This window comes from Diospyros lotus, chromosome 3 (assembly GCF_014633365.1).
Source record: "Diospyros lotus cultivar Yz01 chromosome 3, ASM1463336v1, whole genome shotgun sequence".
Lineage (NCBI taxonomy): Eukaryota > Viridiplantae > Streptophyta > Magnoliopsida > Ericales > Ebenaceae > Diospyros > Diospyros lotus.
The window spans coordinates 25,553,681-25,625,769 of record NC_068340.1 but is presented as its reverse complement, the minus strand read 5'-3'; the positions used below and the strand labels follow the sequence as shown (position 1 = coordinate 25,625,769).

Genomic DNA, 72,089 nt, shown 5'->3' with positions numbered 1-72,089 from the left:
CCTTTTATATATGTAGTGATCCGTATTAATTCGGTCCAGGTGCAGGTGCAGCATATTATTTGTTTGTTAATTAATGATGTCTGAGTTAAGCTTAATTTACTTTCGTCTTCTCTTTGTGAATATAAAACAATTAAGGATAATGCTATTCGGCCAGAAGTGATGCCCGAAGAAGTGCCACCTCATAGATATCGCGAAATTACCTCCAAAATATCGCGATATTTTCAATGAAGTAAGGGTGGCTGAAATTTCAAATTTCAAATTATTTTCTCTCTCTCTGCCTGACCCATCCCAACTTTTCCCGGAGATTTGGCCCAATCTCTCACTCTCTTCTCATTCTCTTCTTTCTCTCTCTCACAACCCCCTTTCTCTCTCTCTCTCTCTCATATTCTCTGCCTAACCCATGCTCCCCTTCGAAAAGGCTTGTTCCTCCATTCCTCTTGTTAAGGCCATTTATCTCTCTCTCTTTCTCTCTTGCGCGTTTGACCGAGCCTCCGGTCTCCCTTGGGCTCATTACGACCATCTCTTGCTCTCCAGCCCCTGTTACAGTATCTCCAGCATCCCTTGGCTCGATCCTTGTCCGATCTACAATGAGGTACGTCTCTAGTTTTACAAAAAATGATTTTCAGCAAAGGTATATGTGAGTGTTGGGTTTGGCCGACGATTTAAACTTAGATCTATCGAGATTTGGCCGTTGGATCTTGTTGGTTTTTGGGTATGTTTGTCAATGGGTATAAGAGTGTTGGGTGGTTGCCTCGGATCACCGGAAACCACCGGCCATGGTGGCCGGTGGTGACTGGCAGTGTGTTTAAATGGGTTTTGGGTTCGGCCGAAACTTTAAACTTAAATCTACGGAGTTTCGGCCGTTTGATCTTGCTGGTTTTTGGGTATGTTGGTTGATGGGCCCTTGGGTATCGGGTGGTTATCTCTGATCGCAGGAAACCACTGGCGACGGTGGCCGGTGGTGGCTGGCAGTATTTTTTTAAGTTTGGCCGAAAATTAAAACTCAGATCTACTAAAATCTAACCATTAAATTTGTCCCATTTTTTTGTATGTTAACGCCCTTGACTTGGTGTTTTTGATGGTAGGCTCTGATCGTGAGAAGTTTCGGCCGGCGGTGGTCGTCGGAGGCGTTGGTGGCGACTGTTACATATATACATATATTTTCTTTTCTCTTTTGTAATTATTTTAATTTATATTGTAAATGTTAATATTTAATTATGAATTTGTGTTGAAGATGTTGAAGTTAATATTGAATTTGTATTGAATTGGTGATATTTAAATATTGTGAAGGTTAAAATTAAATTGAATTGGTTTAAATTTAAATGTTAATAAATTCAGTTAGTTTGTATTTGTTTTGTGAATATTTGAATTGAATGCTATGTAGTTATTGTTAATTTTATTTAAATTTAAATATTTATTAATTTGTATATATATTTTAAAATTAGCTTAATATCAAATTTAAATTTATATTTATTAATGTGTATGAAGTTAAATTTAAATTTTTATTAATCTGAAAATTAAAAGTCGAAACGTTTTTATGTAAATGATGTAATTATATATAGTAAATAAACACTTAATGTATTATACATTTTTTTAAAAAAATTCTTTACTCGTACAAAAAAAAAAAAATCACTTAACTTGGCTCAATTCATATTCACATCCACCAATTGGATTCATCTTTTTTTTTTTATTTTAAAAATAATTCTTAATTCTCTTACTTTAAATCAAGAAAAAGATGTTTTTAATTAATTTTTTTTTTTCATTTACCAAAACAAAAGAGGTATTTGTAAAGAATATTTTTTTCATTTACTCTACCATCAAAGTGGGAAATGAGTTGGTAAGTCTATTATTTACAAAAAGTCTTTCATTTTATATTTTTTATGATTTAATAATACTCATTATATATATATATATCTATGATTTTTGAATCTTAGTACTAAATACAATTTTTAAAAGAATGAAAATTTCAATTAAGAGAAATGCATAATTTGTTTGATAAATTAAAATAAAACTAAACTCAAATGAACAAATTTTTGAACAATTAGTACTTCCCGTGGTGTTTCTCCATTTGGTTAAAAAAAATTAAAAAGGTATAACTCAATCTCTATGCATCACATGAAATTATTTGATTTTTTTTAAAATTTTATTTAATATAAATTTAAAATATATATAAACATTAATAAATATCTAAATTCAAATAAAATTAATAATAACCACTTACCATTCAATTCTTAACTAAACTTAATAATTTTAATTTAAAAATTCACAAAACAAATACCACCAATTCAATACAAATTCAATATTAAACTTTATTTAATATAAATTTAAAATATATCTACACATTAATAATTTCAAATAAAATTAACAAAAACTACTTACCATTCAATTCTTCAATAAACTTAATAATTTTAATTCAAAAATTTACAGAACAAATACAAATCAATTTAATTTTAACTTTCACAATATTCAAATATCACAAATTAAATACAAATTCAATATTAACTTCAACATCTTCGATACAAATTCATAATTAAATATCAATATCAATATTTACAATATAAATTAAAATAATTACAAAACAGAATATGTAAAAATATGTATGTATGTATCCGTCGCCACCAACGCCGCCGCCGACCACTGCCGGTTGAAGCTTACTACGATCATAGACTACCCTCACAAACACTAAGTCAAGAGAGATAACATACAAAAAAATAGGACATATTTAACGGTTAGATTTTAGTAGATCTGATTTTTAATTTTTGGCCAAATTTAAAAATACACTGACAGCCACCACCGGCCACCGTCACCGGTGGTTTCTGGCGATCAGAGGTGACCACCCGATAGCTAAGGGCCCATCAACCAACATACCCAAAAATCGGCAAGATCCAACGGCTCAATCTCCCTAGATCTAAAATTAAAGTCTCGGCCAAACCCAAAAAACGTGTAGATGTGCTGATGACTAAAATGTCTAAAAGACTTACCTCCCTCCTTGTAGATCTGAGCTAATGGAGACTTGAGAGTGCCTCAGAGTGAAAGAGACCGAGAGAGGGCCGGAGATGAAGTCACACGGGCGGAAGATGACAACCCTTCTTTGATCCGAGAAGAAGGCTCGCACTACGACCGATTTGCAATGGATAAGGTAGAACAAGAGGGAGCAAGTGAGGGAGAAGATAGTGAGAAGAGTGAGATATTTTGCAATGGATAAGGTAGAACAAGAGAACACAGAGAGAGAAAGTGAGAGAAGGGAGAAGAGAGTGAGAGATTGAGCGTCGGAGGGAGGGAATACTGAAATTAGAACAGGGGCATTTGTGTCAATTGAAGTATGGGTGAAATTGTAATTTCCTTCTGGGATGGCACTTCTTCAGGCACTACTTCTGGCCGAATAGCATTATCCAATTATTAATCTCTCTCTCTCTCTCTCACACACACACATACACACACGTATTGTATTCACCATATTGACTGTTTCTTGGCCGATGCACAAAATGTAAGTTGGTGCCAACCCATGATCGAGTTGTTGCGTGAAAATGATAGGATTAATTGTTTAATTAATTAAATTAAGATCCATGCATGCATTAACATAAATATACATCGTTAATGTTAACATTAGAGAAAACAAAGCATGCATTACTTTCGTAAACTGTCTTTTTCATTGTGATCATATATACGTTAATCCTAATTAATCTTTGAATTCTTCAACTGCTTGATCGTCTCTAACATTGTCTTTCTTGGTGATTGAATTTTTCAACCATGATCGAGGATAATCTATACATATATATGTATGTATGTATGAATTAGTAGTGACTGGTTTGTCCATTGCCGTCCGCAGGAAAGAGTTTGCAGACAGCTGCATGCCTGCATTGACCAGTACCGATGACCGCCGAGATTAATTTGAATGAGGGCATTTGGCATCATTAATGGGTCAATTAGATCATAGGTTCAGGCAACCATGTCCCCAATATGGATAAAAATTGTACCCTTTTAGTCAGTCAGGTAGGGATATTAATTATGCAGGCCATTATATATTATTAAAACGAACATAATTGATCAGAAAAAAAAAAAAAAAAACCCAGCTAATCATGAAGTTTAATGACATGAATGATTCGATGAATGAACTGTAATATATCTTCAAATGCTTCATTATTTTATCAAGTGAAGTGCACCATGCATCTTCAAATTAAGTCATTGATTAGTAAATATAATCCAGTCTAGCTCATCTTTTCTCCACTACTCCAGAGTCATTTATATATATATATATATATATATATATGCTTGGCAATCAAGCTGAGAATTATTAGCTAGGATATATATTGTTTATAAAAAGGATTATGGGTTCTTGAATACCACTGTTTGTCATAAAAATTAATATATATTCTTGCCTCCTAAATATAATGTGTAACAAGATCGCTGGCCAGCTGCCAGAGGGCTACGGATTTGTGGAGTTTAATGCTAATTAATTGCAGATATAAGTTGTCTAATATATACAGGTTGCTTTGCTCCAAATAAGGATATGGTTTTGTTAAGTTTGCCGATGAAACAGAAAGAAATCGTGCTAGGACTTAGATGAATGGTGTCTATTGCTCAACGCGGCCAACAAGAATTTGTGCAGCATCACCAAGCTGGACTACCACTGTCCAACTGCAATATATATATATATATATATGCAGCATTATGAGGTAGATCGAGAGAGTAGAGTGTATATATATATATATATATATATAATGGTCTTAATTATATATAGAAGAAGATGCATGGTTGGAAGTCTGTAACTAATGCTATTTAGTCGGGTTAATGCTCATCACAGGCATTGTTCTTAATTATATATAGATGTCCATATCCTGTACAACATGTTAGTTAAGTTATAATAGGATATATATAGATTGAGTAAGTCAAATATATGTGTGATATTGGCTGTCTTTTGAGGATGAAACAGTAAACAGTTTCTCTAATGCGTCTTACTTTGAAAAGGAGTAGTGATATTTGATTTTTTGGGCCGAACTATGGGACGGCCTTGCATTAGCGACATAGAATAAGATCTTTATAGGCTCACAATTTGCATCATCTACACATTTTGGAAGGTTTTGAAGTCAATGACGAGTGATGACCATCGCTGGCGCATTTATTGGAGTCGGGCAAAGTCACAAGAAGAATAAGAAACCCCTGGGGCATACTTTGGTAGTCCAAACAATCTTGTTTGGAATCTATTTTGTCATACTTAGAGTGTTATTTGATTTTTTGGGCCGAACTATGGGATGACCTTGCATTAAAGACATAGAATAAGATCTTTATAGGCTCACAATTTGCATCATCTACATATTTTGGAAGGTTTTGAAGTCAACGACGAATGATGACCATCGCTGACGCATTTGTTGGAGTTGGGCAAAGTCACAAGAAGAATAAGAAAAAGAAGAAGCCCCCCAGGGCATATTTTAGTAGTCTTGATGATCTCGTTTAAAATCTATTATGTTATAATTAGAGTGTTATTTTGGAATCGAAACTGAGGGACATCAAGTTTTTTGATTTAATTCATTCACCAAATTATGGTACTCGTAGATGAGGGCGCTCGTGATGAAACGTTACCTAAAAAAAAAAAGAAAAACAAAAATACATACATGGCGACTCTTGAGATTTGATTAAATTGCATTAATTATTTTTATATTTTTAAATATGTTATTAATCTCTCTTAACTAAGGAGTCATTTGAAAATGTTTACTTTTATAGAGTTAATGTTTTAATTCAAGAGTGTGTTAGTTGTCAATCATATATATATACCTGATCTAGTATCAAGTGTTTGTACTCGAGTAAAGAAGTATATTAGTTGAGTAATCTTAACTCTATAATAATGCAAGTTTATGTGACTTCTGTGTTAGTCAAGTAATGTCTTTATCATACTTGAGCAAATTTTTCATATAATTGATTACATCATATATTCAATCAAGTAAGATTGTATATTAGTTGAGTAAGCCTAGACGATAATCAAGTATCGATTATCATATTTTGAAAAATATATTTGTTTAACTCATTGAATGATTGACAGTTTCATCTTTTTAGTTCATTAAATGTATTTCAAACAACATAGGTGTATATATGTTATTTAATGCTTAGAGACAAAAAGTGACCATTGTGAGACAATTGAAACATTTCAATTGTCACTTATCATGTCAACTAACATTTAATGCAGGAAATCTATAAATAGGAGATGAAGCAGCTTGAAGAATGTTATAAGAACTAAACACAAACTCAAGAACTATCTTTGAAAGTTTCGGACGATCTTTTTCAAAATATTTTTGCTTCTCAATGGTTGATTTTCTAAATTTTTCTGTGAGATTTTTAAGTGAATGATATTTAATTTATTCAAATCTTGTAACTTTCTTTTTCAAGAGAAAGTTTGAGTGTTTATTATTTCATTTTATATTTTTCTCTTGAGAAATTTTTTTCACAATATTTGTAAAACCTGTAAAAGATTACACCTAATTGTTTGAAAGGTTGTATATTGGTTTTGACCGAATCAAGTGTAAAAAGCCAACTTTATAGGTTAGTTTGTAAAAATTCAATTGTAAAGGTTGTATAGCTACGTCTGTTAAAAGTTACAAAGTATAATAAAATACACTTAGTATGTATTTACAAAATCATTGATTGTGAACCAAAGTAATAGATAAAACTATATAGTTGAACTACTTTAAATTAAGTGTGTTGTATTCTTTCATTTCTTACATTGTTATTTCAATTTTAATTATTTAAGTTTAATTTAATTTTTTAAATGGTAAAAAATACACCCAATCTTAAACTAATAATTGTATGAAATCCAATATCAAATATAACTTATTTTGAATTATTAAATTAAATAGAAAGGAATTTGTGTAAAAAAAAAAAAAAAAAGTAACTAACTGAGTTTGAAAGATATTTCTAAACTATAGGAATTTATTTGGAAATGGCTCAAATATCAAGGAAGTTAAATATAATTTATCTTATGAGGAATATTATATATATATATTTATATATATAAAATAAGGGTAGTCCATGTTAGGCACTAAGAAGAAAAAATAAAAAATTCCAAATGAAGATTCATTCTATGATGCTTCACAGTGACAATTTACTTATTTAGGTAAGGTTTTAAATAAAATGAGTCTTGATGTAGTAATAAAGTTATTAAATTAATTAATAATTTATTTAAGATTATAAGTTTAAATGTTGTTAATATAATTAATTTTTATTTTTTTTAGAAAAATCTATAAAAGGTGTTTTAGAAAATATTTTATTGACAAATTTTATAATATTAAAGTATGATATTTACTTATATAATAATAATATAAATATATAGATTATTCTTAAGACCAGAAACTTACCATCCTACCTATCTTTACTCTATTGAAAAGATTATTTATTTGAGTATAAAATTACATTAACCGATAATCAAGAAATCTTTACTCAATTAAAAAGATATTTAGAAGTTTTGATATTAAAATACTTGATTATCAAAAATGATTCACTCGAGTACAAAAGATTGATACTCTATTAAAAAAAACTCTTTACTCGATTAAATTCAATATAGCAGAAAGTTGCATAATATACTCAAATAGACGCTTTTGATAGTCGATTATAAAATGTTTTACTTGATTAAACTAATATGAACAATCAATTAATTTGAAAAGTAAGCTAATCGTTTACTCAATTGGATTTCAAATATACTCAATTAAAAATATTTTCAAAAACTTCACTTGATTAACAAAAGCTTTACTCGATTTGCTCTCACAAGAATATACTCGACTATTTTAAAAATATACTATTATTAAACTTAAGAGTGTTTCAAAATGTTTTGAAAATTATCAATAAACTAATTTTATTAAAAATATATTTCTTAAAAACTCTTTTCTCAATAAATCAAAACTAACAAATTTTACTAAAAATATATTTTTCAAAAACCAGTTTTTCGATAAATCAAAACACAAATTTTTCAATAGATTTAAACTATAAAAAATTAAAGCAGATCATGAAATGCATATGTGTAAATGATTAAAATCGTAAAAACCCAATTGGACTTTTACCTTAACATAATAGAACCATCAAAATATTTTTGAAGGTCTTGTTATTAGCAACTTAAAATTATATATAAAAATTTCTATTTAATTCACCAAAAATTTATGCTTGAAAAAGATGGTGTGTTTGAGATAAAGCATGCAATGGACATCTTGAAAAATATTTTTTAAATTAAACTAGAATAAATTATTTATCTACATTTTAAATCACAATTAATGCTCGAACCCACCCACACAATAGTTTCCAATTTGTACATTTTAATGGTTTGAGTTATACTAACTAAGAAAACGATAAAAAAAAAAAAAAATTATACCTAACACAAAATAACTTAAGTAATTAACCATTTTTACTTCAATAATACAAGTATGTAACAATTACCGATAGCCAAAACATAGATGTCTAATAGAAAAAAAGAGAATGCTACTTTTCCTTAGAGGTTTATTGATTGGTTGACAAATGTTGGCCAAAATGACAAAAATGCCCCTCACTCATTTATAAAATTGCTTCATTTTTTTTTTTTTTTTATGGTTGTCTCTTCTCTCATTTCTTTTCTTTTTTCTATGTTTATTTTTAACAACTCTTTTTGCCTCATGGCAAGGCAATGACGACGAGAAGAGACAAAAAGGGTTGTTATGGGAATGAAAGAAAAATGAGGCGGCCATAAAAAAGAAAAGAAAGCAATTTTGTAAATGGGTGAGGGGTATTTTTGTTATTTTAGTCAAATTTTATTAACCAATTAATTACCACTCGAGTCACAACTCTAGGAAAAAAATTAATTCCCATGGAATGTAAAACTCCAACCAAAATCGACCGCTAGACTTTTGAGAGTGCGATATAACAATTTGGGCTGATTTGATTTTTTCTTCCGATCCCTAACTTGGGAGTACCACCGTGTGTTTAGATGAAACTTTAGGGACCAATCAAGAAAAAGATGAAACTTCGAGGGTGGATAGTCTTACTTACCCCTTTTGTTGCCACGTGCAGGGCACGAAACGGCGTCGTCTCGCTTTCACCCCCCACCCCAACCTTCTTCGTGTTTGCAGGATCGTCCAGGCGGCGCTGCAAAAAGAAAGGAAAGAATAGGACGAAGACGAAGAAGAAGAGAGTAAAGGAAGATGATGAGCGCGCCGCCGACTCATACGTTTCATCACCACCCATCAGCAGCAGCGATGCCCACTGTGGCGTCGCAACCCTATCATCAGCCCGCCACTCTCGAAGAGGTTCGAACCCTTTGGATTGGCGATTTACAGTACTGGGTCGACGAGTCCTACCTCCATTCCTGTTTTTCTCACACCGGAGAGGTTTTTCTTTCTCACTCTCTCTCTTTCTCTCACACTCTCTCTACGTATAATCCGTGTACTTGTTTTGCCTTCGTCGTGGTTTCGCTTGAGTGATTTAGGGCTTATCTAGTTCATTAGGGCGAGCTAAATGCAATTTTGATAATCAATAGAAGTGATTTGGGGTATGGGTTTCAGTATGTTGATGGGATTGGGAATATAAATGTTATGATACTAACTAATGCCCACAAGAACAAAAGCGGGACCTACCAAAATGAAATAACTAAGCTAATATGAATCGAACTAGACTTGACCGAATTGCTTAAACGGTCTGAAACTTTGGTTCCACAACTGAGATGTGATTCGAAAATTATATATATATATATATATATATAACACAACAAGATCGGTTCTAGAATATCACTGTTTGTCAAAATTTGATGCGCTTTTCCGTAGTGATTAATAAATTCTCAAGTCTCGAGCAATATAAGGATAGAGACTTCAATAAGTACATATTATTGTCTCCTACAAAGTTTATGAGATGCAGAATGCAGAATGTAATTTTATTTTTAATTCATCCTGGTTCGTATTATTTTAGTACAGATATAAATCTTGCTAAAGTTATTTTGGACCTTAGATTGTTGGAATTAATGCACGGATCATAATCTAAGTTCTAACAGATTTCAAACACTTAGTTTAAATGGCTTGATGTTTATGTAGGATCTTTGTGTTTTTTGGTTTGGTGGGGGGGGTGTTGGAATACAGTTTCATTGGAATTGTGTTTGTGTTGGTTCTTATTCGGGGAAAAGATATTATTGAAGATGTGGACATTTAACTATAGTGGAAAGAGATTTCTATTACTACCATTATACTATTGGCTATCCACTTGTATGTAAATTATTAAACATTAGTTGCATAGTTATATTTCCAGGGAATTCATATTTATCTCCGAGATGAGTTTTGAGAAACAGAAAATAAATAGTAGTTTTCACTTTCAAGCACCTGAATACATTTAACAGTCAGAGAAAATGGGCTTTGTGTCAGGTGGTTTCAATAAAGATAATACGTAACAAGATCACTGGCCAGCCAGAGGGCTATGGATTTGTGGAATTTGTTTCACATGCAGCGGCTGAAAGGATATTGCAGACATACAGTGGCACACAAATGCCTGGAACGGAGCAAACTTTCAGACTAAATTGGGCTTCCTTTGGCATTGGAGAAAGACGTCCTGATGGGCCTGAGCACTCTATCTTTGTGGGCGATTTAGCACCTGATGTTACGGATTACTTGTTGCAAGAAACATTTCGAACTCACTACCCATCGGTTAGAGGTGCCAAGGTTGTGACTGATCCAAATACAGGGCGCTCAAAAGGATATGGTTTCGTTAAGTTTGCCGATGAAACAGAAAGAAATCGTGCTATGACTGAAATGAATGGTATCTATTGCTCAACAAGGCCAATGCGAATTAGTGCAGCAACACCAAAGAAGACCACTGTCCAACAGCAGTATGCAACAACAAGAGGTAGTAATCAGTTTTATTGAAATAGAACCAATTCTATCTTGCATATTGTTCTTTTAATTGCATATGGAAATTAGGAGTGATAGGGAAGACTAAAGAAAACTTGATGGGAAACGCTTAAACATGATATATAATGTAATAGCCTTATAGAGGTTACGGTCATGGACAAGATGGTTGGAGGTCTATAATTTATGTAGTTGACTCTACTTAGTCGGATTAAAGCTGTGATTGCTGTTCTTTTTTGGCATAGGAATGTCCATATCTTGTAAGTGTTAGTTAATTTATAGGATATGGATTGAATAAGTCAATGTATGCCTGACATTGGTTGTCTTTTTGAGGATGAAAGAGTGACCCATGCTAATATATTGCATCAGATACCTCTACAACTGTTTGGTAGTGCAACCACTAAGAGTTTCTCAATGCAGTAACTTTCCATACTCCCTTTCGATTTTCTTAAATGCAGCTTACTTTGACAAATACTGTTATGTTGTTGTCTTGAGTATAGGATAAAGTCATTCCTAGAAGATTAGTGAAGGCAGTGCATATAAGTGGCAATTGAAGATTTAGATAGGAAATTGTATCCCATGTGAAATTAGTGAAAGTTATGGGGTTAAACTGTAATTATCTAAAGTCTTAATTGGGATGTCCGCCCTATTCTATAAATAGAGGGAAAGGGATAGCCGGGTGAGTGCGATTTTCTCATTCTATTGTATGGAGTGGATATTCATTCTGAGAGAAAGGCTAGTGAGCAAGATAGCTTTGTAATCTTGGGGAATGAGTGTTGGATATACTCGGGAATAGGAGAAATTACTCGTGCTGTTGTATTGATCATTCTTGGTAATAAAGAAGGCTGCTCTTGGTGGGTGTTTGGATGTTGGATGTAGGGTTGCAATCGTTGCAATCCGAACTAGGATATATCGCTTGTCTCTTCTTGTGGTTTGGTTGTTTCTTTCTCTGGTTTTCATTCCTTTAAATCTGTTTTTTTTCAATTTCAGTCTTTTATTTCTGTTGTTTGGTTTGATTTCGGGTGAGGATTGTGAGAGATTGGCACTTGTAAACATTGTTTGAGTTATCAAAAGAGCTCCTAATCATAACAAATACACACACAAAATGTAGAAGTAAAAGTTTTATATTAGCAGCTTCGAATCAGATCTTGATATGTTCACGATTTGCATCTACACATTTTTTGGAAGGTTATGTGTATCTAAGGGCCCATTTGGTAACCATTTTGTTTCCAGTTTTCTATTTTTTTTTTTTTTTCAATTTTGTTTGCATTATTTTAAAAACAAAAACAGAAAATGGCTTTTGATTGCGTGTTTTTATTTTTAAAAAACTTGAAATTTTCTGGAAAATTGAAAACAACTGAAAATGTGTTTACACATTTTTCTATTTTGTCTTCATTTGTTTCCCCTCCATTAACCCCCTTGTTGCCAGTGTCCTTAGTTGTCAGGATGCGAGGGACATTGGCAACTCTGGGAAGTGCTCTAGGAGTTACCAAGTGACCTCCAGGTGAGTTCTAGGAATTCTATGGCTCCAAAAGAGCCACCCAACCACACTACCAGTAGTGGGCTTATCAGAGTCTAACAAAGTTGCCTAAGAGCCACTGTGACCAACACTGGCATGTTTGCTAGAGTCCAGCAAAACCACCATAAGGAAAAGAAAAGAAAAAAAGAAATGAAAACAAGGCAAAGTTATCAAATAACATGTTCAATTTTCCTTTTCAAAATGAAGACAAACTAAAATGAAAATCGGAAACAAAAGGTTCTGTCAAACGGGCCCTCTAAACTATTAGTATTCTGATAATATGAGGATATAATGTTATACTGCTATATAATATTGCTATTCTGATAATAGGAAGATATAATATAGTCCATTATATAACTGAATCTATTGATAATCGGCTCTGGACATGTTTGGTGTACATATTGAATGCATTAATAAGCATATGGAAATGTGCCTAGACATTTTAAATCTTTGACTATAAATGATTGAAGTTTCAGGTGCATAATTTTTTTTTATTTTTTTATTCTTTGCTGTAGTACAGTTTCTCTAGATTGAATGTGCAGCAGTAATTTTACAGTTTTTGTTTTCCTGGCAGCTATATATCCACCTCCAGTTTATAATCCAGCAGTTCCGGCAGTTTCAATTGATAATGATATTAACAACACTACAGTAAGTGCAAAATTAATGAACCATATCTATATGTACATTTCTAAGAATCTGAAGAGGGGATCTCTCTCAATCTCGATTTGAGACTCACCCCCCATGAGGGAGGTTCAGGTTACCTAACCCTTAACTAACCATATCTATATGTTCTTATTTCCATAATTATCTTTTCTAAGTTTACAAGAATGTTTTTATATTTGCAGGTTTTTATTGGTAACTTGGACCCCAGTATCACAGAAGAGGAATTGAAACAAATATTTCTGCAATTTGGGGAAATTATCTATGTGAAGATTCCTACAACCAAAGGATGTGGTTTTGTGCAATTTGCTTCCAGGTTGGTTGGGCTTGTAAATCACCTATTTATTTCATAAGGAAAAAATTATTCCCTTACAGGACCCTCTTCTTTTTTTGGATGGGGAGGCTGTTGTTTGTCAGTAGCATCTTATGTATGTGACCTTCACTGTTACTTTGGCCATTTAATGTTTGAGCTAGATATTAACTTCTGATCTAATCCATTTTTCTCATTATATCTTGCTTTGCAGATAATATTTCTGAACTCTCTCTCTCTCTCTCCTCATGTTTTATCCTATTGTCTTTTACTTCTCAATACAGGACATCTGCTGAAGAAGCAATTCAGAGGATGCAGGGAACTGTGATTGGTCAGCAAGTAGTCCGCCTTTCTTGGGGCAGGAGCCCAACAGCTAAACAGGTGAATCTTCTTATTTGACTGCTGCATTACACAGTATTTTCTCTTTCTGGGATTTTATCCATGAGAGATTTGGCGAAAGAACTATGTATTTTCTGTATATACATCTTCATCATCCAACTGTAATTTGGCAGTCATCATCGTTAGGTAATTCTCTAAGGTTGCTTTCTGAGTTGGACATGGAAAAGACACATGACCATGTATACAAGGGGTTTTTTGCTTCCTGTTTCTGATAAGACAGACGTAGTGAAAAATGCAGTTGAATTTAATTGAAAAATGCAGAGATTTCAATTTGGTAACAGGGCCTTAGTAGGAATGGGATCTGGGTGTGGCTGGGTTCTGCTCGCCCCATAACCGCTCCATGCCCTAGTGGGTATAAATTTTAAAGTTTAAACCCCACCTCATCCCCAATGGGGGAACAGGGATCCTTGAAGCAGCCCCATGCCCCCAACAACAATAAAAAAAGCCATTATAATGCAGTTTTTTGCAACAATAATAAATAAAATTGCTCTCAAATTGCAATAATTATAAGCAAAATGTTGCTCTCAAATTACTGCATATATCTATAGAGCTCTCTGCTTACATGCTGTAAGCAGAGCACAGCTTACAGCAAGCAAGCAAAGTACTTACGGCTGAAAGCTTGCTATAAGCCTTGCGAGGCTTATGGCAAACCCTGAAGGCTTGCAGGAAGCCGTCCAAGCCTGCACAATTTTCATTATGAGTAGCAACGGGCAGGTTTGCACAATTTTCAGTGCGCAAACCCACTTAGCAAATTTTCAAAGCTACAACAGTAACCATATAATAGGTAAAACATGTCATGAATCTAGATAAAGTGGGTTATTGGGTATGTATTAATAATATATATTATAGGATAACAAAATTTAAATATTTATATATAAGGGTCAAGTCAGGGTGGGTTGGGGCATAAAAATCCCCCCCCCCCCCCGGTCGGTCCCTGATTAAATTGATTCAAGGAATCCCAGAATCCGGTTAATGATCATTGACCCTGTGCTGATATCCCAGTGAGCTTGGGCCGGGGCCAACTAGCCATCCCTAGGTCTTAGGAGGCTTCTGTGATTGATCCATGGGCTGGAGGTAGGGGGATCCATTATCCCTCTTTGTGTTTGTTATAGTCACAGAACTTTTAATCCTGGATTGAAGAAGGTTGTGAATTAAGGTTGGCTTAAGCCTTTGAGATAGTGGAGCAGGTTCAAAAGTTTCAATGTTGAATCTTCTATTTGTGGATAACATCTTCTATTCTGCGGGGCTTTTGAAGAGTTGAGATTTTGAGAAGAATCATATTATTCTTTGAAGTGGTCTTGGAGTTTATTATTCCATCACGGATGTGGTTGATATTGATGTGTGTTAGGAACCCTAATGTTCTATAAAGGGATTCCTTATTCTTTTTCCTATTCTTTTTTATGGCAGTTAGTGGGTGGTTGTACCTTCATGTAGCTGTTTGGGTTGTACCCTGTAAATTGGCTTGGCACCAACCAAACACTGCCTTAGGATTGGTATATAAGCAACTAACCCAGCCTAATGAGAATTATCCAGAATTTTCAATCAATTTCAGATCTTTCTCTCTCTCAATTTCTTTCCCTCCTGAACCTTTTTTCTCTTGTGCTCCCTCCTGTTCTCTCATTTTATCACCCTAATTCTGTCCCAATTCTCATCGATTGAAGAGAGTTGGTCCTGTCAAGTTAAGGATCCTGACAATGTGTTAGCAGCCATCTTAGTTTGTAAGTTTGATGCTATTTTTTGGTTTATTTCTGGGCTTCCATAAAGAGAAGGTTGTTTTAGGATGGGTTAGTTACTTAGTAGAAAGGTTTGGAAAGAGGGTGGCTTCTTCGAGGCCACATTTATCTAAAGGGAGTAGGATGACATTGACAATAGTACCCTTTCAACCCTTTCAGTGTCTATGATTCTTTTTTTGTATTCTTGTATCAGTTGGTAATAGCTTATAGAACCCTCAGAAAGACTCTTTGTGAGTATTGAAGATGAGTTTAAATGCCATTTTCATGTTGTTGGATGGAGTTTGTTTGCCAATTATTGGAGGTGGTTGGGCATTAGAAAGCTCGGCCTCTTCAATTAATCTCTTTTCATCAAGTGCCTTTAGAGGTTCCTTGTGGAGCAGGTGGCAAGTACAGTTATTTTTGAACAAGGTGTTTTGCGGCAGTGTTAGTCATTGGACTACATGTTTGGTTTGTGTGGATGGAGACCAAGTCATGCTGTTTTAAGTGGGGTAGTGGTAGTGTGGATTTTGGCTTGGTTAGTGTGCTTGCAAGCCCTTTCTTGACCTTTTGTGTGAGCTTCTTTGCTGGATAAGCATCATTCGGCTCTTGCAATTTGGAAGTAATTTTGAGGGTTAAAATTAATTATATGATAGCAATTTTTTGGGGCATGTTTCAACATTGTTTTACTTTTTGATCAGAAGGAGATTGAGTGAATCTAGCATTCATTTGGGGAGGGTTATTCAATGTGCCTTTCTTCTTTGAAACGTTTGTCTTGGGTCCACTTTTATTTCAGATAATGAGGTAGATTTTTTCTTACCCCCTGGGATGAAGAGTGTCTAGTCTATAAGCCACCTTCTTCATTTCCTAGTGGTTAGGGATGTTTGGTATTTTTTTTCTTCTATTTTACATGTATTTTGGGTAATGCCATCTAATTGTGTTGGATTTTGGCTTTAGAGTTAACTCACCTTGGTGGCTTGGGTTTGCATTATTTATCGCATGTTATATTGTGATATGGAGCCTCTAGCTCAAGTGAAATAGTTAACTTTCATGGCACAGAATTGATATTTCTGATCTCTTTAAGGATTGGCAATATTTATTCTGGTCTTAAAAGGTTATTTATTTATACTTATTAGTCTTGACAAAATCGTGACACTCAATTGCAGGATGTACCTGGTGTTTGGGGCCAGCAAGTAGATCCAAATCAATGGAGCAGTGCCTATTATGGTTATGGACAAGGTTATGATGCATATGGTTATGGGACCGCTCATGATCCTTCATTATATTCCTATGGTGCGTACTCTGGTTACTTGCAGTACCCTCAACAGGTATGACATCTACTTTGGCTTGAGCATATACTGGGGTTGCAGATTGTGATGCGAGACAGCAATGAATCACAGAAAGTTGAAGAAATATAATTGATTAATCAATTAAGAAGAAGAAAAAGAAGTAGAAGAAGAAGAAGAGAAAAGTGGGGAGAGAGAGAGAGTGAGAGAGAGAGACTCAAGAAGGGGAAATCATATTATTCAATCGCCTACATCTGAATAAAAGGGTACATTATTTTGCCTATTTATAGGCAAATAAAAGATAAACTTTCTAAAGATAATGACTAATGAAAATATGATTATAATTTCTAAATCAAATATAACTTTATCTAATCCCTAAATCAAATAAAATTCTGTCATCTGAACAATTATGATAAATAAAAGAGAATAAGTAGAAAAATATCCCTATCAGATTGTCACACTATAGAAGATATGGTGATGACAATTTGTAGTAAAATGATGTATCTTCCCTGTAGGAGCAAGTGAAACAGGAATGTGTTACAGTGCACGCTAAAATTCTCTGCGGTAATGTTAGCAAATTAACTGTTAGTTTGGATCGGATATAGTTTATCATGCTTGACATAAGTAACTAAAAAATATCTCTAGGATCGTTATGGATACTTGATATCCCGCCAAAATTGCCATTTCTAGCTCCCCTTTTGCTGCAGTTGATTCATTTATTTGCAAAATTAATGGAATTTTTTTTTTTTTTTGGGGGTGGGGAGGATCATGTCGGATTGCATAAATTTTGGAAAGAGCGAATCCTGTCCCTGGACTTGCAAAAATATGAAGTGGTAGGATATTGGCATTTTTATAATAATACAGATCTATAGAAAAATACAATATTCTTCTTCTTTATTCACTTTTGCATATATATTTTCATAGTAATTGATTAAACAAGGCCCATTTCTTTCCTTCACAATTTGGTGATCCATCCATAATGTGAGAGAAAACACTCTACTGGGTCCTCTTATCATTGTTATCAAGATCCTTCTCAAATGCTGAAATTTTCTCTAAAACCCACTAGCTTGTTCTATTATGCTAAGTCTGACCCTGGTTTAGGGTTGTATGTTCAGCAATTTCTTAACTTCCATTGTAATTAGGAATTTCTGGTCTGTTTGGTGTTTCCTTCAAGGGAGGAGGGGGGCTGGCAAGGAGGCAGGAAAATATTTCACTTCTAGGAGGAAGAATGAGTAGCGAGGCTGTACCTCATATTTATCTGTTTATTCCGATTTCTCAAAATACTAACCTCCATTAGCTATCTGATTAGGGCTAATATCAAGACCTAGAGGGAAAACATCTTCAAGATTATAGGCTGGACTTTTCCAAAGGCTTTGCAACATTGGTTCAGATGCGCTGTCTGCTCCTCTTTTTTTTTTTTTCTTTTTGTTTTTTTTTTTTTTTTTTGTGGGGGGGGGGGGGGGGGGGGGTTGTAAAATGATCGAGGAATTGGTTGTTTCTGGAAATCATCATTAATGGAACTCATCATTAATGGAACCTAATGAATATCCTTACTGGTTCATTTCAGGTTGAAGGTTCGCAAGACATGGTAACAATGGCTGGTGCTGTACCAGCTGCAGAACAGAGAGAGGAATATGATCCCTTAGCTACACCCGATGTTGACAAGTAAAACTATACATCGCTTAACTGGGTTGCATAATGGTCGTCTATGATGGTTCCTTAACTTCTTACTGGAATAATCCATTCTTTCATCTGTAGGTTAAATGGCGCATACCTTGCCGTCCATGGAAGTGCCATTCTGGGCCGGCCAATGTGGCAGAGAACCTCATCACTATCACAAGCATAGAGCCCTACACTAGCCTCCCTATTTGTATATTGATCTCCATTCTTGGGGTTCTATCGTACTAGCGAGAAGACTCTTCTAAGCACGATATGTTGATATGCAACAAAGATCCTTGGCTCATTGTTGGAGATAAACTGCTTGGACTTGCTTGGAGGTTAAGTTTTGTAACAAATTTTTCCATTTCCATATTATTGCAACCATATGATTTGTAGTCTAATAGGAGGCCCTTTTAAATAGATACCAATTGTAACGCCTCACTTTTCAAATATGCAATGATGCTAAATTCAAGTTAATATTCCAAACGAGTATTGTGAAAATCCTTACTAATGAAAACGAAAAATCAAACCTAAAAGTTAGTTAAGTTAGATAATAAGGATTTTTGTTATAAAATATCTAACACAAGTACAATTGTAATATATGTCGCTAGAGATGGCAAAATGGGCTTGGCCCGACGGGCTGGCCCGTTGGGGCCCAACACCGGGCTAGGGCCAGCATTTTGCTGGCCCATTTAAGGCCAGGCCTGCTAATCGGCCACACAACCCCCTTCCCTCCCAACAGCCCTCGCCCTCACCCTCTGTCTCGCCTTCGCTCGCCGGTCGCCGCCCTCGCTCGTCTTCTGTCGCCTTTGCCCTCACCCTCGTCCTTACCTCGCCCTCTGCCTCGCCCTTGCCTTCGCCCTCGCTCGCCCTCTGTCTTGCCCTTGCCCTCGTCTCGTCCTCGCTCGCCCTCTGTTGCCCTCGCCCTCGCCCTCGCCCTCACCCTCGTCTCGCCCTCGCCCTTGCCTTCTGTCTCGCCCTCGTCTCGCCCTCGCCCGCGCCCCTCGCTCTTGCCCTCGCTCGCCCTCTGTCTCGCCCTCTGTCGCCCGCGCCCCTCGCTCTCAGTCTTTGGGTGGGCTGGGTTGGCCCGCGGGCCCGTGTAGGGCCGGGCTAGGGCCAGCAATCTGCTGGCCCGTTTTTAAGCCGGTCGATTTGGCCCGGCCCATTTGCCATCTCTATACGTCGCCAAAGGCTAACAAATATCCTCTTATCATTATGACAATTTCTTTATACAACATTTGTAGTACAATATTTGAGATATACATTCACTATATCCATCTATAATTAATGAAAATGACAGGAAAGCCCAAATGTTATAATAGTTCTTTAAACAAGGATTCGTAGTACAAGAATAATAGAAAATTAAACTATACTTTAGGTATCGCTTTGTCTTTTCTTTTATTTGTTTTTGAGGTACCTGACACGTTTAATATACCTGAAATGTTAAATGTTCTAAGGGTATGAAACATCCAAATTAGATAATTACATCTAAGTGAGATGATTGAAGAAAGAAAATACATGTGCGTGTGTGCACAAGAATTGAAACATCGTAGTGAGTGATTCAAGAAAGAAAACAGTGCGTGCATATGCAATCATGTAAAAACATCAATAAATCTTCCTTCTTCGCCAATCATCATGTCAGCCCCACCTCTAGGCTTGGCCCCCATCTCTAGGCACGTGATCGGGGTCCAAACTCCTTAGCCCCACTTCTAGGCACGGGATTGTTCCCCGATCATTATGATGACCCATTAACTAGCCACAAAACGCACGATGCATGCAAAATAAAAAGAGATATGCTCGAAACAAATGAAACATGAGATGTAAGTCACAAATCACACACAAATAAAATCAAGAATGGTTAAGATAAAGCAAGAAGTATGTAGGAATCACTCATCTTGATTCCTTACCCTTTGGTAGTGCTGTTCACAGCACGGTTATCATTCACAGAGGGCTGTTTCTGTAGAAAACATAAATTTCGGTGAACCAAACATCAAATATTTTATATAGGATTGTAGGGAGTTAAAAAAGGAGTAAAGTTGGAAAATTTCAGGGGAAGGGGGCTCTATACGCTCCCTAGGAAAGTGGCCCACGCGTCTTCACCCGCAGCCTTTTCTTAGCACGTGTATTACACGCATTGCCCTTATATTTCATGACAACTTTGTGCAGTTTTCGTATTTTGACCATAACTTTCTCTTTTGAACTTTGATTCAACCCTTTTTTTTTTTTTTCTACGTGCCCCTCTTTTATCCTTCTACAAAAGTATAAAGTTAGATTGAGCTTACCTTATGGTTTTTTTTTTATCGTTTTGTCATTCAACTCTAACGATCGATTTCTTCTTTATTCTTGGCTGAAATTTCTCTCATTTTTTCCAGATTTCTCTCATTTCTTTATCTCTCTATCATTTCCTTTTGATTTGTAAATTTTACTCCCCAAGGCTTTATAATTATAGAGTATCTTGGCGAATGACATTATGCCATGTGTCGTTTTGATCTTGCATAATTATTACTATTCATGTGCATCAAATGAGATAGTGCCACTTGTCTTGCTTTGGTTTGTCTGTCTTATTTCTATTTAATCGCCAGTTCGTTCAGTTCCTTACTTTAAAGGTCTAGTTTTTGGGTTTCAAGAATTACATATTGACCTAAACTTTTTGAGTAATTTCACTTAAACCCCTTGCCACTTGGTCTTCGGGCTGTCCTAAAATTTCCCTTATGACCTTATGATGAGGAGTTAATTTTTCTAAATCTTAATGAATTATATCCCTATTTTTTTTTATCTTATATTAATGTTTAATTTGAATAAGTATGCACATTATGTACTATTGTTAGGATGATATGAAGAAATTGACATTTGCCGAGTAATTGAAGATGTTAAAGAGTCAATCGGATGACCAACGTACTACTCAAAATCTAGTGCAATTGGGTCAACTATTCAATGGAGTCCAACCAAAGAAGGCCAAAGCATTTTAATTCCAAAGAAGATCCAAATCCAACATAAAGAAGACTCAAAACCCAACTTGTAAAAAAAATTATTTTTTATTTTTATTTTTAAATATTTGTTTTATGAGTGCTTCTTTAGATGTATCTTTTAGCTAAAATTCATTTAACGTTAGGTGTGTGAATGCCTATTAGATATAATTATGTCTAGTTGAATAATTAAAATTGTGTAGTTTGTATTACATCTTGTGGGCTATAAATAGCTCACTTGGTTGCACTTGTAAGAGGTGATTATTATTCTTGAATAAAAAATTAGTTATTTTCTTAGAATTTTCTCTTTGAGAATTGTTCTTGTTCTCTCTTATTTTCTCTATTGGTTTCTCTTGTAATTTTACTTTTTTTTCTTTTTCTCTTGAATTCTTATGTCATTTATTGTTACTTTATTATCCATCGCCTAAATGACCGGTTAATTTATGCCTTTAAATTTCTACAATTTTAATTGACGTCTTTTTATTATTCACCGCCTAAATGGCTTGTTAATTTATGCTATTTTAATTTCTGTTATTTAAATTACATCATTTAAATTCCTGTCAATTAACTTTCAAATGAAGATAAATAGCTAAATCCAATCTTGGGTTAAGGGAATGATAGTGTCCAATGCCAATGATTCTCAAAGAAAACTGCGCTTTAAATGAGTGACATTAATTTAAATTTCAGTATGAGTGTATTAATTATTGAGAAATTACTAGGTTTGGATTGAAACGTAAGCCTAACTTAGAGCTTTCATGCCATGCATGAGAGTTACTAGAACTGGAAACGCTATCATACCCAAACTCGGATGATTAATTTAGTTATTTTGTGTATTAATTACAATTAGATTTATAGTAGTTGCTTAAATTAGAATCCCGCATATCATGTATGGGGATTGCTTAAATTAGAACTATCATCATCTCTAATTGCATTTAATAACAAACCCTCACGTCTGAAATTAAATTAATATTGCTAATCTTTTTCGCTAAAAATTGGGGATCAACGGGTTGGTGCTGAACTTGTCTTAATTCAAGTGTTATCAAATTTCATATTTTTAGATTCAACGTTTATTTCAATTTCTGCCTTATTTTATTTCTTAGTATTTGTTATCTAAAAGTCAAGAAAAAATTTTGTTGCCAATTCGTCCAAATGCGTGTGCGTGTGTGTGACATTCTTTTTCTTTTGCCATAAATAAATCTCTTAGTGAACGATCTGGACTTATTCAGAAAATACAAATTTAAATTTGGACTATAATTGCACTCGTACACTGATGAGTATAAACCTCTCACCAAAATAAAAAAAAAATATAAAAGTTTTATTGTGTTTTTTTTTATTTAATTGTAGGGTGAGAGTGCAGCCACTCTGGGGAAAGGTTTTATTATGCCAATATCCCAGGGTTTTAGTAAATTACATTTTTATCCGGATTTCAATAATTATGATTTTGTCCCTGTCTCAAAAACTGTACTTTTATCTCAGAACTTTCATAATCATTTGAAATGTCCTATTTTCTCAAACCTTTGAATTTAAAAATCTCGGGTATTACATCATCCCCTTCTGAAAGTAAATTTCGTTCTCGAAATTTTACCTCGCCTTTCAAATCGTGGTGTCTCCAGAACACATTTTTCAAGAGATATTATTTCTTTCCTTAAGCCCTCACACTAGAATGAATGATTTATTTAGCTTGGTATGCTTTGTCCAATATGGTTTGCCTTAACCTTTAGTCTTAGGCACATAAATTCGACTTAGAAATCATAATATTCTATTCGAAATCGAATGTTAGGGTTTTTGACCCATTCCCGATTGTCAACTCATGACCACCTATTCGAGTCTTCTAAAATAGCTTGTTAGATTTGTTCCAACAGAAGAGAGTGAATCATCAGGCCAGCGACGTAAACAGACGTTCCCTTAGGAATCACATTCATTGTCAACAGGCTAAAAGCCTCCACCAGTCCCCACTCCTGGGCTATTAGAACAGGCTCATCCCTGCATCAGTCACCAGTCCCCACTCTCGAGCATGTGATGTGTTGTGGGCTTGTTTAGGAAATATGTTTTCCCATAATAAGTAATGGGATTGTGGTTCCCATACTTGGTCTTTGGGGAAGGGAAATTTTACTCTAATTACCGACCTGACTTTCGGTTTAGTATGCAGATTGTTGTACACACCAATAATTGTGAGCAATTGGCTCTGATTTGATTATCCTTAATTTTGCCCTTGTTAATGTAGATGTTGATGCAGTAGTAGGCGTGCTTTGGCGGCACTATGTGAAAAGTTCGAAGTCTTTATGATTGCTTGGGTAAACTTGACATCGTACTAAGACATCGACATTTCTTTCGTTTGCCTCAATTTCATAAACTCCCAAGTCTTTTATTCTTTCCAACTTCAAGGGAAGTACTTAGCACTGAAAGCTTCCTTGAATACTTCCCAGGTTACCAACTGAGCTTGTCTTGGCCTTGGGTCATGTTCTGCTTGCCTAGGTGTCCTTTGCAAGGCTCGCTGAGTCGATTGCCAGCATCGCCCCGCTTCTTCCTCTAACATGAAGGTAGCACAATTGACATTCTCCTCGTCACTGCATTATAGATGTTGGAGGAGTTTCTCGATTTGCTCCATCCAGTACTTAGCAACACTAGGGTCATCTCCCGCTCTTCCTCTAAACACCAGGGGTCTTTGCCGGCAATATTAATCTAGCACATAAGGGGGTGTGCCTTGGTGGCTCGTTTCTTGCTACACATGTTAGCATGTTTTCTAGAATTGTTTCCATTCGATCAAGTCTATTCTCACTAGGACCTGATCATTCTTCTTGTCATCCATTGCTCGCGACATGGTTCGCATAACTACTACGGTGATTGCTACTACTGTCTTTCTCATCTCGTTCATTGAGATCTGTGATTCTAGGAGTTTTTACCATTTGAAAAAGGAAAAAAACCAGCACTCTTTTAGAGGTAACCTGAATTTCAATATCCCTATCATCAGAATCAATTTTCCAAATTTTATTCTCAAAAACACTTATCAAACTATTATAGGTTTCTTATTTCAAACCATTTCCTAGGATCCCCGATCTATACCAAATCATTCCTATACTCGAACCTCAATTGTTCATATCAACTATTCACAAACATAACTTGATAGCTAGGTTTAGTCACATCAGACTAACCATTCATTACTCAATCATTCTCCATTCCCAATAATACCCCTGAATCTCCAAATCGGGATTTTTGCAAGTTCGATTTGATACCAACTGTAATGCCTTGTCCTTCCAAAGCGTGGTGGTAACCCGAGATTTCGGGGATATATATATTTTTTTCAACATACACATAACATAAGTCTTTCGACATACATACACTAAATGTAAATTAAACCTCGACAATCCTGATCTACCATCTCAACATATCAACTTAAAAGAATAAGTTAAGACTAGTAATATCATCACATCAGCGGAAGCAGAATCAAAACCTCGATAATACATAATCGTAATTTCTTTATTTATAGCATAGAATTCGTACCATCGATGTTCAGTATGATATCATCAAAATAATACACCTACAGCTGAATATCTCGTACATAATAAAAGACCTACAAAAGATCTAAAATGTAACTATTAGCTACATCTCGAGAACCTCATTTCCTTTGGCGCCGCTGCTTTCACTTGAAACGTTTAAATATTTCAGGTACAAAGTTCAAATTAGATGATGAATCATCTAAGTGAGAGTTCAAAACATTTTTATAAATATATGGAAAATCATGAATAAAACCTATAAGTCCCGACATGTCCTAGTCCAAGAGAATCCCGCACAACACTTAACCCGAATTGGGAAAAATGCAATATCTCTAAAGGTAACACAACCATATTGACACATTGGCATAACACAATCTTGCTTAAAAGGGACAACCTCAACGCATGAACCCGCGTATTACCCCACTATCATGTTAGGCATTATGCTCCCATTCAAAAGCATTCTGGATCTCAACACAACCTTGTCCACAAGAGGATCGACATTATCCCCGGAATCAACGTCCATTTGGGCAATAATGTTATTTTTCAAAGGAACTTGGGGTGGTGTTCACTCACAGCCCCGCCACTTAAGCCAACATTCGGGGTGGTATCTACTCTTAACCCCACCACTTGAGAACCATAGGGTAAAGTCCGTCTCTGCCCCGTTCCAAGTGGGTCACATAGCATTAATCTTTGGCACGTATCCTGAGTGCTATCACTCAAGTGCCACAACATAGGTTGACAATCCACATCCCACATGGACAACACATAAACATGCTAATGCCACCACACATAACACGCATCATATAAAATCAAAATTTTAATGTATGAATATATAATGCATGAAATTCAATGCACAGGTATAAAACAATTTGGGACCGACTCACACATGCAACCAATCTATCGCAGGTCAAATTGTTTGTATAAATAAATCGAGCATAGGGTCGAACCACCCAAAATAAAATCAAGTTTTTAAATAAGAACACTCACAATAAATTAAGTTTTTGGTAGAACTACTCACATCAAACATACTCAGAATGCCTTGATTTTTGAGCCAACCTTGATTTTCGTGCCAGTCCTCAAGTAATTGTACTAATGCTTAATCTCAAGCCTCAACGATCCATAGACATTATATTTATTCAAAAGAATATCAATATCTATTTTTTCCATAATTTTTTCATAATTTCTCTTTATTTTCTCCCTATTTTTCCTAAAAAATTATAAAATAAATACTTCTGCAAAGTTTTTTCCAAATTTTTTTTCACCATAATTCATAAAATATTTTTCTAAAAAATATAAAAAAAATTCCAAGAAATTACCTTTCTCCACGCGTCCTCATGCGCCTGTGCGTGTTGAACTGCGCGTGTGATGCACACAGGGGCTGAGCAAATGTAGGCCCAGTGAGGGCCTTGGCTCGCCATTGATTTTGGCCTACACTGAGGCCCGGGTATAAAATCTAAAACCCTCCCTCAATCCTTCTTTCGCTCAAGCTCCCGCCGCCTACCCCTACCCTTCTTCCTCTCTCACTCTCGCTCGCTATCGGCTACGAGCTTCATCTCTGTTGCTCTCACTCACTTCGGCCTTCATCCGGCGACTCGGACCATCCGACCATCACTGAGGTGAGGTCGCTGACTCGCTCTGCTCGTTTCGCTCGGCCTCCCCTCACTTCCTCGGTCTACGGTCGCTCTTGCTCGCCTCGCTCAGTCCGTCACCGTCAATCTCTCTTGCTTGCTAGTTGCTGCATCTCTTAGGGCCTCTGGCTCCATTGCTTGCCGACGTCGCCACCCCGGCCTCGCCCTCGTCGGCTTGCCCTTCAAGGCTTCGACCTTTCGTCGCTGATCGCTCGCTGGAGCTGCATGCTGGCTGGTCGATCGATGCCTGCCTTTCCGACTCCAGCTCTCTCTCCCTCTCGCTTAATTAGTGAGCAATAAGCCTCACCAATTTTTGTCTCAAAAGGGTAATTTTTTTTTTCATTTTTAAAATTAAGGTATTGATTAAATTATGTTAATTTTTTTGTATATTTATATATTTATATTATTTTTTATTTTTTTCTTTAATAAATTTTTCCCTCACTAAAAAATATTCCTGGCTCTGCCCCTGAATGCACACCGTCGGACATCTTTTTCCTTACTCTGGTCGTCAGCAACTGCTCCGATTATCGAATTTTTGCACCACCTTGTAGCCCACCTCAAGTCAATCATCTAAGTACCCTTGGGTTCCCCGAAACAGCCATTGAAAAGCCTCCAAATTGAGTAAAATTAGTCCGGTTCCAACCATTGTATCGTTTTTCCGACCATCTTCGAAAACTCCCTTAAACCATCTTGAAAACACACCAAATCTCTTAAATGATGCTCGATACCCCTAGAGAAAAAGCCTTATATCAAATCTCTTAAAAACTCGAGTAAATGGATGTCCAATTTTCGGCAGAAACCCTCGGCTATTTATAGGCAAAATCTGGCCACCATCTGTCTAATTACTAGCCTTAGCTTCACCCACACACTTCCTAGACCATGCTTGGCCATACCATGACGAGAGATGGTCGTCCCATCGATATATTTTCGGCCTATGTGCGGTGGCAGGTTCGACCATGCTATTGCAAAAATTTCAAAAAATACACTTTGGCCCCTTGAAAATTTCTTTTGCATTTTGGCCCTCTCCTTGAAGCCTCTGAGTTATCCAACAATTCCATTAAGTCCCATAAGTTCTTAAACCTTCATTTCTTCACCGAAGATTAAGAAAAACCATTGTTTCGACTTCTTTCAACCAAATTAATAAATTACACTTAGGCCCGAATATACATAAGATCGTGTTTCGACCAAAATTACTTTTGTTTCTTCTTGAAACCACTTGAGGGCTGCTCCTTATGCTAAATATGAACCTACTCAGGGTCTTGTATTGACTTCCCAAAAGTCCCTTACGATCATTACGTTTTTTAGGCCGAATCATAACTGTACAAAAAATCATCTCCGATCCGATTTCTTTTGACATCATAAATCTTACTTGTAGACGCTTGTCAATGTCATACCCTTATCTTTAGGTATCTAAGCTTTGAGACCTTCCTTGTCGTCGATTCGACGATTTATTTTATTATCAACCCATTTTTTCGATATTTTAAACTCACTCAATTTACGTGGCAAGCTCATGCCAATATGGGGTATTACACATTCGATTTTGGATGGAATGTTTCGATTTCTAAGTCGAATTTATGTGCCTGAGGCCAAAGGTTAAGGCAAACCATATTGAATGAAGAAATAATAGTGTGAGGTCTTGAGGGAAGAAATAATATCTCTTGGGAAAAGTGTTCTGGAGACACCACGATTTGAGAAGTGAGGTGAAATTTCGAGGACGAAATTTACTTTAAGGGGGGAATAATGTAATACTCGAGATTTTTGGATTCAAATATTTGAGGAAATAAGACAATTCAAATAATTATGAAAGTCTTGAAATAAAAGTACAGTTTTTGAGTTAGGGCCAAAATCGTAATTATTAAAGTCTAGGTAAAAGTATAATTTACTAAAACCCTAGGATATTGGCATAATAAACCCTTTTCCTAGGGGCATAAGACAAATTTTAGGACGGCCCAGGGATCAAGTGGAAAGGTGTCTAAGTACAATTACTTGAAAAGTTCGGGGTAAGATGTAATTCTTGAAACTCTAAAACTAGATCGTTAAAGTAATGAACTGGACGAATTGGCTGTTAGATAGAGATAAGACACACAAACCAAGGCAAGACAAGTAGCACTATCTCATTTGATGCACATGAATGGTAATAATTATGCACAAAGATTAAGGCGACGTGGCATAATGCCATTTGCCAAGATACTCTAAGGCCTTGGGGAGTAAGATTTTCAAATCAAAAGGAGGGGATAGGGAGCTTAAAGAAATGAGAGAAATCTAGAAAAAAAGAGATAGAGAAATTCCAGCCAAGAATGAAAGAGAAATTGGTTGCTTGAGGGAAAATCGAAGCTGCCGGAGTTCAGGCCAAAACAGTCAAAAGACCTATAAGGTAAGCTCAATCTAACTTTATACTCTTGTTAAGGGATGAAAGATAAGCATGTAGGAAAAAACAGGGGGCGAATTGGAGCTCAAACGAGGGAGTTATGGCCAAAATACGAAAACTATGTAAAGTTGTCGTGAAATATAAGGGCAACGCGTGTAATACATGGGCCGGGAAGGGCTGCGCGTAAAGGCGCGTGGTCCACTTTCCTAAGGGGTGTGAGGGGCCTTCTTACCCTAAATTTTTTTAGCTTTACTCTTCTTTTAACTCCTTACAACCTTATACAAAAATAATTGATGTTTGTTCACTAAAACTTATGTTTTCGACATAAATAGCCCTTTGTGAATAGTAGTCGTGCTGTGAATAGTACCACTGAAGGGTAAAAAACCAAAGTGAGTGGTTTTTGTGCGTGTAAATTGTTTTTGCATGTACTTTTGTTCATCTTGATCATTCTTGGTTTCGTTTGTGTGTGGTTTATGACTTATATCTCATGTTTTCTTTATTTCGAGCATATCTCTTTCTATTTTGCACGCATCACGGCTTTTGTGGCTTGTTGGTGGGTCATCATGGTGTTCGAAAAACGATCCCATGCCTAGAGGTGGGGTTAAGGAGCTTGGACCCCGATTACGTGCCTAGAGGTTGGGCTGACATGATGGCAGGTGAAAGGGAAAGATTTCTTGATGTTTTTACATGATTGCATGTGCACGCATTGTTTCATTTCTTGAATCACTCACTGCGATGTTTCCTTTCTTGTACACACATGCATGTATCTTTTTTGCTGAATCATCTCATTTAGATATAATTATCTAACTTGAGTATTTCATATCCCTGAAACATTTAATGTTCCAAGTATAACAAATGTGCCAAATACTCCAGATTTCAATTTGGGCAAGGGTAAGGAGGCGGTGGACGTTCAGTTGAAGTCTTTTGGAAACCTTGTATATGTATTTGTAGTACAATAATTGTATTGTAAATAGTAGTTACGACACTTAAATTACAAGATGTACGGGTGTATGTATGAAGCTTTTATAACTCTACAAGGGTGTGAGATGTATGTTTGAAATTTTTAAGAGACATGACAACTACTATGAAGGTGCGTGTGTATGCGCGTTTGTTCTATAGACTTAATCTAAGGTAACATTATGGAAATTCTAGCCATTTTAGCATTTTAGGTTCGATTTTTACTTCCGCTGATAAAGAATTTCTTATAATGCCCGAGTGGTGTATATAGCTTGTAGTAGTTGTATTTAACTTCTTAATATATAAAAAATACGGGGCATTCCAGTAAACTTCATCTTGGTGAATGAATTCAATGATTTGCAAACAGGAAGACCACACTTGTACTTTAGCACTACTGCAGTTGAGCATGAAGAAGGAATGGTGAATTCTTATTTAACAATCAAAACCTCCCAGAACAATCAATTTTTTTCAGCTTTATGGGTACCGTTTCCCACTGGAAACAAGTTTTAAAGATAAATGTGCATTTTCACAAGCTAAAGGGGCACAATAAACTACCTAGTATAGAGCTTATACACGCAGCTATATTTGGGCACTAGGGGCTTTTGAACCTTAATACCTCTTCTTTAAGCCCAATGTGATGAGAAGCAGATTAAGATAATCGAACCGGTAAGCTGATTTCAACAGCTGCAATTTGTAATCGTTCCAGGGGGGTGTTCTAAACCAGAAGTCTGTAAGAAAACTTCTTCTGACAACTCCCTTCTCGTGTGTGAATGCATCAAAAGAGAATTTTCCATGGTACCTTCCGAATCCGCTTTCACCAGTTCCTCCAAATGGGACAGTGTCAGCTGCGTACTGGAACATTAGAGAGCATAGAAGATGGACATTTAATCAGGCACAAGTCAAAAAAAAAAAAAAATAAATAAAATAAAGAAGAGAAGTTCACGATTAGTTTATATATAACTAAGCAAAAAATGTAAATAATTAAATGAATATTTGTTCAGGTAATGTGGGTTTTGTAAGCTCAATTCTGCATAGCAAACTAAGAGTTCTTCCGGTGAGATGGCCATATAATGAACAAGTAAAGCAGCTTGTGCTGTTTCTTCATATAAGAAATAAGAAGAATTTCAGACAATTGCTTTGATACATATCCTTTATATTCGTAATTATAATGTTGGAATATATATACACCATAGATAGGTATTAAAGCACGCATATAAGTTGGTAATACCATACTTGAACAATAGCATCGTTGAACGTCAAGGTCCCTGACGAAGTCTCATATGTGAGCCTTCTGCTAAGCTCTTCATTTTTGGTGAAGGCGTAGATAGTAAGAGGCTTGGGCCTTGATTTTATGAATTCAATACTATCTTCAATCTTCTCCAACTGCATGCCAAAACCAGAATCATATATTTTAAACCATAACTTTTTAAACTGCAGAAACCGAAAGTTAAGCCTTCTGTCTGGAACCGGGATTTTCAATAGGTCAAAGGAAAGCCTAAAAAAATTGCATCAACTTAACTGCATGTAGTACTTTTATGTGCACATAAGAACATTATTTTCATTTCTTTTGCCTTCCGTTCTAGTTCTAAACACAGTGCAAGTCATTTATCGAAGAAAGATTAAGAAAATAATGAACATTGTAGCAGATATAGAATTATGAAAGGCAATATATATATATATATATATATATATTTATGGAGACACGGCTTACTGTAATTATTGGAAGCAATGGTCCAAATATTTCTTCTGACATGATGGTAGCATCGAGTGGGGGATCAACCAAAATTGTTGGCTCGATAAACCTGCATACAGGTATAATATTATGCAGAAATTGATTAATGGCATTACCTCACTATAATGAAAATATTGCAAACCATTGAAAATTGAAAGCAAGTCAAATAAGGATTCAAGAAACAATGGTACAAGTTGCATATTTTGAACCAGATGTAAAGCACATTGCCTGAGCTCAATTCTTTCGAGCTGTTAGAAAGCATGATAGAAAACTTAGGAAACCCATCAAACAATATCTGAAACAAAACAGATGCGCAAACAACCTTTGCTGCGGTAAAAAAATAAAGTATATATAACTCACAGTTCATCTTCGTCAAGTGAACCCCCGTAAACAATAGAAGCTTTGACCATAGGCTCATCTAATAGAGCTTTCAATCTTAAGAAGTGGTGCTTGTTGATTATTCTTGATATACTGTTCGACTCTTTCGGGTTTTCTCCAAACAATTTCTTGATCATGACCTTAATTTGTTCAACCTAAACAGACAACAAACAAAATCAAGCTCGAAGTAATGCTGTTTGAACACAGAAAATTTCAAAACTAGAACAAGTGCCACTTCTTGAAATTTGTTTATACCAAAGTGGGAATGAATGCTTTTTCTCCAAGGATATAATCAATTCCTATGCATGCTTGACCAGCACAGGTACCAAATTTACCAGCAACAACTCGTTTTACCGCCACCTAGGGATGAAGTAGCAAAATTCAACAAGAAAGTCTCCTCCCCTTTATCAGTTCTCTACTTTACACTAATCAACTATAAGGTAGATTAATTGGATAATAAAAATGCAAAGACATTGTGAAAATTCAATCCAATCTGTTATCTGGAAAAGCTTGAAACAAATTTATGAAAATCATTTCATAATGCTATTAAATAAAAATACTTATGCAGTACTTCTCTATCCCAAGAACCAGATATTGAATCAACCACTGCAGGGCACTTCCCACCCAACTCCAAAATGACAGGCGTAAGATGCTTTGCAGCTGCAGCCATAACAATTTTTGCCACTCGTGCGCTACCTATACAAGTAGTTTCACTACTTTTTAAATGGGAATAAAATTTGAAAAAAAGAAGAAACAAAAACTTAGATAACGCAAGTTGAACAAAAGAAAGAACAAGTCGAAAAAAGTCTAGACCTGTAAAGAGAATCTTGTCCCATTTCAGTTGCAAGAGTCGATCACCAACAGAAGGGCCACCTTGAATAACCTTCACAGCTTCGCTGTCTAGGTAAGTATGGATGGTATTAGCTAGAACTGAAGAACATGCAGGAGATAGATCTGAAGGTTTTATAACCACTCCATTTCCAGCAGCGATTGCTCCAATCAATGGTTCCAGCGACAAGCCTTCATAGATAGCCAAGAACAATAATTTAGTCACGGTTACATGCATGTATCATTGTTTATAGAACACATTCCCATTGTAGCGTAAGGCCCACTGATCCACTATTCCAGTCATTCTTGGCTTCTCTTGTATGTAAAAAGCAAGGGATTGCCTTAGCTAGGAAGCAACTCATGTGCAAGCTTATGGATGAATAGGGACGTTCTTTTGTCAACTTAGTGTAAGAGAAACATAAAACAAGGTGCTTAATAAGATTTTGGTTGGCATGGAAAACTTTCTTTTGCTGGAAAACACATTTCCTTTAGTTATTATAGGTGTTTTAGTTATTATAGGTACGTGGGGAAAAAAAAAAAAGAAAGAGCAACATTCAGATAGCATTTTGAAAGGCGCCAGAGTCTCCTACGAGATTCAAGAGTTTATTGAGTGTCCCTCCCCAGTGCACGAGGCTCTCTACTTTATGAGGTTCATGGGAGAGTCGTACTTGTACGCAGCTTACTCCATGTTGTTTTGCCCAGAGGCTGTTTCCAAACCTCAAAGTAATAACTTTGCAGCCACAAAGGAGAAGTCTTACAGTTGTAATAAGGCTCGCTCTCATTCAGAGGTAGCTAAATATGCATAAATATAGTGCAATAGTATCATAGAATTTCCAGGTGACCTTACCTAAATAAATGAAAAGAGAAACAACATAATAAGCTGAATAATGTTCTGCAAGCAGTAAAGAGAAAGAAAAACATAAAGGAGCAGAACAAATAAGCTAACACGGCCAACCTTTCAACTAAAGCAATATTTGTTGTGGGTGAATGTATTTGTGTGGGAATGTTTATTGTGCCACAGTACTTGGTGAGGAGATTTTAAGTGAGTATAATAGTTCAAATCATGATATTAAGTTTGGGCTCTAAGGGCACTCAAATTTTATGAGCAGTCAAACTCATATGGACGCGCGCCGCCATTCGGTCGGTCGGATCGAGAAAAAAAAAAAATATATATTTTTTAATAAAAAATTATTTAATATATTATTTTAATTTAACTTTTCTTTTTATCCGGACACCATTCCGGATTTCCTTCCTTTCGCGTTTCTTGCGGTGCTGCCGCGTGTCTCCAGCAGTGCTGTCGCGGTCCCAGTCCTAGCAGCTTTCCGATTTTTCTACTGCTGTTTTTCCACATTTCATGCGTGGCTGCCTCCATTTTCCTGCGATTGTGTCGGGCTGTCCAATGCTATGTATATAATCGAGCTTCCAGTTCCTGTGAAAAAGAGTAGCAGCTTCAGTCCCTCCTCCTTGCTGTAGTACGAAAATCAGAGAGGTTATTCTCTGATTTTTCTTCCTTTTGCCACCCAAAATCAAAGGCCCAGTTTGTGTTCCTTTCTTTATCATTCTACTAGAGAGTAAATATCACTTCGAGTTCTGCCAATTCCGATAATTCTTGGCTACTGTTTTGTCGGTAAGATCGTTTCATCCTACTAAGACTATCGTAGTAGTCTGTTAACTGCCAGTGTAGAGCAATTTTATCTTCAAGACAACGCATTTGCATGACTCGATCTATAAAATTTTTCTGACTGCTGTGATCATGCCGTCTTCATAGGCCATTAATTACAGCTTTCTTGTACCAGTTTTAATATATAATTATTGCTGTTTCCCCAACAATATTATTTCACAAGGAACTCAAACTGCATGTTTTACCAGTTATGAGAGAAAGCAAAAGAATACAAGAATGACTTTCTAAATCAATTTTCAGAATGCAAAACCATTTACAAAAATTGCTGAGACCTGTATGAGAAGTTTTTGGATCAAGGTGTCCCTAAAACTGGCACATAGTGCTATATCCGATTTTGAGTTAAATTCATTATGAACATGGCTACGGATATAGATGCTTTTAGGAAAATTTTTATCCAGTTCACAAGAAGCATCCCCATATGATCTACTTATGCCTTATTTGTATAGCTTTCTTTAAGTAAGTTCACCGTATGCAGATCGCTAATCTTTGTGTCCTTTTTACCTGTAGAGTTTGAGAAGCTCCCATGCAACATGTTGCATCAATGTGAAGAAAAGAATTGGAACATTTAGTTAGTCCATTCTACTGAACAAATATGAGAAGATAGAATAGGCTGATGACCATACAAGAAGACATACATGATGTAGCTTATTAATTGAATAAGTTGGTCTTGTAGACTTGGACAATCAAATACATAAAGTACGTAAAGTGAGATAATGACTCGATGCACGTTCTCATGAAGATGATATAATAAGCAGAGGAACATAATTAGCAAATGCGTGCTTAGGGAGAAACTTGTGGTGGGGATCCAGCATATTGATTCCAGCCAAGGAGATCCAGCATTGGTAATGAAATTAAGAAGAGTAAAATGAAACGGCAAAACAAAAAAAAAAAAAACAGCGAGTTAATGCTCCATTCCCCACCTCTGCAATCATTGACTTATAAATGCATGCAGAAGTTATATAAGGACCTTACAAGAAAAGTACTCGGGCACAGAGAATTCAAATAGAAATGGTGAGGAGTGGAGGTAGAAACAAGAGAAAGAGATTGGTATCGTTGTCTTACCAAAGGGAAAATTCCAAGATGAGATAATAAGGACAAGGCCAAGAGGCTCAGGAACCAATTCTGCTGATGATGGAAATGCAACTACAGGCAACGTAACCTGTCAATCAGCAAAGGACGTACTGGTTGATAACCAAAATATTTTCCCACATCTAATCCAGTAAAAATGGTAAAAGAATTTCTCATTAGTAGTTAAACTGCAAATCAAACCCAAGTTACCCAACATAACTCCATTAACGAAACCTGTGTGGCCGTGCTCTTTAGAAAATGTATATCTAATAAGGCCTTTGAAGCTTTAAGCTAGTTTGCGTCCATATTCATTTACATAGTTACTTGGCAGTATTTCATAGTAAATCTTCTTCAAGCAGAAGTCAATTACAGAAAGGGAGAAATATAGATACGAAGGTCCAGAATTTTGCATCAGTTGCCAATTAGAAGTTGGTTAACAGGGTGTTTCAGCAACGTTTACCAGGTACAAAATGCTGCCTCGTGAAATGTAGGAGAAGAGAAAATACAGGGATGAGAAAGAAAAAGAGAAAAAGATACAATTTACCTTTTTCCATGACATCCATTGCTTTAAGCATCCCAAAGCATAATTCACAGATTTGATCAACGTTCCTATCTGCAAAAGCCAGACAACCAAAACCTATAACAACAATACCCATGAAATAAGAATAGAAGGAAAGATAATGCTTTATCAGCAAAAAAAAAAAAAGTTATTAAAAAAATTTCCCCTTCTCAAATGTTGTATAGCATGCTTCTGAATAAAAGAGGCGTGCACCAATATAAGGTTAATTTGGCCGTTCGCGTAAACTTGAAATGCCTGAGTAGGTCCACGAACTAGGGTACTAATAACTTTGGCAGCTGGATGTATGTGATTTGAGGAGGAATTAGAATTATTCAATAGGTCTTTGCCCATACATGTTCAGGTTGGAATAAGCAAGTAGGTCAGGTGATATGTCTTTCATTGTCCTAGGGAAGTCTTTGCATATCGGAAAAATACATTTGTTTACTCCCCTTACCACCAGCCCGGCAATTACAAAGAGAGAGAGAGAGAGAGAGCTGAGGCTATTACAGGAAAAAAATAACTTGAGATGTACTGTACATGATAGACCAAATCACTTTATCAAAAATTGACAGATTTATGAATCACTTGACAATGTCTAAAGGATGACTCTTTGGATTAGACGTAAAATAATAAAAATATCTTTCATGACTTATTGTTTAAGGTGAAAGGTATTTTAATCATATACTTTAAAGTCTTAGATGAGAAATATTTTTATCATTTTATATATATTGTATAGTTTAAGAGATATTAATAACATTTTTTATGTGTAAAAGTGGGAGAGCATGGTGGCAATATATATACCAGACAAAATTTAAGAGAGCATTTAAGCTTGACAACGTCGAGATATAAGAGTCAACAACGTACTAGTAGTGCAGAGCAGTGCAGGGCAGGGCATATTCCCAATTCCTATCATCCTATGATCTCCTACTAGTCGGACCGAGAAGAGTCCAAATAGAAGCAAAATTATACACACCCTTATAGCATGAAATACAAACGCACCTCATCTCGGTAGGCCTCGGCAGGATGCTTGCCGATGTCCTGTTTTAGAGCTTCGAAAATGTCGTCCTCTCTCTCCTCGAGCAGAGCGAGCAGAGCCTTGAGCTGCGATCTTCTCCAGCTCTCTTCCTTGGTCTTCCCGGAGTTGTACGCGTCCCTGACTTCCTTCACTTGCCTCTCCAAATCATGCTCCGTCGCTTCCATTTTGCCAATTACGAGCAACCACTGGACGCAACTTCCAACGCCATGCTGCTATTTATGCTTGACGTTCAACCACCGTCATGACCTATGTGGTTGGCGCTTCTTACTAATCAAAGCAATAATGATGGCGCCCTGCTTCTGTATTTCTCTCAATTTCTTCAAGTCCTTTCGATTTCTCTGTTCATCAACATTTAATCCGTCCAACCCCCCCAACGCCCCCCCCCCCCCCCCCCCCCCCCCCGGGAAAAAAAAAAAAAAAGATCCGTTTATAAGTGGCATTAGAGTCCATTTAATATATTATCATCCATATTTGCGAGGAGATGAGGTGAAAGTCGAATTTAGCCTCTCGGCTGTGCACAAATAGCCCGAATCCTAACTGGAAACGGCTTTTGAGCAAACCAAACTCTTAGCTATTTTATACATAAATTGTAAATATCATAAAAATAGAACATCTAGTTAATGGTGAAAAATCGGATGTTCAAAATTTGTCATGCCGCGAGCTTTTTCGGACTTTTAGGTTAGGTGCACAATCACAGTATGAAAAGTGCATTCTAGCCACAATCCAAATACCTATACAACTGATAAGAATACTCATAATATAGATGCTTTGTATTTTCTATGTTTCTTAGTGTGTCTCAAACCTTATATTTTATACGATAAAATGGGTATAATCTTTCTTATCAAATTAGAGTTTCAAATGATAAAATGGGTTGTGCAACCTGTGAGATATAATTATATACGTATTCATAATTGTTCAAATATCACAAAGATATCACAATTGTCTGGCTAAAAAATACATATATTCATGAAAACGGTTAAGACTTCTTCTTGAACTCATATTAATCCATTTTGGATCAATCACTCTCCCATAGATGTTTCATGTGTTGAATCTTGTCCACAACTATAAGAAACATATCAAAGTAGCATTTACTGACCCGTTACTTCATAATATAGTCAAGAATTCCAAAAGACACAATAGAAGACATTCACAAAAAAATGTCTCAAGGGACTCACACAATGAGAATGAGAGATGTCTCAATTTGTACTCACTTCCCTTATTGGTCGTACTTATAAACACTTTTAGTATGAATTACATATTATGGTGATTTCCTCTCACTAAATGGTGTATGTCACTCCTATCACCATACAGATCTCTTTTCAATCGCACCTCTCACTATGCGCTAGATCCGACTCATATCAGACTTACATGATTGTGGAATTATCATGTTCGGCTATTACAAAAATAGCCTCATCTTAGTAACCATCCAAGGAGACACCAATATTATGTGTATGGTATACTCTAGTATACTTGCTCCAAAAATATTGTTTCTCATCTCCACTCACTACAAAAGTGATAGAGGTGATCATTTTTGTAAGGGAACCGATCCTTGTCTGATTGACATACTCATGCTAGCTCTTGATTCTTTTAGTCTAAGCACAATTGAAAAATGTTAAACAATACTTAAATTTATTAAATAAATGAAGAGTCACATATGCAATGAAAAAATGAATTACAATCTACGTAAACCTAAAGATCTAACATGATCTCTATGGGAATCTCTAGTGATGGGCTTTGTAAGAGGATCATCAACCATCCTATGTGTAGAGATATATTGTAAGACCACTTCTTTTTTCGTTATAATGTCTCTCACAAAATTATACTTTATTTTAACGTGCTTGGACTTATTATGATATTTCGGATCTTTGGAATATGCAATCGAAGCCTGGCTGTTGCAGTAGAGTGTAACAGGTCTTTCATTATTAGGAGTGACCCCAAAGTCGATTAGAAATCTCCTCGACCACACTGCTTCTTGTACTGTAGCTGAACATGCAATGAATTCAGTTTCCATTGTCAACAGAGCTGTGCATGTCTATTTCTTGCTACTCCAAGATATAACACCTCAACTGAGCAAAATTGCATATCTTGAAGTTGATTTGTGTTCATCCAAGTCTCCACCCTAGTTAGCATCTATGTAGCTAGTTAAATGCATATGTCCACCTTGATAACAAAGGCAATAGTCTACAATCCCTCTTAAGTATGCAAGAATTCTTTTGACTACATTCTAGTGCTTAAGTCCTAGATTTGATTTGTATCTACTTACCAATTTGACCGCATAACAAATATCTGGTTTGGTGCACATCATGGCATACATCAAACTTCTAATGGCACTTGAGTATGGTGTGTTTTTCATTTGAGATTCCTCTGTAGGAGTCGAGGGACACATTTTTAGGCTTAGAGTTTGTTCCTTAGCTATTGGAGTGTCCATGGGTTTACATCTGCTCATATTGAAATGATTAAGAATTTTTTCAATATAAGATTCTTGAGACAATGCTAGGAGTTTTCTTGAACGATCCCTATGGATCTTAACTCCAAGAATATAAGCAGCCTCACCCATATCCTTCATCTCAAAATTGGAACCCAACCAACTTTTGATAGCTAAGAGAAACTATGTTATTTCTAGCTAGCAAGATATCGTTCACATATAATGTTAGAATCATAAAGAAATCTTTTGACATAAACATGATGATCTTGTTGAATTATTACAAATCCATTAGCAACAATTGCTTGATGGAATCGTATATACCACTGTCGAGAAGACTACTTAAGGCTATTGATAATTTTTTTCAATTTGCAAACAATTGCTTCTTGGCATTTCTTGATGAAACCTTCAGGTTGATCCATGTAGATTTCCTCCTCTAATTCTCCATAGAGGAAAGTAGTATTTACATCCATTTGATGTAATTCAAGGTCCATATGTGTAACCATGGCTAGAATCAGACGTATAGACGCCATCCTTACAACAGGAGAGAACATTTATTCATAGTCTATACCTTTTTATTAAGTATAGCCTTTTGCAACAAGATGAGCTCTAAATCTGTCCATCGTCCCATCTACCTTTCATTTGATTCTTAAGACACATTTATTGCAAATGGCTCTACGGTTAGGCGAAAGATCAACCAAGTCCCAGACATAGTTTGATTTCATAGACTCCAACTTATCTTCCGTTGCACTCATCTATTTTGCTTTATTCAGGGATTTCATAGCCTGTTCAAAATTGTTAGGCTCATCAAGATAATGATGAGCTACTATAAAAGCTTCCCCTTTAATCTCGAAACGACGATGTGAAATGCTTTTTGGACTACTCCTCATTACTAATTCCTACTGAGGAATTGTCTCATGTGTGTCACTCCCACTTAGATCAAGAGTTGATGTTGCATTATGCTCTTCGTTAAATCCAATTGGAGGCACACTTAGTTCAGGATCTCCTAACTCGTATAGTTGGGAATCCTTATCAACCTCACCCCTTTTAGGAAAATCATTTTCCAAAAATGTAAAATCTCGTGATTCAATTTCAGTAATACTCTCATTTTCATTTTCTCCAATGAATACATATCGTTTGGAGTGTTCTGAGTGTCTCACAAAGATATACTTTTTACCCCTCAATCCTAATTTTTCAAAATTGTGTGAAGGGTTATGAACAAATGCTGCTGACCCCAGGGTCTTAGATTTGTTAGGTTAGGCTTTCTTCCTGTCCATAACTCATACGGAGTATTATTCACTGATTTGGAGGGCACTCGATCAAGTATGTAGGTAACGGTCAATAGTGCATCTCCTTAGTACGAAATTAGTAGATTTGCTTACGCCATCATCGATTTAACCATTTCCAAAAGGTTTATGATCATTCTCTCAGCAATACCATTTTGTTGCGGAGTATATGGGATAGTCAATTGTCTCTTAATCCCATTTTCATCACATAACTCTCTAAAGAGGTCGAATAGATATTCACACCCATGATCAGTTCTTAAAGTTTTGATCGTTTTTCCTATTTGATTTTCCACCAAATTGGTGTATCGTTTGAAACATTCCAACGCTTCAAATTTGTGAGAAATCAAATAAACATATCCATAACGCACGAAATCATTTATAAAAGTGATGAAATATGAGGCCCTATGCCTCACCCTCACACTCATTGGACCATAGATGTCAGAGTGGATGAGCTGCAATGGAAAATCAGCTATTTTGCCTTTTTCCAAATGATTTTCTCATTATTTTACCAACTAGGCAATATTCACAAGTGGGCAAGTCAGCTTTAGTGAGTGGGCCTAAAAGGCCTTCTCGAGCTAGCCTATTCATTCTTTCTTTCCCAATACGACCCAGCCTGACATTCCAAACATTCACATTTACATCTATAGTTTTATGAGATGTAACAAAAGAGCATGCTTGATTATAATTACGAAAATCACAATCCATAACCATAAAACCATTCAAAAGAAAAGCATAACCATAGTAAATTGTTTCTAAAACAAATCCATACTCGTGCAGAAATTTAATCTGATACCTAAACTAAGAAGGACTATACCGAGAATCAAATTTTGTCGAAAATCTAGAGTAAACAAGACATCATAAATAAGTAGAGTTCGTCCAGCATGAAGTTAGAGTTGACAAGTACCTAGGCCCTTAACTTCGACTTTTGCATTATTCCCCACAAATATCGATCTTGATTTCTCAGGTATCCAATGATATTCCACTAAAGCTCCATGGTCTCTAACTACAATCCACAAAGGACAAGGGTTAGCCATCATGAGTGGAATGAAATACTACCTTTTTGGCTCAACACAATCCTAAGTGAAATGGCCCTTTTGACCACAATTATGGCATTTAACTTTTGAGCTGTCCTTCTTTCCGCCTTGCTTTCCTTTTTGGCATGAGTTGGCCTTAGGTTTATCCTAGTTCGATGTTTTAGCCTTCTTTCCTTGAGAACTTCTTCCTTTCCACTTTCTTTTATGAAATGACTTCTTGGAGTTTGATTTGACAACATATGCCTGATTGGAAATTCCAGCAGCCTGCAGACGCTCATCTTCCAACTCCAAATGACATGCTATATCATCAAACATCTTAATGTTATCATTATGCGTCATGTTTACTTTCATATGTTCCTAAGTAGAGGGGAGAGATCTAATCACAGCTTGAACCTGCTGCTTGTCAATGAGATTATGTCCTGCTGATTGAAGTTCTCTAATCATATTTAATATCGCCATGAGATTATCTCTCATATTATGATTTGGGCGCATCTTATAAGTGTTAAATTTGTTTGTGAGAATCCTCTGCCTTGATAGTGAGGTATTGTCATATTTTTCTCTTATGACATTCCATATATCTCTAGCAGTTTCATACTGTTCAAATTGACAAAGAATGTCATATTGCATACAACTCAACAACATAATGTGAGCTAAGGTGTTTTTCCTTTTCCAGGCATTATATGCTTCCAGATCTCTCTAATGTTGGTCGTATTCCCACTATCAGGTTGAACCATGACATTAGTCAAAGTCATAATTGACCAGATCTCTTTGTGACTTCAATTTCTTCTAGTAGGAATTGCACCTTTCAATGCCACATTTCATAATTGCCTCCGGATAATTTTTCACCTTTGTTAAATTCTGCAATGATACTCTTGGTTACAGTAGACATGATAACTGATCAAGGGACATAACAATCCAAGAGCTAGCATATAATATCACAACATCATGATTGCAACAAAACTAGTTAAGAATAGAATAATGTCACATATATATTGGAATCAAAAGGTTGTCGATGCTTCCAATCATCATCCATATACACATGTTTGAGTATTATATAATTAGTTATAATTTGAGCAATCCACAAAATATGCCACATCATATGAATATTTGCAATCATAAACAATTATCATGACAAAAACACACATAAATGTCATAACATTATTAATTTCAAAAATTAATATTCCAGAATTGGATACCTAATTGTTGGAAAAATCAGGCAATTTTCCCTAAATTCAATTTCACTGAGAACAAAACCGAATATAGGTGAATAGTGCGTAAACAATTGTATCAAAAATTGAAAAAGGAAAAATCCTAGAAAAAGACTGGAGAGGTCACAAGCTGTCTCACTTAAAATCTAGACTCTTTAGACAAATTTTTTCTAGACATGCATCGAATAACACAATATATCACTAACACTACTTCAAATATACCTGACAAAACTATAGAATATGACAACAAATAGAACACTAGAATTGGATATGCAGAAACAATAAGATCTACTCATATCTATATGCCATATCATATTTATCTCATATGCATGTTCAATTTCAACATAAATATTTGCAACGAATACAATTGTCGTGATGAAATTAAAACATATAATAATTTTTCATGATTTTGCAATGAATTAAAGTGTATGTACCACCCTAGTATGTATTCTAGGTTTAGACAAAATTCACATAAAATTCACCTAGAATATTTAATTCATGCATGTGTACTATAGAACATGTCATAGAGATAATATCACTAATTGTAAAAAAAAAAAATTAGAATTATAGTGCATATCATAAAGATAACATTACTAATTTTCAAAAAGAATTAGTATTGAAAAAAAATTGGATATATCAAAAAGTAATTCTAGATATGCCAAAAAAATTCTAAATTTTTTTTCCAACTCTTTTTTTTGGGGGAAAAACTATTGTTGGATCTAGATTTGGATTGCGGATTTGCTTCATGGATCACTTGATGGATCAAGTCAACCCGATCCTGATCTGACCTAGTAGGTTGACCCAACACATAATGGGTTAAAACCTATTTTCTTTCCCAACACATCAATTAGGGTTTCTACTCCTTGAACCAGCGTCGTTGCCACCTTCTTCTTCCTTTTTGCCCTTGCTTCACCACCACTGACCACCTCTCCATCTTCTTCTCCTTTCATTGCCGACGACTTTAGTCGCCAACTTGCTGTCTTTAATGGCAGCCACAGAGGCAACCGCTTCGAGAATGGAAGAGAGAGGGGAGAAGACGGACTGAAATCACGACAAGGACCATCACGAAGCTTAAAAAAAATGACAGCCATGGCAAAGGCATGATGCGACACCTATGGCCACAACAAGAAGTTGGAACCGATGGCTTGACACCCACGACCATGGCCAATTTCCAGCTATGGTCGGCGACGCTAATGTCGCCCTACGCTCACCGGCGACACGATTGGCCGCGACGTATATGGCCGCCCATTCACGCCGAAGACGATGGTGGATAGCAACACAACCATGGAGATTGCACAAAAGACCCATACCATGGTAGACCTAGATGCGATGATCCATCCTACTGGCCGCGACGAACGTGGCTATATTGGGGAAACAACCTTAGTCTTCGCAATTGGATGACAGTGGTTCCATCCCACCGACTGTGATGTACCCAGCTGCTAGCCAAAAAGCCTTGGCCATGGCGAGATGAGCAACAAGAAGACAAAGAATGAACAATAAATTTTAAAAATCATAGCTCTGATATCATTTGTTAGCTATTTTATGCATAAATTATAAATATCACAAAAATAAAATACTTGGTTAATAATGAAAAATCGGATCTTTGAAATTTTTTGTGCCATAAGCCTCCTCGAACTTTCAGGTCAAGTGTACAATCACAGTACGAAAAGTGTACTCTAACTAGAACCCAAATTCTTACTCAATTGATAAGAACACTCACAATATAGATGCTTTGTATTTTCTGTATTTCTCAGTGTGTCCCAAACCTTATACGAGAATCTCTATTTATATATGAGAAAATTTTATCTGATAAAATTTAAGAGATGAAAATCAACCGAAATTCGAATTCTAGAATTATCTCACTTACAGATAATTATATTTTAGGATGAGAATTTATCTCATCTAATTAGATTGACTCATCTTAATCGTATTTAAATATTAATTAATAATTATCAATTATCTACACAAACCAAAACAGTGAATAAGAACATGCCCCCTCCCCCGTGAAGGTGTGTATATATTTGCACCCAACTTCCAACTGTTACTGTTTCTTCATAAATGCATTTGATACAAGACAACAAACAAGTGTGTGGTTGCGCTCTAAACATACACCACCTATTGACAAATGCCAAAGGACAGACGTAATTGCCGAAAATGTGGATCATGTGATGTTTCATATACATGCAATTCCCTTTCAGCTGGGTTGTTGCCAAAAAGCCAGTCCCAGCATTTGTGACGGACTATGCCCACTGAACTGATGGGAGTTGATTCGACGACGCCGAATTGAAATAAGAAAGATCAAAATTATATATATATATATTATCATTCGGATGCCATGGGCTGTTGCCACCCTCGCCGCGGCAGCTGGCAGTTCCTTACACTATCACTTCACATGCCATCTTCAATTTCATTAGCAAATACGGAGTCCCATAAGTATTCTCTCACAATCAAACTGATTGTTGATTGTTAACTGTGCTACATGTCCTTGTCTAGCTAGCTGGAGCCAGGACTAAAGTCCAGAGTTTTAAGTGTGTATAATTAAAAGAAATCAATGGAAGGGAACGGGATGAAAAGAGGACGGGTTCCTTCACTCAAAATTAACTCTGTTAGGTTTGTGTTTCTTAATGAGACTCGAGGTTATGATTGTAATATCTCAAATTATTGAAAATGGCTCAAAAAGTAATTTTAATGTGGGTCATAAGTGAAATTATCAAAAGAATTGAGACTTAAATATAATTTCTTGTAATTATAAGTAACAAATCGACTGCAGGGAATGTCCAGAAGCATAACTGTCTAAGCAAAATGATATGCTCTCGATAAGTGTCTCGAAATAGGATTTATGGTGTTAAAAGAAATGAGAATCGAGACGATTTTCGGTACAGCTAAAATATAGTTTCGATTCAAGCTGAAAAATCGAATCATCGTAGGAGATTTCTAAAAAATAAATGGAACCTTAAGGGTGCTCTGATTTTTCAATCAACCTTGAAGTGGTTTCGGGATGAAACAAAGGTTTGAGGATGGCGCATGGACAAAATTGTCCTTATCAAGTAAATTTGAAATTATTAATTTTAGATTTTTGGTATCGTAATGCAAATTAATTAGACGTTAGAGGGAGTATTAGCAATTTAAGAAATTCTCAAAGGTAAATAAAGATGTAATATAGGGATTTAATGTATATTTTCTTGTAATTATATTAGTGTAATAGATATAAATATATATAAGTGTATAATGAATGGCAGACAATGACAGATGATATTCATGCGTGAAGGGCCAAATTTGGTGTAATTAAGGGACAACCAATTAAAGCATTGTGATAAGAGATTGGGTTAAAGAGAAGGATGAGAGATTGGCTGTAATTATTTGATTAAGTGATGTAAAATATATATATATATATGTTGTGTGTGTGTGCGCGTGTGTGTGAAGAGGCAGAGGGCACAAAGCTTGAGGGAGGTCGAGAGAAGAGATGGAGCTTGAGAGCTATAGCCGAGAGCTAGAAGAAAGAGATGAGTGACCGAGAGAGAGGGGCATAAGCTCGAGAGAAAGAGAGATAGAGGCACGACCACGGCAGGATCGCGGAGCGGAGCAGGGACGACCAGCAGTAACAACCGATTCTGAGGAAGCTCGAAGGAGGCCGGTAAAGCGAGGCTGAAGAAGGCCAAATCGAGCCTCACAGCTGCGACAGCCATGGCCGCGGGCAGCGGCTGGGCGCGACAACAAGGCAGGGGGACAACAGCGTGCGTGCGAGCAAGTGATGGAAGGCAGCGAGTTTCGGTGGCTGCGATGGTGTGCAATGGCGGTGCGAAGGCAGCGTGGCAGAGTGGCAAGTGGAGGCGGAACTGTGCGCATTGGAGTTGCAGGTTCGGTGCTACAAGGAAGAAGATGAATATGTGAGGAAAGAAAAAAAAAGAAAGAAAAAGGAAAAAAAAAAAAGAAAGGAAAAAGATATAGAAAAATCCTAGAAAATTCTAAGAAAAATGGGTAAGGGAAATTTATTAATATTTCGGAGATCTTGGCGAGAAAAATGGTTCGAGCACATATTTTGAGATTGGACACGCATACTGAGAAAACCTGAGAGGCTAAGTTAAGGTGAGTAAAAAATTCCCTAAAAAATTACAAAAATTCAAGAATATTATTTTATGAATTTTTATAGTGAAATATTTGAGAAAATAATTGAGAATATTTAGTTCGGATTTATTGAGGAAAAATAGGAAGAAAGAGAAAAAAAAATGCAAGAAATTATGGAAAAATATGTTTTAATTCTTATTTAAATAAATATGATGATTAGGGTGGTTTGAGGCTTAAGTTGAAGTGACTTGTGCGAATTTTGAGATTGGCATGCACGTATTTTGAGATAAGCGCGTGATTATCGAGATAGCCCGATAAGCTTGAGAAGGTAAGTGGTACTTCCTAATTAGATTTAGTTTTATGAAAATACTTGGTTGTAAGTGGTTCAATTCCAAAACTTAATTTTATGTAAATGATCTTATCATGTTGTCATGCCTTGATGTGAGTATGTCATGTAGATTGCATTTACATATTTTGATTTATGAAATATGCATATAAGTATGATGAGATTCACGGTCATACGTTGCATGGGTTTGGGATTAGGTACTGACTCCATTGCTTTGCTAAGGGTACACCCATACACCCGGTCTAGTAGGGAGACTGTAAAAATGACGGGTAATCTTAAGGTGCAGTCGATCCAAAGATGAGAGTTATGATATTATGTGTATTGCATACATACATGAGCATTAAATGTTTTGTTTCCTTACTTAGATGATTCATCTTCTAACTTGGGTTTTGCCTCTGGAATATTCAAACATTCCAGATGGAGATTGTAGCAGAAACGAAGATGAATGAGGCATGAAATGGCACTTAGCAAAGTGCATGATGAGCTGAATGTATGTTATGTAGCCCATGTATTTAAGTTCTGCTACTTTGAATTTTGAACGTTTTGAGTTAATTATGATGTATAACCTTATTTATGGTTAATGAGAATGTAAGAATTGATTTATGATTAATGTGAAGATGTTAGGTTCGATTCTAGCTTTCGCATTTAATGTTTATGATGATTCTCTTTTGAGATAAATGAATAGAGATTTTGGGATATATAAGAGGAGTGATATGAATTAGCAATAGTTTTAAGAAGAAAATTATTATTCCACAATTGTCCTAAGTTATAGTGCGCTCGAAAAACGGGGTGTTACAATGATGATTTTTTGGGTGGATTTTATTTTCATAGGCTTCGGCTCGAGATTGAAGAATCCAAGTCCGTCACCACTTTTAGGCAAGCTATTTTAGAAGTCGAGCTACAAACCCTATCCTCACTTTGGAGGAGAAATAGGCCTCGACCCATTTGCTCAAGTGGGAGAAGCCCACTTTCTCTTAGCCCTTTAACCCTCATATAAAAGGGCATTCTTTGGCCCTTATTTTGGCGTTTCTTTCTCGTGGCCGAACCCTAGATTCTCTCTCGTGTTTCCTTTCTTGGCTGATTGTTCCCTCTCTCTTTCCTTGTTGAACCTATTGTGATGGGGGTCTTTTTGCTTTTTATGGTTGATCCATCCTTCCATGTGTGCGGCCGCCTTTCCTTGTGTGCGAAAGTCGGTCCTTCGATGTCGATTGAAACCTCTACATATCCGAGACTGAGGTCTCTTTTACTTGTAAACTTTCTCTCTTGGCTTTATGCTTTTGACCCACCATCTTTGTGATCGATCTACCTTTTGTTGTAACTTACTGTGTGTGGCTTTGATCGTTTGGGTGAGAGAGGGTTTCATTGTGTTCGGCCGAGAGGTGTTGGGGTTTTCTGGGCTTATGGTTTGGGGGCTTTGTTATGGCTTGTGGTTCTTATTCGTTCGCGTTACCAAAAGTGGTGAACAGTTCTTTTAGATCTGAGCCTTGAACGTTTTTTAAATAGGAAGTTTCCGTTCTGTTCTTGTGTTCTTTATTTACGATTAAATCTGGTTCGGTTTGATTGCACTAACCCATTTGTTTTGTAGTTGTTTTTTCCGCAGCAAACTATTTCCTTATTGTTTAAGAAGGTACAATACGAAACTCAAGGATTGTTTTTATATTTTCCTTCTCCTAATCTTATTCTAAAATATATGTCAAATAAGGTGATTGTATTCTCTTTCTTTTATCCTCAGATCCTTCATTCCCCCTCCATCCCCTCAATACATAGGAGATAATCTTTGTTCCCCCCTTCGTCCCTACATCGTACCGGCCTAATCTTGGCCTTCAACCTTATTTTTAGCCCACAACTCAATCTCGACCTTCAACCTTATCTTCAGCTCACGACCCAATCTTGACCTAAGCTCAATCTTGGCTCTGTACCAGCTTGCAACAACATCATTACAGCCGCATACTGGGTATTCCCGTGGCCGCTCGAGATCCCATCCTCATTAGTGACAAATCCCATCCTCATTAATGGCGAATCCCATTCACATTAATGAGGGTTCTGTCGACACCATGTTATCATCTGGGAACCTCCATTGGCGCCGAATACCCAATTACATCCCCCTGCAAACACACTATGCATGCATACAAGAGGACCTCTCCTTTTATATATAACCCGGCTCTCTTTAGAGTCCATGTATGTTCTCTTTCTAATCTACCCATATTTTGTCATTTTATTCTCTTACTCACTCGAGTGTTGGAGTGCTTACAGGTGCCAGCTACCCTTCCACGGACAGGTCCCAGAAGCCCGCCATTTGTCGTTGCAGGCTTGCCTCTGACTATTCCTTGGGGTAGGAAGGATCTAGCGCTTACAGTGGGGCCCAATAAAACTTATCTACCCCATAATCTCACTAGAGCCTTTCAAGCCAACCTTATCACCTTATCATGGTGTGAACTAGAAGTGCCCCTATCCAGGAGCCAAACACCGCCGACCACTTTCCACAAAACCTCAGCCACGCCAATGATTGCCTAGCTTATGTAAAACACTGCGACAAATGCCAGAGGTTCGTGAGCGCATATCATTTCCTACCAAAAGAGCTTCGTAACCTTAGCAGCCCCTGGCCATTCCACAAATGGGGATAGACATCATCGGGCCTTTCTGGGTCGCCGTTGAACAACTCAAGTTCATAGTGGTGGCAATTGACTATTTCACCAAATGGATTGAAGCCGAGCCCCTGGCTACTATCACCGTTGAAAGGATCAGGAAATTGATCTAGAAGAACATCGTTTGCCAATATAGCCTCCCCAGAGTGCTAAGTTAGGACAACGGTACCCAATTCACCAACAGCAAACTTCAGGAATTCTACTAAGAGCTCGATATCCACCAGGTCTTCACCTCAATCGAGCACCCATAGACTAACGGCTAAGTTGAAGTCGCCAACAAAGTCATCTTGGCTGGACTAAAAAAAACAATTTGATCACGCTAAGGGTACATGGCCAGAGGAACTCCCTTTGGTGATATGGTCATACCACACCACGGTTCAAACCTCAACCATGGAAACACCCTTTCGACTCACCTACGGGTCAGAGGCCATGATTCCAGTAGAGATTGGAGAACCCATCCCTAGATGATAGCATTTCCAAGAAGACACCAACAATGAAGAACAATGAGCCGACCTCGATCTCATCCAGGAGATTCGAGACTAGACCCATATTCATTAGCAAGCCGCCAAGCAAAGCGTAGCTCAGAAGTACAACAAAAAAGTCCGACCAAGAAGCTTTCAAGAGGGGGACCTGGTCCTAAGGAAGGTCAAAGGCCTAAGGAAGCAACTTAGGCAAGGGAAGCTCGATGCCACCTAGGAGGGCCCTTACAAAATAACTAACAACCTCAGCAATGAAGCCTATCACCTAGCTAAGCTTTCAGGGTGACCCCTCCCAAGGTCATGGAATGCCGTTAACCTACGAAAATACTATAGCTAAGTAACTGTCTTTACTATGTTATTCAACTAAGAATAGTTTCATTCACTCATTGTTTATTGCATCCTGACACGGGTCCAAGCCCAAAATGTCATCTTATGCCTTTTTAACATTTGGTATTTATCAAGATTTCGCCTATATGATTATGCGATTACTCATATTTAATAAAATTGGCTATTCAGTCAGAACATTTCCTATCTTAAAGACTATACAAACATAGGCAGACCTCGAGCCTTCTTAGTCTCACCCCAACGAACCTCGAGTAAGCTCGGTCCCTCTCTAAATCTAGCCTTATATCAAACAGGCATAGGCAGACCTCGAGCCTTCTCGGTCTCACCCCAACAGACCAAGAGTAAGCTCAGCCCCTCTCTAAATCTAGTCTTGTATCAAACAGGCGTCGACAGACCTCGAGTCATCTCGATCTCACCAAGCCGTGATGCTGGAACAAACCAACGCAGTCAGCCCACCCCCAAGTGCTTGGGTTTATCCCGACGGACCTTAGTATCAAACAGGTACCGACATACCTCAAGTCATCTCGGTCTCGCCAAGCTGTGATGTCAGAACAAACCAACACAATTAGTCCGCCCCCAAGAGCCCGAGTCTATCCCGACGGGCGGACCTTAGCGAATTCCCCCTTTTAAACAAAGCCTTGTATCAAATAGGTGCCAACAGATCTCGAGTTATCTTTATCTCGCTAAGCCGTGTTGCCAGAACAAACTGACGCAGTTAGTCTCCCCCAAGCACCCGGGTCTATCTCGACGAGCGGACCTTAGGGAATTCCCCTTTTCAAACAAAGCCTTGTATCAAATAGGCATCGACAGACCTAGAGTCTTCTCGGTCTCCCCCTGACCTTGAGTCATCTCGGTCTCATCCTAATCAAGCCTTGCATTAGACAAGCAAAACAAACCTCGAGCTACCTTGACGCCGAAAAACCTCACCCAACGCTTACGCCAGTCAGGATATTTGATATCCAAACAAGTACTATAAAGAAAAAAGGCGACAGGAGTTACAAGGTACTTGGGAAATTCCTCATTTTATTACTCATACTTTGTTTAATATAAGTGTTAGCATACTAAGAGCCACCTTGGTCTTGTCGAGCCATGCCCCAAAACAGGTAGGTTCAACAACCTCGGCTCGCTCAATACTCACGTCAATCAAAGTATTCAAACACTAAAGGAAAGGAAGAACAAAAACTACAAGGTACTTGAAAAATTCTCCATTTCATTACTTTATTTCATTATAAGATACATCAAAAATAAAAAAATCCTTCACTTCGTTACATTTACGACAACCGACTTACAACACCACAAATACACAACCAAGCAAAACAGTTATTATCACTACAAAACTAGTCCTATGCCTTATGCATAATCCACCTGCAATGCAACAAGGCCAACCCGGCTGTAGAACATTCTCCATCCATGCCATCGGTAGAGCCCCTAGTAGCATCTCTCAGCAAGTCGACACCTCTGCGGAAGCCTTGCCATGAATTAATGTTGGCAACATGGGTAGAACCAACATGATCTTGGGGCAAATAACTCAAATCAACTGGAAGTCTTCTTGGCTACGCCTCAACTGAAGGAACCACCCATAGACCACATCATAATGATGTAGATTCGCGGGAAGGCAAGAGCCTCTATGCAACCTCCAAGAAATGCAACCACACCAGCGTGATGGTCGCAAACCCCACAACCTGAATTTCCAAGGGAGGGAGGAGAGCCAGAGTGGCAGAGGGTGAACTCCTCAAGGCCAAGGAATGGCTAACCCTCGTACTGCGCCCGCACAAAACCACCAACCCTACTACCGCTCTCACTCAAAACCACCAATTCTAACACTATTTTCGCCCAAACACGCTTAATTTTGGCTATCTGTACAACATCACCATCGAAAGCACTATCGCAGGCCGATAGGGCCTCGACTTGATTCAACATTTTCTTCCCTCAAACCTTAGGGTTTCCCAGAAGGCAGCAAGTAGCCAAACACAACTGCAAGATACACGAAATAAGGGTAGAATCCTCCATTTTATAGGCATAGTGGGGAACATCTAGCGTCATCCACCCCTACATACGATCGTGCCACCTATCCCGGCATTAATGCCCTATATCTGACAACCGAAGAATCGCCATTGCAATAGGGCCACGTACCTAAGCAGTTAGTACCCTAGCTTAGGGAAGCGGTGCACCCCGCTTGGGAAAACGTCCCCTCACCTTCGTGAACGCACCTCCTAGGAAAGTAGCGCGTCCCATATCTGAAAATGTCGTTTCTTCTTCATAACCACACACTTTGAACTCTGTGTCACACGTGCACTCTAAACACAACACCTAGAATGCCACCCTTGGGCAACCCGAGCAAGATCAAACATAGAACATAGCCATTTCATACCCCACTTCCTTGCCCGTCGGCTCCGGTCTGCCCCCAAGTGCCCAAGTCTACCCCGGTGGGTAAACCTCAGGGCTACCTCGATCTTAAAAAGTCAACCACAAAGAAAATAATGAAAAAAGTACAGGAGCAAGAGCATACCCAAAAATATCTCTTTTATTCAATAATGAAGCAAAGTACCCAACCATTTACATAATATGATAAGAGAAATGAGGCAAAAAGTCCACCCTAGGGATCGATAACTAGCTGATCCAGCTGGGTGACAACCAAGACCTTACCAGGTTGCTCATCAGCTTCTCCCGGCTAACCCCCCACCTCTTACTCCCACTCCAAAGCTTCGCCCTATACTATCAAACCCTTTGAATCCAAGTCCACAAGCCGACCATCCATGATTTCCTTGAAGAGACCACAGTCGGTGAGATCCGCTTCAGGGTAGAGTAGCCGAGCTTGCGCCAACACCTTGTTGAAGCCTTATAGATACTACCCAAGGGCCTCCCTCATCGAACCCTTCAGCACGACTTTTAAACAAATAGCTTCATGAAGAGCGACATCTCATTCGGTCTCTAAAATCCCAACTCTTTCTTTCAGCTCAATCGTTTTTTGCCGAGCCACATCTCTCTGATCGATCACCCTTTGGAAATCAAACTTTACCCTCACAGCCTCCACCTTGGTCGACACAACCCGGTTATAAAGGATGTCCATCTCGGTCCTCAACCCGCTCCTTCGTGGTCTCCCAAGCTTTATCAGCCCGTTGCCTCATTGCCCCTAATTTCCTTTTAGCCTCCACCCTCTCACCCTCTCGTAGCTTTGCCTCAATTAACAATGATTGGGTAGCACCAGCAGCTCGGAGAAGCTGCATCTGAACCCACCAAAATGACTCAAAGTACCCCATGGAAGCATGCCTCTCTTGATCGGCATCCGGGAGGATGTGATCGTCGACGAACTTCCCCAGTTGGAAGGCATGGCTCCAGAGGCTTCGGGGATAGGCCTCAATGTTGTCACAACCCCATAAGCTGGGCTTGGGCGGCATATCGACTGAGAAGGCGTCATCTCGCCCCCAGCTTAGCCCGAGCTCGAGGGGCCAGGAGTGTCGGTGATTTGATTTGAGCCCAAGAGGTCAGGAACATCAATAGCCGGCCTAGAGCTCGAGGAGCCTGGCACATCAGCAGCTTGGTTTAAGGGGTCAGGTGCATCAAAAGCTTGGCACGAGCTCGAAGGAATTGGTTCGTCGTTTACCCAGCGTCTCTTCTGCTGTAGGAGACCCTCCTTGACCTTCGCTGCCTCCCCAAATGGAGGAGAAGGGATGGTTTCAACAACAATCATGGAAATCGATTAAACAAGGACATGACCTTTTGATTTTGCAACATCAGCTTTTTTTCAAGACAATCGTAGCCCCAGAGCTTGGTTGGGCCCTCTTCTCTACCACACGCCTTTCCACTGCATCCGTCGTCAAATCAGGCGTTGCTCGTCTTGAAACAAGAAACCCTAATATGAGCCATGGTCAGCAAAAATCGAACAAATAAGGCAACAACAACTTACCCATGTATTCGGATAAAGCCCTAGGATTCGCCCTGAATTCAACGAGCTTCACAGACTCAAGCTGGGGAGAGAACTTGAATACATCCACTAGGGCTTGGCCCTCTAGACTTAAGCCCTCGTACTCCACATCTATAGGAAGGCTCAGCTCTGACTACCAACATAGCAGATACTCTTCCTTGCCAAATCTATCAAGGAAAAAGCTAAGCTCTTCATCTTTCAAGCCCACCTTGAAAAAGCCATTCTTAACATGCTTAAGGGAAGAGCCGAAGGCCTTAAGTAGCATCTTTCTGTACACCCGGTCAGGGAAATCCAACTGCCCTTACCGGCCATTTTCTAGTGATAGTAGAAGAAAAAGAGCCCCGTGACAGGCTTGTAACTAAGAAACTCAACCAACACCTCGAAACCACGAATGAAGCCCTAACCATTTGGGTGCAATTATGTCAGGGCAACATTCACCACTTGTAAAATCGAGCCCTAAAACTCAGATAGGGGGAGCCGCAGGCGTAGTCTCAAGAATAACACATCGTAAATGAACCCAGTATCCAGAACCAAATGACAAACTTGTTATTTCCTCCCACAGGGGTGGCAAATGAACTTTTTCTCCCCATCCTCGGTCTAAGAGAGGGAGAATACCCCCTTCATCACCTCCACAGACAAGTCAATGGTATATTTTGAAGCAATCTTGGCAACCTCTTCGCTTACCCAGTCATATGCGCGAGCGGAGTTCGAAGTCAAGACAACCATTGACGAGCAGAATAGCACACCACTAAACTGATCGGAAAGCCTGATAATGGGAGAATTTGTACGCAAGGGGAGGCAAGACAGGTGAATAATTTAAAGGTGAATGTGAGAAATATGCACACACTAAGGGAACACATATTAATAGGCGTCATGCAAGACACCCAACGGACGAGAAATGACCAAAGCGGCCAATGCGATCCCGCCACGTTCCCCGCAATTAATACCCTGACCAACTTGCCCCACCTAGGGTAGCGGACCACTCCACACCTACAAGCGGTGCCTCATATTCTGAGACATGAACCTCAATTCCCAAGACCTACTTGCAGTTAAGTAAAGGCACCAAAGCGACACTCCAAACTCAAAATCAGTTAATTAAGACAAGCGCCTTGAATAATGTGCCCAACCTCGATTTTCGTGCCAAACCTCAAATAATCACACTAATGCTCAAGCTTGAGCCTCAACAATCCCTGGACATCATATTTATTCAAAAGAATATCAATATCTATTTTTTTTTCCAATTTTTCATAACTTTCTTCCTATTTTCTCCTCGAAAATTTTAAAATAAATACCTCCTCAAGGTTTTTTTTCTAAATTTTTCTTCACAATAATTCATAAAAACAATATTCCAAATTTTCTAGAAATTTTTCAGATTTTTCTCCTATTTTTTCTCTAATTTTCGTAATTCCCTTTTCCTCAAAAATTACAAAATAAATACTTCTTAAATAATTTTCCAAACTTTTCTCCACAATAATTTCACACTAAATAATTCATCAAACATTTTCTCAATTTTATCACTATCACAATTCATAAAATAATTTATAAGAAAAATCACTCACCTTGACTTATCCTTTCAGGCTTTCTCGATATGCATGCCTTGATCTCAAAATGCGTGCACGAATAATTTTTTGGCCTCAGACATGCTTCTCAACCCCCAAATTAATTCCTTAAAATTTTTGGAGAACTTTTCTCTATTTTTTCCTACTTTTCTTATTTTTCTTCTTTTTCATTTTTGCCCTTTCCTTTTCTTTCCCTTCTTCTCCTTCTCTCTCCTCCTTCTCCTTCTCTCTATTCTTTCCCTGCCCTAAGCCTATTTATACTTGTCTAGGCTTAGGCTCCAAGCATATATATGCATATAAATATATATATATATATATATATATTAAAGTTACCACTAATATGTAGCATCTTTGGCCGCCAAGCACCTTGACCACCACTCTAATTTATATATATTATATTATATTTATTGTAGAATCCTTGCCCACCACGCACGCATGCACGCACGCACTCACACACACACATATATATATATATTTAATTTATATAATATACTATGCATAATATATATGTATAATTTATTAAAATCATAAAAATTATGTATAAATCCTTCAATTAATTCTAAATCCCACTTTCAGCATTTTACAATTACAATTACACCATCAAATGTAAATTTCATTTAGATTCAAATATCGAAAATCCATAATTAATAATTTCAAGATTACTTGATAAGGACGATTTTGCCTCTATGCCCTCATAAGATCTTTGCTTCATCCCGAAACCACTTCAGGGTTGTTCTTTACATAAAACCAGAACCCCCTCAGGGTTCCATTGACTTTTCGAAAGTCCCCTACAATGATTTGATTTTTTAGCCTGAATCACAATTGTACCGAAAACATTCTCGATTCAGATTTCTTTTAATACCATAAATCCTATCTTAGGATGCTAGTCAATACTATATCATTTTCCTTAGACATCAATGTTTCAGGGCACTCCCCGCGATCGATTCGACGACTTATTTTTACTATCAAGCCAATTTTTGATATTTTAAACTCATCTAAATTACGTGACAACCATATGCCGAAACGGGGCATTACAAATAATGTGTTTCTTAATGGGGATCTCCGTAATGAAGTTTATATATATGGATCTTCCCCTTGGCTATCAGCTTCTGGGAGAGACTGTTATTACATCCGATAGCTCACAGTCTAAAGACATTAAGTTTTTGTGTAAATTACAGAAATCATTATATGGTTTAAAGCAAACTTCTTGACAGTGGAATGCCAAGTTTACTGTGGATTTATTCAATCAAAGTCAGATTACTCGTTGTTCACTAAACATAAGGGAGAAAATATTATTGCTTTGTTGGTTTATGTTGATGATATTATTATAGCAAGCAACAAAACTGTTCTTATTGAGGATTTGAAGAAATACTTGAGCTCCCACTTTAAGCTTAAAGATTTAGGTGAACTGAAATATTTCCTTGGGCTTGAAATAGCCAGATCCAAGCATGGAATCTCACTATCTCAAAGAAAGTATACTCTTGAGTTTCTAAAAGATTATGGTCATTTGGGAGCAAAACCAAGTAGTACAACTATGGAGGTAAATCATAGGTTGGTTCATATTGATATTGACTTGTTACAAGATCCAACAATATATAAGCAGCTTGTAGGGAAGTTGTTATACCTAACTCTAACAAGACCTAATATTAGTTATGTTGTTCATATTTTAACTCAGTTCATGGACAAACCAACAACAATACATTTGAATGCTACATACAGAGTTTTGAGATATCTTAAGTCAGCACCGGGACAAGGTATACTTATGTCATCATTTTTTGATTTCGTCCTAAAAGCATATTCAGATAGTGATTGGGGAGGGTGTAATGAAATAAGAAAATCCTTGACAGGATTTTGTATTTTTCTTGGAGATGCTTTGGTTAGTTGGAAGTCAAAGAAACAACAGATAGTGGCAAGAAGTTCTGCTGAAGTAGAGTATAGGGCCATGGTTGTGACTACATGTGAGGTTATGTGGTTGATTTATTTGTTAAATGACTTCAAAATTCGTCATAAGGGATCAGTGCATTTATATTGTGATAATGTTTCAACATTGCATATCTTCAAGAATCTAGTGCTTCACGAAAGAACAAAGCATATTGAGCTAGATTGTCATTTTGTTAGAGAAAAGGTGCTTGCAGGAGTGATAAAGTTGTTGCAATTGAAGACTAATCTCTAGTTAGCAGACATGTTTACAAAGGTGTTGCATCCATCTCAATTTCATAGTTTGCTGGCCAAGATGAGCATTCATAACATATATGCTCGTCTTGAGGAGGAGTGTTAAGAAGGAAAAAGTTGTTAAATCAATTTTTGATTATTGTTAATTAGCTAAACTAATTTCGGTTAGTTAGATTGGTTAGAAACATAATTCTTGTTTCTGTTTTTTTTTTTTCTCCTTTCTTCTGTATATAAGTTCTATTTTCCATTCATCAATAGAGTTGAGGCAATCATTTCATAACACTAGGGTTTAATTAACTTGTATGGATTGATGGAGGGGTAGTAAAAACATGTCAAAAGTCTTCGTGGGGTAAGGCCATTGTGCTTGCTTCATTTCGCGGCCATAATGATATGAACACTCCGCGATACAGTAAAGACAAAGCCAAAGCCACCTCTATGCATGCATGTTAATTTTGTTAAGTAGGTTCCTGCTCATTGGGCCCACTGAAAAATTAAATAAATAATATATACTTTTATAAAGTGCCATGTGTGTGTGTGTAGGGTTAAAATAAAAAAAAATTGAAATTGAAAACAGAGGAAGAACAATGAGAATAGGGTTGCAATTGAGTCGAACCGAGTTTCAATAAGCTCTGCTTGGGCTCGGCATACCTAAACTCAAACTCGAGCTTGAGTCAAGCCTGAAAGCTTGGCTCGAGCTTGAGCTTGGTTTGGGCTTGGCTCATCAATTTGGTTGACAAGTCGAGCTCGGGCTCGCCATAGAGAGGAGGATGAGTAGCGGAAAGGGAAAAATGTGCAGTGGTGGCGGAGATGGAGGATGAGCGACGATCAACAACAAAAGGCAAGGCAACGACGAGAAGCAAGGCCGTAGTGAAAGGCCAAGCGATGGCAAGGGGAAGGCAGTGAAGGGAAAAGGGCAGGAAAAGAAAAGTAATAGACAGAAGGGAAGAAGAAAGAGCAACATACGACTAAGGGAAGTAAAGAAGAAAAGAGAGAGAGGAAGAGAAAAGTGGGTTTTCTCTTGGGTAGAGAGAGGGTTTCTTGGGGAGAGAAAAGTGATATAATATGTATATATATGTATGTTAAATAATATATTTATAAAATATATATTTAATATATAATTTAATAAATGATATAATAATAATATGTATGTATGTATGTATATATATATGCATGTTAAATAATATATTTATAATATATATATCTAATATATTATACATACATATATTATTATATCTAATTGTGAACTTCTAATCAGGTTTGCTCACGAGACTCTAATCAAGCTAGCTCGCAAGCTAACGAGCCGAGCTTTACTAAGCTCAAATTCAGCTCATTTACAAATCGAGTTTTAAAATTAGACTCAACATCGATTCGTTTACCTTAACGAATGAAATCGAACAAGCTTTTATCGAACCTGAACAACTCAGCTCGTTTACAACCCTAATTGAGAGCCACGATGAGAAGCAAAGCCATGCAGAGAAATAAAAGGAAATGATTTTTTGATTTTGAAATTTTTTTGGCAAGATTAAGCAGTGATTTCAATTTCGATCTTGATGAAATTTTAGTACGTTGACATGCCCCCTATGTTTTACAAGGTGAACATTTCTAATCATCATCACAATTCTTTTCACGTATTTTTCATATATTCAATTTGTTTGGTTAGATTTATCAATTTTTCTTTTGTGTTGATGTCAAGAATTTGATTATTGAGATACGTTTTTAGTTGAGTTAGTGAAGAACTTTTGTATTCCCATTATTTCATAATGGAAGGTTGATTGGAAAGTAAATGATTAATTTAAATGGTTCAAATTATCATATTTGGAAATGAAAGATGAAATATCTTCTTTATGTAAAATATTATTATTTTCTAGTGTTTACAATTGAGAAGCCAGAAAATAAAACTGATGAATAATAGAATTTGTTTCATCAACAAGTTTGTATACATTAGACAGTGGGTAGATGATAATATTTTGAACCATATTAATGGAGAGACACATGCTTGCACCATGTGGAACGACCTTGGGGGAGTTTTAGGCTTGAAAAATAGAGAACAATAAGTTATTTTTTATCAAGCAAATGATGACTTTGAGGTATCAAAATGGAATTGTTATAACTAATTACTTGAATACATTCTAAGGAATGAATGAGAATCAAGTTTGATGATGAGGTACAGAGATTATGGATACTTGGTACTTTACCAAACTCATGAAAATTTTCGAAATGTCCTTATCTAACTTAACCCTAGATGGTAAGATAACAATAGATTTGCTTAAAAGTAGTGTTCTGAATAAAGAGATGAAAATGAAGTCATAGGTTAGGGTTCTTATTCACAATCAAAAGTGCTAGTTAATTTACAGATACTAGGGGTAGAAGTCAAGGCAAGAGTTGGAAGAACAAAGACAAAATTAGTGACATATTCAAGAAATATGCCAACATTGAGTGTCACCATTGTGGTAAGAAATGTCCCATTAAGAGATTTTGTAGAAAACTCAAGAAAAGGAATGAGAAGAATAAAGACAAGGAAGACAAGAAAGATGACAGAGGTGATGAAACATGTAATGCCCCGCTTTCTAGGGCACGTTATAAATTGGGACAATTCTGGGACAATAATTTTTTTCATTCAAACTTATAACTAAATCACATCATCGCTCGTATCCGTCCCAAAATTCCCAATCATTTTCTTGAAAGAGAATCGTCATACACATCAAATGCGGAAGTAAGGATTGAATCTGATATCTTAACATTGATCATTAAATCATCGTTCCTCAGCATAACTTAATACAAAACATAAGTTCTCAACTAACACTAACCTTAATAGGGTTATACATCCTCATGCTTTCAAAATGTCCAGAATTCAAAGTAGCAGAACTTAAATACATGAGCTACATAATATACATTTCATTCATCATGCACTCTGTTAAGTGCCATTTCATGCCTCATTCATCCTTGTATTTGCTACAATCTCTATCTGGAACGTTTGAATATTCCAGGGGCAAAACCCAAGTTAGATGATGAATCATCTAAGTAAGGGTACAAAAAACATATTTCATACATGAATGCAATATCTTACTTCATCGTAAGGGTCAACTGCTCCCTTCATGCTACTCACCATTTTTGCGGCCACCTCTTTTGAAGCAGGGGTGTATAGGTGCACCCTTGGTAAAGCAGCAGTGCCAGTTCGTACTCCCTACGACCACAATGCATGTGATCAATGATATCAACGTGTACATATGTATTTCATAACATGTCATGTATGCAATCTACGTGATAGATACATATCAGAGCATGTTAATATGATGAAAACATCCCCGAGGATCGGAGTTTGAAACATAAATCACCTATAACCAACCATTTTCCATAAAACTAAATCTAGTTGGGAAGTATCACTTACCTTTTCAAATTTATTGGGCTACCTCGATATTCGCGCATGTCTCAAAATTCGTGCATTACCTCGATTTATGTGCCAACCTCAAAATTTGCACAAGTCACTTCAACTTTAGCCTCAAAGTATCATAATCACCATATTTATTTAAATAAACATTAAAACCTATTTTTTCATAATTTCTTGCATTTTATTTATTTTTCTCTCTATTTCTTCCTATTTTTCCTCAATAAATCCAAACTAAATATTTCTAAAATATTTTCTCAAATATTTCACTACGAAAATTCATAAAATAATATTCCTGAATTTATGAAATTTTTTAAAAAAATTTACTCAGCTTAACTTAGCATCTCCGGCTTCCTCGGTATGCGTGTCATATCCTCAAAACTCGTGCCCAAATCGTTTTCTCGCCCAAAATCTCTGAAATATTAATAAATATCTAAATCCTATTTTCTAGCATTTTTTGAGATTTTTTTTCTATTTCTTTTTCTTTTCTTCTTCTTCATCTTCCCGCCTGCGTGCGAATAAGACATCAACTCGTCGCTGCCCGCCCGCCTTCCAGCCTACAGCCATCTTCGCCGCCTGCCACCGACCTCCCGGGCTGCTGCTGCCACCGCCGTTCCGCTGCTGGCAGCTGCTCGTGGCCGCCGTTGGCCACGGCTGGTTGCAGCCTTGCTGCAACTGGTTGCGGCCATGGCTACCATGGCCACGCCAACTTCTTCCAACCGACTCACAGCCTCCTTCGAGCTTCTTTACTCATTGCTACTCTGCTGCCCGCTGCTGGAAACTTGCTGCTCGGCCTTCCTCTACTTGCTGGCTGCCCACACTTTGCTCGATCTTGCGGCCATGGCCGCTTGGAGCTTGCGGCTACAATGGCCACCAGCCAATGGCCTTCATCATCACCTACAATCTCTCTCTCTCTCTCTCTCTCTCTCTCTCTCTCTCTCTCTCTCTCTATCGGTTGCGGCTAACTCTCTCCTTCATCTCCATTCTTGCTTCCTTCCTCTTCAATTTCCACTCCTATTTATAGGCAACCTCCACTGCCTCACGCATGCCTTAACTGCTCCTTTTGGCGTGCAAATCCTTCCAAAACTTGTAGAGACGTGGCTTCAATCTTGCAGGGCATGGAGTAAGTTGCAGAGGCAAGGGATAGCAGGGAATTGCATGAAGGTTGCAAAGCTGGGCGACCATCACACGCAACACATATATATATATATTTACATATTACATATTTAACTCCTAATTTATATCTATTTCACATGAACAATTCTCTAATCCCAAACATAATCTCAAACATCAAATTAATTTCCATTTCAATATCGAAAACGTAAAATTAATAACTTTAAAGTTACTCGATAATGACAATTTCGCCCCAGTGTCCTCACTGGGCCATTGATTCATCTCAAAACCACTGAAGGGTTGCTCATTACAAAAAATCGGAGCCCCCTCAGGCTTCCGTTGACTTTTCGGGAGTCTCTTATAACGATTCGATTTTACAGCCTAAATGATAGCTGCATTTTAGTTGTACCGAAAATCGTTCCCGATTCAATTTCTTTCGATACCATATCATTTTTCGATATTCTAAACTTATTGAAATTACGTAGCAATCTCATACAAATATGGGGTATTACAAAACATATGTTACAATCACCACATAGTAATTTCTTATTGTCATTAATGATAATAGCGTGAACCTGACAAATCATGAGTCTAGTTGGGTGATTGATAATGGTGCTACCATTCATGCTACATCTAAGAAGGATTTCTTCACATCTTACACACTAGGTGATTTTAAAGCTATTAAATGGGAAATGACGACATGACCAAGATTGTTGGTAAAGAAAATGTTTGTTTGGAGATGGATAATGGTTCTAAGATTGTGTTAAGAGATGTTAAGCATGTTTCAGACATTCACCTAAATTTGATTTCTACAAGCAGACTTGATGATTAGGGGTTCTGCAATGCCTTTAGTAATGGTCAATGGAAACTCACTAAAGGTGCCTTGGTAATGGTTATTAGAGGCCAGAAATACTAGCACTATATTTGATGCAAGCAATGCTCTTTAGAGATATAGTGAATGCAGTGGAATTGTGGTACAAAAAACTTAGTCACATGAGTGAAAAATGGATGAGATGGTTGGTCAAACAGAATGTGCTAACTGCGATGGACAATGTTCTTTTGAGAAAGTGTACTCATTGTCTGGCAACCAAGTATAAAAGAGTTGCTTTTAAGAGTTATTATTGATGATCATTCAAGAAATTTATGGGTCTACGACTTGAAGTCAAAAGAATCAAGTATTAGATACGTTCAAATAGTTTTAGGTCTCAATTGAGAAACATACTAGGAGGAAATTGAAATACATCCGAACAAACAATGGTGGTGAGAACACTGGACCTATTGAAAACTATTGCAAAAAGTAAGGTATTTGACATCAAACTACACCTCCAAAAACACCTTAATTGAGTAGTTTAGCTGAGATGATGAATAGATCATTGATGGAGAGAATGATATGCTTGATTTTATATGCTAATTTGCCCAAATTTTTTTGGGGTGAGGCTTTAAGTACAATTGTACATATGTTAAATCTCTCATCACATGTTCCTTTGTAGTACGATGTTTAAAAGAGATTATGGTCAAGAAAAAATATTTCCTATTATCACTTGCCACTACAACATGATTGTATTTTAGCGGCATTTGTTTTTCTTTTTAACGGCATTTGCAATTTCCACTAAGAAATTTTATCGGCATTTGTGATTTAGAAGACAAATCAATGTTAGTAAAAAGTATTAAAGATAAAACAACAATTGTTGGGGTAGATTCAAACAAATGCGGCTAAAAGGTAAACTCTTTAGCAGCATTTATAGTGTGTGATTAGCGACATTTATAATTGTCAAAAAAATTGTCAAATAAATTCAAATGACTTATAATGACATTTATAAATGTTAGAAACTTTTGACCATATAATAATTTCAGTCTATAATGGCATCTATAAATGTAAGAAACTTTAGGCTATAAAACAGTTTCAATAACCTATGTTGGCATGTATCAAAGTCATAAAATTTTGGCCATAAAGTAATTTTAATAACTTTTAGTGACATTTATAGTTAACAATATAGGTCTACATTTGGCACATTTTTTTATAATATCATTTACCAACAATTTTGAAAAGATCAACATGGAGTCATTATAATGACTTTTTGCCTATGCTTGCAGCATATATAAATGCCTGTATATATCAATATTATAGTGTTATTTTTTAGAATAAGCAACGATAAATAAAAGTATATATCTTTATAAAGAAAAATTATAGTGTCATATTATATTGTCATAAAACGATTAGTATATTAAATTTCAATATTTGTATAATATTCGAATGTATATATAATATTTAAATCAAAGTACGATCGCAATTATATATGAAACATAAATTCCTAATACATGTATGAATCCAAAAATTACAAAATTATCATAATAACAACCATAATAACAATTCCCAAAATCTCTGCTTAATCCTCACAAAGTGTGACTTATGAAAAAATAAGTAGTTCGAGTTCAAATCAAAAGATAATGGCATAATTAATACAACATATAGCTGCAAATAAATGTATCTCTAGCTATGTTTGCCTATGCATCCTAACTTAACTATGTATATTTTACTACATCAAAACTATAAGTGAAATTGTCGTTAAAAGATTACACTCTAATAGGACACTCTAGGATAATAGACAAGATGCAAAAAAATAGAGGAAAATATAGATACATACTCAATATCAGCTATGTTGTTAATTAGTTGAACACCAACATTTGATAGCATTTCGATCTTAAAGACTTGTTACAACATTTGGAGATAAAGATTAAGCAAATGACATGCATAGTTAACATCTGGATGAGGACTTACATTGTCACTTCTCTTACAGTATCCGCCAAAGCTAATCATTTTCTTGCCTTTATTTCAAATATTCTTAAAGATAGTTAAGTAGCCAAACGATGAGAACAAAAAGAACAATAACAAACTTTCTTATCTGAATGGCTAAAGCATCTATGCCTTATGAGTTTGCTTGATAGTTACTATGAACAGTGGAGTCTTTTGCAAAAAAAAAAAAATAAGTTTTTATCCATAAATTTGATAACTATAAAAAGATAACACACATGGACACTATATTATCACCTAGTTAGAACATGCTACATCACTCGAATGGAAAATCCTAGAAAGCCCGACGGCCTTACCGAAAGGAGACAAAAAGATAATTTTGCCCCCACGTCCTGCTCTCTCCTTTCCCTCCCATGGATTTGCCCCGCCCCTGCTACTCCCGTCCCCCCCTGCCATGGCCGCTGCCCTAGCCTCGTCACCGCCCTCGCCTTGCCTCGTCGCTGTGCCTCCATCACCTCGTTGCCTTCTCCTCCATTGCCTCGCTGCCCTTGTCGTCTCGCTGCCTCACCTCGCCTTGCCGATCGTCGCTCAAGATGCAATGACGATCGGGCGAGGCAAGGGCAGCAAGGCGACGGAGGCCAAGGCGGCGGCGATGATAAGGCAGCAACCATGGTAGGGAAGACGAGAGTAGTGGGGGCGGGGCAATTTTGTCTTTTTGCCCCCTTTCTGTAAATCTCTCTGTGACTCTCTCTGGTTTTGTAGTGGAACTCCACTCGAATTAGGATATTGATTAAGAAAATATGCCCTTATCATAGGAAGCTCATTCTCCAATCTTTGTTGATTTTCTTTCATACTCTTAGATTGATCCAAGTGGCATTATTCCATCACTTTCATATCTTCCTCCAAATTTTGCATCTTCTCAACATTGACCCTATTTTCTTCAGCACTTTGCCAACTATTTGAAGATCTAACACCCCCTCAAACTTGAAGGACATGGTCCAAGCTCCAATCCACACACTCTACCATACTAATCATTTCCTACGACTTGAGAATATATATGTACACCCTCCCAAGCAATACTTCCTACAAAATGTTCATTTGAATTAGGAAGTTGACTCATTTTTTTCCTTCATCACTTCCTACAATAATCTCATCAAATAAGAGAAATATATAGGTTTTATATACAAGCAAACAACTCAAATAAAAATTAAGTGAATAACTTGCAATCACTTTAGCAAAATCTGCATCAAGTGGCTTCCCATTATTGTGTTATCTATGAGTTTCTAAAAATTCCTATGCTCGAGATGCTTCAACCCTATCTTTAGTCTACAATAGAAAATATTTATGATAGGAAAATTGAGAAACGTTTGGACTCTATCTAAGTATTCTTGGCTTACTTTACTACAATCCATCAATCTTTTACTCTTATTATCCAATAAAGTCCACTAAACCTAAAAAAAAGGATAAACTCAACTTAATCATACTAAGTGACCATTCAAGTAGAATTCAAATTTTATAGCATAGAAAGTAAACAAAAAAAAAAAATCAAATTCATCATAAATATAGGAATAACAAGGCATATTTAACTCCAATTCATTGTAAGGGGGTGTTTGTTAAAATGAGCAAGATAAGAGGTATCAAGATAAGATTAGAATGTATTCCGGATCAAGATATGAAATAATCAAAATAAGCCTATAAAGTATTCCAAAATTTCTATCAAAGTGTTTGTTAATTTTTTTGGAATCCATTGATATTGTATTTTTTCTTTTTATGTGTTTGTTAATACATATGATAAGTACCAAGATAAGAGTTTTTTTAGCAAAATATCCTTATTATTAAATTTATGATTAAAATACTATTTTATGATTAATATGAATTGTCAAAAAAATAAAAATAAAAATTAATATTTTATTTTCTAAATTCATGTTCAAAAATAAATTTAAAAAGAATTGAAAAGTAGAAATAATTATTATTAGAATTACAATAATTCCACTTATATAATTAAAAATGGTCAAAATATATTTTTGTAATAGATAATAAAATATAAAATTAAATAAAATAATTTAAAAATTGGTGAAAGGAATTATATTAGTAAATAAATGTATTAAAAATGTATAACAATTTAAAACATATAACAATTTAAAAATGTATTAAATAATATTAATTATAAGACTTAAATAAATAATTTTTTTTAATAAATTTAAATCTTTAAAATGCATTAAATGACATTAACTATCTTACAAGGGGCATATAAGTAATTGAGCCTTATCTTGAAAGAGCCAGATAAATTTATCTGAGAAACTATCTTACAAGAGGCATATAAGTAATTGAGCCTTATCTTGAAAGAGCCAGATAAATTTATCTGAGAAGGGAGATTGAATAAATTTATTTTAAAGGTGAGAGATAAGAGGTCACGTGAGGCATTTCCAAAAATGGTTATATAAACTTAACAAAGAAAATACCAAACATCTAGAATGCTTCCCATATCTGACATTTTTTCACTCTTATCTTGATTAACAAACACCCTCTAAGTATATAAACTTCACAAACATGAAAATGCTAGAAAATGCAACTAATGACACAAATAAAGGAACATTAATTTTAATGCAACTATTTAAACAGAGGTACATAGAATTGAGTCTCTTAATGGTTAAATCATATTAACATAAAATATAATGATAATAATCTCTAAAAAATATAATGATAACAAAACCAAATCATAATGATAATAAGCTCTAACCAATTGCACCAAACAACCATCCACACAACGATTCAATTGAAAGACAAAAGACAGCTGCAATGCTCATCCAATAGGCAACAAATCATAATGATAACAGTGCAATCTTCAATTAGAACAGCTTCATAGAATATAACGAGAGAGAGAGAGAGGGGGGGGGGACCTATAGATATAATCGATCAAATCTCAACAAGAAAGACCTTACCTTCTAAGGCTGATGGCAGAGGTTATAAAGGCGACGAAAATGGTGGAGGTTGCAATGACGTCAAATGACGGGCTGCAGCGACGGCAATGGATGGTAGATGTGATGATGATTGTAAATGGTGGAGGTTGCAACGGCAGATGTGGCAACGGTGGTTGATGACGAAGGCAAAGAAAGATGGCAGTGAAAAAGAACGGTGACAAAGAAAGATGGTGGAGGCGATAGCGATAAAGGTAGCCGGGGTGGCTACAAAGCATAATTCACAGATTTGATCAACGTTCCTACCTGCAAAAGCCAGACAACCAAAAACTATAACAACAATACCCATGAAATAAGGATAGAAGGAAAGATAATGCTTTATCAGCAAAAAGAAAAAAAAAAAAGTTAAAGTAATGTTCTTTTTTATTAAAAAAATTTCCCCTTCTCAAATGTTGTATAGCATGCTTCTGAATAAAAGAGGCGTGTACCAATATAAGGTTAATTTGGCCGTTTGCGTAAACTTGAAATACCTGAGTAGGTCCATGTACTAGGGTACTAATAACTTGGCTGCTGGATGTATGTGATTTGAGGAGGAATTAGAATTATTCCATAGGTCTTTGGCCATACATGTTCAGGTTGGAATAAGCAAGTAGGTCAGGTGATATGTCTTTCATTGTCCTATGGAAGTCATTGCATATCGGAAAAATACATTTGTTTACTCCCCTTACCACCAGCCCAGCAATTGCACAGAGAGAGAGAGAGAGAGGACCCCAGAATTGAGGTTATTACAGGAATAAAATAACTTGAGATGTACTATACATGATAGACCAAATCACTTTATCAAGAAATGACAGATTTATGAATCACTTGACACTCAATTGGTAAAAGAGGGAGAGCATGGTGGCAATATACCAGACAAAATTTAAGAGACCATTTAAGCTTGCCAACCTCGAGATAGAAGAGTCAACAACGTACTAGTAGGGCAGAGCAGAGCATATTTCCAATTCCTATCATTCTATTATCTCCTACTAGTCGGACCGAGAAGAGTCCAAATAGAAGCAAAATTATACGCACCCTTATAGCATGAAATACAAACGCACCTCATCTCGGTAGGCCTCGGCAGGATGCTTGCCGATGTCCTGTTTCAGAGCTTCGAAAATGTCGTCCTCTCTCTCCTCGAAGAGAGCTGGAGAAGATAGCTGTACACGTACAGCTCCTTCACTTGCCTCTCCAAAGCATGCTCCGTCGCTTCCATTTTGCCAATTACGAGCAACCACTGGACGCAACTTCAAGGCCATGCTGCTATTTATGCTTAATGTTCAACTACCATCATGTCCTATGTGGTTGGCGCTTCTTAAAAGCAAACCAACCTGTTGGCTATTTTATACATAAATTATAAATATCACAAAAATAAAATACTTGATTTATAGCAAAAAATTGGATCTTCAAAATTTGTTGTGCCACGAGTCTCCTTACACTTTCAAGTCAGGTGCACAATCACATTACAAAAAATGCACTCTACCCACAACCCAAATACCCACTCAACATATAAGAACACTCACAATATAGATGCTTTGTATTTTCTGTATTTTTCAGTGCGTTTCAAATGTTATGTAGGGATCTCTATTTATAGATAAGAAAACTTTCTCTGATAAGATTTAGGAGATGAAGATCAACCGGTTTTCGAATTTTGAAATTATCTCACTTAGAGATAATTATATTTTAGGATGAGAACTTATCTCATCTAATTAGATTGACTTATCTTGATTGCATTTAAACATTAATTGACAATTATCAATAATTATCAATTATCTACATCTCCCACTCAAGCATGATGGGTCAACTAATACCCAAAATATGAATATAACCTTTCTTATCAAATTAGAGTTCCATACGATAAAATGGGTCATGCAACCTATGACATATAATTGAGAAAAATAGGAGCAAAATATTTATCAGAGACCCTTTCACTACAATCTGATGAAACATCTCATTGTACCCTGACTTAACATTAACTCATTCCCTTAATGAGAAATTATTACTTCATGTATACGTAATCGCAATTGTTCAAATATCACAAAGATATCACAATTGTCTGGTAGGAGAATACAAGCATATATTCATGAAAACGGTTAAGACTTCTTCTTGTACTCATATTAATCCATTTTGGATCAATCACTCACCCAAAAATGTTCCATAAGCTGAATCTTGTCCACAACTATAGAAAACATACCAAAGTAGCATTTATTGACCCATTACTTCATAATATAGTCAAGAATTCCAAAAGGTACAATATAAGACATTCACAAAAAATGTTTCAAGGGACTCACACAGTGAGAATGAAGGATGTCTCAATTTGTACTCATTTCCCTTATTGGTCATACTTATAACTTATAAGCACATGTAGTATGAATTACATATTGTGGTGATTTCCTCCCACTAAGGGGCGTATGCCACTCCTATCAGCATATGAATCTCTTTTCAATCACACCTCTCACTATGCGTTGGATCCGGTTCATATCAGACTTAAATGATTGTGGAATTATCATGTTCGGCTATTACCTCATCTTGGTAACCATCCAAGGAGACACTAATATTATGTGTATGGTAAACTCTAGTATACTTGCTCCAAAAATATTGTATCTCATCTCTACTCACTACAAAAGTGATAGAGGTGATCATTTGTGTAAGCGAACCAATCCTTGTCTGATTGACATACTCATGCTAGCTCTTGATTCTTTTAGTCGAAGCACAATTGAAAAATTTTAGACAATACTTCAATTTATTAAATAAATGAAGAGTCACATATATATGCAATAAAGAAATGAATTACAATCTACGTAAACGTAAAGATCTAACATAATCTCTATAGGAATCTCTAGTGATAGGCTTTGTAAGAGGATCAACAACCATCATATGTGTAGAGATATAATGTAAGACCACTTCTTTTTTTTGTTATAATGTCGCTCACAAAGTTATACTTTGTTTCAATGTGCTTGGACTTCTTGTGATATTTCAGATCTTTGGAATATGCAATCGAAGCCTGGCTATTGCAGTAGAGTGTAACAAGTCTTGTACTGTCAGGAGTGACCCCAAGGTTGATTAAAAATCTCCTTAACCACACTACTTCTTGTACTGTAGCTGAACATGCAATGAATTCAGCTTCCATTGTCGACAAAGTTGTGCATGTCTATTTCTTGCCACTCCAAGATATAACACCTCAAGTGAGCAAAAATGCATATCTTGAAGTTGATTTGCATTCATCCAAGTCTCCACCCCAGTTAGCATCTATGTAGCTAGTTAAATGCATCTGTCCACCCTGATAATGGAGGCAATAGTCTACAGTCCCTCTTAAGTATG

General features: G+C 36.7%; 2 protein-coding genes and 1 long non-coding RNA gene across 4 annotated transcripts; 2 read left to right on the top strand and 1 right to left on the bottom strand.

Annotated features, from left to right (window-relative positions):
• The first annotated feature begins 9,071 nt into the window (after positions 1-9,071).
• On the top strand, positions 9,072-18,866 carry LOC127798253 (polyadenylate-binding protein RBP47B'). The gene is made up of 8 exons (XM_052331697.1): positions 9,072-9,338; positions 10,359-10,836; positions 12,932-13,005; positions 13,203-13,333; positions 13,612-13,708; positions 16,602-16,763; positions 18,289-18,386; positions 18,480-18,866. The coding sequence occupies exons 1-8, from the start codon at positions 9,153-9,155 to the stop codon at positions 18,565-18,567; spliced, it is 1,314 nt and encodes a 437-aa protein (XP_052187657.1). The 5' UTR covers positions 9,072-9,152; the 3' UTR covers positions 18,568-18,866.
• Positions 18,867-30,193: 11,327 nt separating this feature from the next.
• On the bottom strand, positions 30,194-69,984 carry LOC127797839 (aldehyde dehydrogenase family 3 member F1-like). 2 transcript variants are annotated; one of them, XM_052330999.1, is made up of 10 exons: positions 69,830-69,984; positions 36,025-36,093; positions 35,475-35,571; positions 32,717-32,923; positions 32,475-32,599; positions 32,159-32,263; positions 31,886-32,058; positions 31,505-31,595; positions 31,027-31,176; positions 30,194-30,645 (listed from the first exon to the last, which is right to left on the bottom strand). In XM_052330999.1, exons 2-10 carry the CDS (start codon positions 36,037-36,039, stop codon positions 30,403-30,405), a joined length of 1,206 nt encoding a protein of 401 aa, XP_052186959.1. In that variant the 5' UTR covers positions 36,040-36,093; positions 69,830-69,984; the 3' UTR covers positions 30,194-30,402. The 2 variants fall into 2 exon arrangements, with proteins under 2 accessions (XP_052186959.1, XP_052186958.1); XM_052330998.1 differs by lacking the exon at positions 69,830-69,984 and adding an exon at positions 37,039-37,447.
• Positions 34,167-35,340, top strand: LOC127797840 (uncharacterized). Its single transcript, XR_008022292.1, has 2 exons — positions 34,167-34,358; positions 34,920-35,340. It is a non-coding gene; the product is annotated as an uncharacterized LOC127797840 (long non-coding RNA).
• Positions 69,985-72,089: the final 2,105 nt, after the last annotated feature.

Coding starts and splice junctions, on each gene's coding strand:
- LOC127797839 (XM_052330998.1), bottom strand. CDS start 37,239: ATGGAAGCGACGGAGCATGATTTGGAGAGGCAAGTGAAGGAAGTCAGG. Junction 36,094..37,038: donor CCGAGGCCTACCGAGATGAG/GTGCGTTTGTAT, acceptor TGGCTTTTGCAG/ATAGGAACGTTGATCAAATC. Junction 30,646..31,026: donor TCAACGATGCTATTGTTCAA/GTATGGTATTAC, acceptor CTAATGTTCCAG/TACGCAGCTGACACTGTCCC.
- LOC127798253 (XM_052331697.1), top strand. CDS start 9,153: ATGATGAGCGCGCCGCCGACTCATACGTTTCATCACCACCCATCAGCA. Junction 13,334..13,611: donor TTTGTGCAATTTGCTTCCAG/GTTGGTTGGGCT, acceptor TTCTCAATACAG/GACATCTGCTGAAGAAGCAA. Junction 13,709..16,601: donor GGAGCCCAACAGCTAAACAG/GTGAATCTTCTT, acceptor ACTCAATTGCAG/GATGTACCTGGTGTTTGGGG.